The sequence below is a fragment of the Leguminivora glycinivorella genome, chromosome 8 (genome assembly GCF_023078275.1).
Source record: "Leguminivora glycinivorella isolate SPB_JAAS2020 chromosome 8, LegGlyc_1.1, whole genome shotgun sequence".
Classification (NCBI taxonomy): Eukaryota; Metazoa; Arthropoda; class Insecta; order Lepidoptera; family Tortricidae; genus Leguminivora; species Leguminivora glycinivorella.
Window position 1 is genome coordinate 26,391,881 of NC_062978.1, and position 72,089 is coordinate 26,463,969.

General features: G+C 40.4%; 2 protein-coding genes across 3 annotated transcripts; both read right to left on the bottom strand.

Moving 5' to 3' along the window:
• Positions 1–10,464: 10,464 nt before the first annotated feature.
• Positions 10,465–11,342, bottom strand: LOC125229188. Its single transcript, XM_048133981.1, has one exon. The coding sequence runs from the start codon at positions 11,317–11,319 to the stop codon at positions 10,561–10,563; it is 759 nt and encodes a 252-aa protein (XP_047989938.1). The 5' UTR covers positions 11,320–11,342; the 3' UTR covers positions 10,465–10,560.
• An 8,508-nt stretch (positions 11,343–19,850) lies between these two features.
• Positions 19,851–29,705, bottom strand: LOC125228761 (cytochrome P450 CYP12A2-like). 2 transcript variants are annotated; one of them, XM_048133433.1, is made up of 11 exons: positions 29,587–29,705; positions 28,710–28,807; positions 27,742–27,771; positions 26,267–26,394; positions 25,043–25,161; positions 24,196–24,312; positions 23,144–23,422; positions 22,503–22,671; positions 21,410–21,622; positions 20,679–20,853; positions 19,851–20,050 (listed from the first exon to the last, which is right to left on the bottom strand). In XM_048133433.1, the coding sequence occupies exons 1-11, from the start codon at positions 29,637–29,639 to the stop codon at positions 19,887–19,889; spliced, it is 1,545 nt and encodes a 514-aa protein (XP_047989390.1). In that variant the 5' UTR covers positions 29,640–29,705; the 3' UTR covers positions 19,851–19,886. The 2 variants fall into 2 exon arrangements, with proteins under 2 accessions (XP_047989390.1, XP_047989391.1); XM_048133434.1 differs by lacking the exon at positions 24,196–24,312.
• Between the last annotated feature and the right edge of the window lie 42,384 nt (positions 29,706–72,089).

Sequence of the window (72,089 nt, forward strand, 5' to 3'; positions counted from 1 at the left end):
TAATAAAAGCGTGTTAAAAAGCCGACCGTCAGTTCACCGGACGGTAAAGGCTGTAAAAAAAATCTCAATATATCACCGAATAGAAAAAGAGAGATAATTGTATTTTTCGTACACTGTGAAGTACTTCACTCTTTTAGTTCACTAGTTCAATTTAGTTGCTCAACAGTTCCATGTATATCGTCAATTAGTATTCGTTACAATTCTTTCAGTAACGGATTTTATGGTCCAATATGGATCATTTAAATAAAATTAAATTCTCTGAGCAAAAGAGCTAGTACATGAATAGATACTGTAACTGAACTGCTGAACTAAAGAACTTAATTATGTCGACCGACCCGAACTAGTGCATAAAGAAGATACATAATAATAATAATAAGTATTACAAGTACTTACCTGCGCCAGTTCTCGAAAATGGTCGTGCCACGCTCTATTGGGATCGATCTATTATCACTGACAGGACTATTGTAGCCAATAAGCCTGACATTGTGATAATAGATCGACTGCAACGCCGGGCCGTGCTCGTTGACATCACCATCCCCCATGATGAGAATCTCGTGAAAGCCGAGAAGGACAAGTCCAGTAAGTACCTAGACTTGGCTCACGAGATAACCGCCATGTGGGATGTTGATTCAACGATCATTGTTCCGATAGTCGTTTCAGCGAACGGTCTCATAGCGAAGAGTCTCGACCACCATCTTAAGAGACTCTCGCTAGGTGGATGGATCAAGGGCCAGATGCAGAAGGCGGTGATCTTGGACACGGCGCGGATAGTCCGACGGTTCCTCTCTCTGCGGCCCTAACCACCGGCAGCTTGGGCCCTGCCCCGCTGCTGGCGGCACCCTAGGTTAGGTTTTTTTATAATGTGTTTATATCTTTTATATTGTTTTGTAAGTGTTATTTTTATTTTACTTTTATACTCATATTGTACAAAACCTAACTTAAGAAGGAAGATAAATAAAGGAAATAATAAATATTATAGGACATTCTTACACAGATTGACTGAGGCCCACGGTAAGCTCAAGAAGGCTTGTGTTGTGGGTACTCAGACAACGATATATATAATATATAAATACTTATATACATAGAAAACATCCATGACTCAGGAACAAATATCTGTGCTCATCACACAAATAAATGCCCTTACCGGGATTCGAACCCGGGACCGCGGCGCAGCAGGCAGGGTCACTACTGACTGCGCCAGACCGGTCGTCAAATCAAATACATAAAATGAAGTATTTCATTTGAATCTTTCATTCCCGTTCCGACAGATCGTTGTCGACCGACAAACTAATCGGTGTGCCCCTTAAGTTAAACACTGTAAGACCATTGCGCACGTACACAACCACAGAACTAGATTTAGATAGAAGAAACAAGTTCATCTAATATTTGTATGGCGGCCGAGCGTGTCAGATTTTGTACTGAAGTTGTTACTTGCCTGCGATTTTAAATATGTCTCAGGCCCTTGAGTGTTCATAATTTTTGTGTTGTTGCGATTGAATATCACGTAACGAGGCATTTCTAATGTTCATGTTGACTTCAACTTGCAACATTTGACGCCCGAAAGCTGCAAGCCTGATGCGGTTAAAGACGGACAACTCAGTGGATTTTACTGAGTTCAATTGACACGCTAAGTATGACAAGTTTGCTTGATCTATGGTATATATGACATCGGTGCACACAACGCTACATACAGTAATGAGCTAAGAATTGCAACACGTCTGCCGGCGGAATGTCCGCTTTCTAGTATTGTAATACATGTTCTGAGAATAAGAAATGTACCTAAAGAAATAAGATTTTTTTGAATAGCCCACGAATGGCCTACAGCTTGTGACTCGGTCGGTAAAGTAGAAGTTCACATAGTAACACAACAGATGGCGTGGCAAACTCCATAGCTGTTCGTCGCGTAGGGTGTCATCGATCTGTCATGTCATGGCGACTATGACGGGGTTATAAACCCGGGGAGTGACCACCAAGAGATTAAATAATTTAAGGTGTACTGGGAATCGACATGCCAATTAATAGACTTTGAATGTCGTTTCTTTGTTTTCAGGTATGTTTTTAGTGTGATTAATACTAAATAAGTTAAGTTTCAGATGTAAACATGCAATGACGAACTTTGTTTTCAGAGCAACACTTCGTTTATATTGGCTGATTCCTAAAAAACCACGAGAATTGTCTTACATACATATTGTTATTGTTGTTAATGTTGGTAATGGTACAGCCAGTTCCTGGAAACTCCAGCATTAGTTTCAAGCACTGAATTGATCTTGGTCATATACCTAAGCTAGTAGTAGTACTAAATTATGTAAGTTTCTGTATGTTGCTTTGTGCTTCATATTATATTGGTTTAGTTTTGATATTAACATGTTCCATGATGAATGTTGAGTTTATAGTTTGGAATGTAATAACGCGCTTAGGGATCATCCACATATTACGTCACACCAAATTTCAGGTTTTTGGACCCCTCCCCCCCCCTATGTCACGCTTTTTTGTATCCCTTTAACAGGGCTTGTCACATTTAGTATGACCCCCCCCTCCCCCTTACACTGTGACGTAATATATGGATGACGCCTTACGGTGTCAAATGTGAATTGAAATAGCACAGTTTGTACCAACTAACGTAATTTCAACAGCCTTTATTAGATAATTTATCATTTCACTCATAGAAATTGACAAGTTTTTACTATAATTAGGTAATATAACATCAAAAGCTGTACTTTCATGAGAATTGGTGCAGGCACTAGTTTATACGAACTCGACCTTCGAATCCCAAAATTAAATTTCGTTTTTTTATGCGATAAGTGGCAAACGAGCAGACAGTTTGCAAGTCCCAGTATTTGAACCCACAATCATTGTTTTTTTTTTATAAGTCGCTCTTACCACTTGCCTTATCTACCCTGTATCAGATCTAAACCTCAGAACAACAACTTCACACATAAAAACCGGGTGGCTACAAATTAAGGGAACTTCGAAAACGTTATAAATCTCTGTTATTGTGGGATTTGCTCCCTTCGTGCGGTTCATAATTTTTAACGGATGGATTCCGACCCAAATTCTCAGATTTAGTAGGACGTGTTTATGCAATAACTAAAATACCGTGAAATGGTATGAAACTTAAAATAAAATAGTACATTTCGTTATAAGTGCGAGAAGTATCTCATTACTTCACGAGTCCCGAGAAATCTCGGGACGAGTGAAGAGAATTACATTCTCGCACGTGTGACGAACGACGTTTTTTAATACAGTTGCGAAAAAAACACTACTACTTACTTACAACGAAATAAAACAATCCGAACTATTAATTTTCCCATGGACATTGACGGTTTATTTGACAATTCAAAGGCGTATTTTTGAAGCTTTTAAACTTGCGTGCATATTTTCGAGTTTGCTATTCATCTAACATAATTTATTTCATTGGGTGCCATAAAAACATAAACATTTACGATTTGGGACGATTGTTTAATGTACAACTACATTTTAATTTAATCGATCCTTTTATGCCCCGACGTATTGCAAATAACGTAAAATAATTATGACAAATCGCGTAACATATTGAGGTTTTTTGAACGTGCATTAAGTTAAAACATGGTAGACGCCTCTACTTTGACAGTAAAATTCATGAAGAATTTTGGAAATATATTATCTAACATTGTAATTTTGAATGAAAAATAAATAATATTTCTGAAATGAAATGAGAAACCTACTGAGAGCTTCTTCTATACCTAAATCCGCTTATGTAGATTTACCCCCTTATTCATAAACCTTTACTAAAGTTGTCAAGCCGATAAAGTTCGTTTGTCCCTTTCTATCACACCAATACGTCGGAAAGGGACAAACGAACTTTATCGGCTTGATAACTTTAGTGAAGGTTTATGAATTAGGAGGTAAATTAAGATTTAAGTCAGAACAAATATGACTGTATAAACATGTAAATCTACGAGTTTACAGCCATATATCTGTAAAATATGTCCTTTTTTGATACAGAACCCTAAAAGTCACTCATCTATTGTTTTAAGTTAATCTACCGTCGAGGGCTGCGGCTTGCTAACACGAGAATGATTATGATTTACATTTTATCGCTACACAAGGGCTGTACCGACCACAGAGTCCGATGACGGACAGAGTAACAGAGTGACTGTGATTGGGCAACGTACCAAATTGTTAACAATAGGGATCTTGCCAGTACAGAGTAGCCTATAGTATACATATAAGTTTAATGTATTTTATGTATTTGTATATTACATAATATAATATCGTTGTCTAAGTACCCACAACACAAGCCTTATTGAGCTTAACATGGGACTCAGTCAATATGTGTAAGAATGTCGTATAATATTTATTTATGATTTTTATTTCAACACTCGACAATTTCAATATTACTGAATTGGACAAAATGTCAAAGTTGTCAAACACCTTGAATGTGACATCCTGGAGTCATTTTCGATGCTGAATTTTTTTCGAAGCAGATGTCGATTGCAGATGTTTTTGCTCGTCAAAAAGTTCAATATATTAGAGATTCCTCTATCTGTTGTTTTACTCTGTGAACTTGTTATGTTTATCAAAATATTTCTCATAAATCTGACCCCGGGTCCCGCCCTGGCTTCATTTTGTTTGTTTACGTTATAATTATTTGTAATGCACGAGAAAGACGTGTTTATCAAATATTAAACGGGATCGTACTTGTATATCAAAAGCGCTGTGGGAAAATTTATTTCAAAAGACGTACTCGTATTAAATTTTATTCGCTCTTACTTAGTTAATAATTTGTACAACTTTTTGATAAAATAAAGTAAAGCTTTTAGTTTTAGGAGTAATATTACAATATTCCAAGCACGATATAATACGGGACAGACAAAGATCATACAAAAAAAGCGCACCCCTGAAATGTATGGGTCTTTTAGGCTTTAAACTAGATGGCGCTGTTTCGTAACCTGGAAGTGACCAAAATCATATTTTCCCCAAATATTTTTGCGTGTCTTTATTTTTTATAAGAACAAATGACATGTTTCTTTATTTTAATATCATGGAATCACGGCAATACACATTTTGAAAAAATTGTGGGCATTCACGAATTAACGTGATTTTTTAAGTGGCGATAGTTGAAGGGATGGAGAGTGACATAGGCTACTTTTTAGGGTTCCGTAGTCAACTAGGAACCCTTATAGTTTCGCCATGTCTGTCTGTCCGTCCGTCCGTCCGTCCTTCCGTCCGTCCGTCCGCGGTTAATCTCAGTAACTGTTAGCACTAGAAAGCTGAAATTTGGTACCAATATGTATATCAATCACGCCAACAAAGTGCAAAAATAAAAAATGGAAAAAAATGTTTTATTAGGGTACCCCCCCTACATGTAAAGTGGGGGCTGATATTTTTTTTTCATTCCAACCTCAACGTGTGATATATTGTTGGATAGGTATTAAAAAATGAATAAGGGTTTACTAAGATCGTTTTTTGATAGTATTAATATTTTAGAAAATAATCGCTCCTAAAGGAAAAAAAGTGCGCCCCCCCCCCCCTTTAACTTTTGAACCATATGTTTAAAAAATATGAAAAAAATCACAAAAGTAGAACTTTATAATAAGTAGAACTTTCTAGGAAAATTGTTTTGAACTTGATAGGTTCAGTAGTTTTTGAGAAAAATACGGAAAACTACGGAACCCTACACTGAGCGTGGCCCGACACGCTCTTGGCCGGTTTTTGTCTCTTTCTAACGCGAACGAAGCCGCGGGCTCGTCCTATATAAATCATCCTTGATATATTCTATGTAAATATTTATGTTTTACTCGATAGCGCATATAAACGCCACGAAAATGCGTGTAATTTTTGATTCTTGTAACTCTTTGGTGATGACGCTGTTCACTTGCTCCATACAATGATTGTGTAATTTTCCATGATATTTACAATATCGAATAAAGTATTTTTTTTTTAAATTATAAATGGGCTTACTCTTGACCAGAGACTAGCCAAAGGCAAAGACGTGGCCTACGATGGATTGAGCTCGCCCAGAAGATGCCTGTTTCACCCTTGATTTGAAGGTTGCCGGGTTATATCTTCTTCTTCTTCCTAGCTTTATCCCATTTACTTGGGGTCAGCTCTCCTTATACGGCGTCGCCAGGCGCGTCTGTCCTGGGTCGTCTCAGTTGGTATTTGAGCGTCTTTGAGGTCCTTTTGGATAAGTCCTATCCATGTTGTCTTGGGTCTCCCGGGTCCCCTAGGCTTTTCACTCATCTCCAGTACCCTTCTAGTCATGTGGTCTGGTGGTCGCCTCATGACGTGGCCATACCATCGGAGTCTATTTTCGGTAAGTTTTTCTTGTATTGGCCTCACTCTAAAACTACCTCTGACATGAATGTTCTTTACATGGTCCATAAGTGTTAGGCCTCCAGCCCATCTGAGCATTTTCATCTCCGCGGCGTGCAATCTATCTACGTGTTGTTTCTTAAGTGGCCAGCACTCGGAGCCGTATGTCATTGCCGGGCGCACTGCAGTCTTGTAAACTTTGCCTTTGATATGAACCGGCATCCGTTTATCGCAGAGAACGCCCGTCAGCTCTCGCCATTTAACCCATCCAGTGTTAATACGATTAACGACATCTGCCTCAATACACCGGTCAAATCTTACATGAAAATCGGCTAAAAAAACAAAGTGTGATGTAAAGCTGGATTTTTGGTATGTTATTTGGAGTCCTTGGGGGAATGTAGGACTATATTTTGCAAGCAAAAAAAAAGTGTGCTAACTTCGTAATTTAAAAAAAAAAGTAAAAAAATCGGACTTTTTTTGGTTTTTATTTTTTTATTAAAAAACTATGCATTTTTGGTCAAAAGTTGCTTTGTAATGTTGAAAGCGCATTAACTTTCAAACAGTTTGACATCTTTTTTATCAATGTCCGTCAAATAGTTTTCGAGATATGAAGCGTCAAAAAAGGTTAATTTTTGACGCATTTATAAAATGTAGCGTTTTGCCAATATTTTTAGACAAATATCTGCAAAATACTTCATGATATGATATATATTGCAATATAACATTGTATCAAATTTATTTTGCTTTAGTTTTAGTGCAAATAAAGGTCAGTAAGACGAATAGTTACTTTGGTAAACAAAAAAAAATCTATAAATAGAGAAGCCAAGAGTCTGGTAGATTGGTTAAGGTAAAATAGTTTACGCTAACAGTTTTAGGTTGAAAGTGCTATCTATTCGATCTTACTTTTTTGATATCCGTTTATCTGAAAAAATTGTCTAAGCTAACTTTGCATCGATTTGACTATTACTAATGAAGAAATAAAATACAGTAAAATTTTGAAGTTTAGTAGAAAGTCCACTTGAGTTGTATTTGACCACCAATTGCTGTGGAATAAACTACGGGAACGGAAAGCGCCCACGCCAATTATTAAGATACTGGAGAAGTGGTATTCCTAGCAGAAGAACGTAGTAAGATGGAAGTCAACTCTGTCCACAGCCAACGGGCTAAACTGTGGCGTGAGACAAGGAGGCAGTATGTCTCCGGCTCTCTTCAGCGTGTACATAGATGGGCTGTCGCAGGCTTTGACCAGTACCGAGGTTGGCTGCTCCATCAATGGGCAAATGATAAATCACATCGCATATGCAGACGATATGGTCCTACTAGCACCGTCTGTGGGAGCTATGCGTAAGTTACCTGCAGAATGCGAGAGATACGCCAGCCAGCATAACATGAGATACAATCCGGACAAGTCTGAATTTATGCTCATGGAGGCAGCACATATTCCCACACATGTACCACCTCTTTTGCTTGATGGAGTTCAATTGCGGAGAGTACACGAAGTCAAATATCTTGGCCACATCTTGTTCTCCAGTTTAAAAGACCAGGAGGACATAGAAAGGCAGAGGTGAGCCACCGCAGTAAGGGCAAACATGTTGGCTAGAAGATTCGCCAAATGTAGTGACAGCGTAAAAATACAGCTGTTCCTCAGTTTTTGTACAAGCGTGTATAGTGTATACTGTCGAGTTATGGTCCGACTACACCTGCGCGGCGGTGAGAGACCTGCGCGTGCAATACAACACATACTATGTACTGATATTTCGTTAAACGGAGAATACTATGATTCGGGCACGTCCACGACAACACTCGTGAGATTGCATCGATGTTATTGACCCTCAGTGATATGCTTTAAAAACCAGTCCGTACAAGAACAATTTCGGAACAATCTGATTCAATTAATGAGGGTTTTCTACTCGTAAATATTTTTTTCCGCCAAGTGTCTACGCATACGTCTTTCTGACCGTAAACTTAACTTACTAAATAAATGTTGATTTGATATACGCAAATATGTGACTGAGTAATACTTGAACAGCCCCCAAATAATAATAATTCGTTCTCCGCTACGCCTCCTGTAAATATATGTAAGCTATCCCATTTGGCCATTACCATCCACCGATTATTTCTGACCCAGTTATACTAGACTTATGATATAATCCTATTTTTTTTAAATATCTGGCACTCTTTTGGTCTTATTGAAATTTTCTACATTTTTATTTTACAATTTATGTAAGCCTGAGTTGTTTTCCTGATATCTGTCTCAAAATATTAGCAAAACGAATATTTTCATAGAAAGGGGAAAAATGCTCTTTTTTTGACGCTTCATATCTCAAAAAATATTTGACGGACATTGATAAAAAATATGTCAAACTGTTTGGAATTTAATGCGCTTTCAACATTACAAAGCAACTTTTGACCAAAAATGCATAGTTTTTTAATAAAACGGCAAAAACCAAAAAAAGTCTGATTTTTTTTACTTTTTTTTTAAATTACGAAGTTAGCACACCATTTTTTTGCTTGCAAAATATAGTCCTACATTCCCCCAAGGACCCCAAATAACATACAAAAAATGCGGCTTTACATCACACTTTGTTTTTTTATTTCTCTTTTTGACCAGTGATGGTTCCGTCGGTTTGCATGTTCGAACCAAGGTATTTAAAGCTCGTTACTTCGTTCAAAGGGTTGCCATCCAGGTAAACTGTGCCGCGGGGACTACCACCACTAAAGTTACAATGCATCACTTCGGTCTTCTGTCGGCTGATTCGGAGACCACCTCCTTCCAGGGCAGCTCTCCAGGCTTCCAGAGTGTTTTGCAGTTCATTGACATCTTCGCTGATCAAAACAATGTCATCTGCGTAGAGCAGATCCCACGGAGGTGTGCGTTGTATATGGGACGTAAGATGATCCATCACTAAATTAAACAATAGCGGACTGAGCGCAGACCCCTGGTGGACACCAACCCCCACATGGAATTCATCGCTGGTACCGGCAGGGCTTCGAATTTTTGACCTTACGTCGTTGTACATATCCATTACTATGGAAACATAGTACTCTGGGACGTTTTTGGCTCGTAGGGCGATCGAATGCTTTCTCCAGATCGATAAACACCATGTGGAGGTCAACTTTGTTGACTTTGTGTTTTTCTATGAGTATCCTGAGTGTGTGAAGGGCATCAGTAGTAGATTTTCCGGCGACGAAACCACATTGATTTTCACTGATATTGGTCAGATGTTTGAGTCTGTCGCTTATAATGCGTTCCCAAATCTTGAAAGAATGTGATATCAGTTTTATAGCTCTATAGTTCTCACAGAGCCGTAGATCGCCTTTGTTCTTAAAGAACGGCACCAGGTAGCTTTGTCTCCACGCATCCGGAATGCCATTAGTCAGAATACTGTTAAACAGGTCAGTCAGAAAAGAAACTCCCTCATCACCAAGCCTTTTCCATAGTTCTGCTGGAATTTCGTCGGGCCCAGTAGCTTTATGGTTAGCCATCTTTTTTATTGCCGTTTCAACTTCATGTTTTGTAATGCATGGTATTGGTCCTTGTACACGAAAGGTTTCAGGTAATTTGTTACTGGGGTAGGTTTCGTTCAGCAAATTAGAATAATACTCCTTCCACCTCTCTTGTATTTCCTTATTTGAGGTTAGAAGTCGACCGGTTTTATCTTTGATATACTTGATAGTTTTCGTATCTTTTGAGTTGTTATGCCTTTGCTTAGCAATTTGGAAAATTTCCTTATCAGTTGTGGCGATTTCGAGTTTGGTGTAGAAATCGTCCCTGGATGATGCTCTGGCCTGTGCAACTGCACGTCTTGCGTCCTTTTTTGCTATTTTGTATAGATCGAAATCTTTACCATCTCTGCTCTGTTGCCACTTTTTGAACAGGGTTTTCTTTTGGTCTATTTTCATTTTGACTTCTCCTTGCCACCATTTGGTGTCTTTTTTGTCGCGAATAGGGCCTTTAGACTTGCCTAGATGTTGGGTGGCTTTTTCAGTGCAAAACTTTTGAAATTTATCCCATTTAGCATTCGTTGAATCCTGTTTTGAAGTATCTTTTAGATAAAGTGTGATGTCTTTAATGAGACAATTTCCTTCCTGACCATCCAGTTTATGCCATCGTATTTTACTGACTTTCTTTAAATACTTTCACGGGTTTTGGCATTACGAACTCTGCTACGAGGATTCGATGCTGTGTGGTCAGTGGCTCGCCTGGAATCACTTTGCAATCCTTGAAGGTTTTCAGTCGGTCACGGTCTGCAAGGATGTAGTCTATTTGGGTACTTGCCCTCCACTTTTATATGTTATGAGGTGTTTCGGTGGCTTTGCAAAAAAGGTGTTTATAATTGCAAGGTCGTGCGTTACTGCAAATTGCATTATACTCTCTCCTTCTGCATTCATCTGGCCAACCCCGTAGCCACCATGGACCCTTTGGTATAAGGCAGGGTGTTGTCCAACGTGGCCGTTCAGGTCTCCTCCGATGTATTTGGATTCGTTCGGGGGTATTGACTGTATCAGATCGTTTAATTCTTCCCAAAATATTTGTTTATCGCGCGTGGTGCATCCAACCTGCGGCGCATATACGCTTATGATGTTCATACAAGTTTGATCATCTAAAGCAAACTTTATCGCGATTATGCGATCGCTAACCCGTGTGACATCCACTATACGATCTTGGAAGTTTATGTCGACCACAATCCCTACCCCGTTCTGGGGTCCGTTGCCGTGGTAGATGAGTTTGTAGTCGTGGCCTATGTTACGAGCTTTAGACCCCTTCCACTTCGTTTCCTGGATGCAACAAATGTTGATGCGTCTGCGGTGTAAAACTTCGCTCAGTTCAGCGCTGCGTCCCGTCATAGAGCCCACGTTCCAGCTGGCGAACCGCATTTTAGGCTGTCGTCTCATTTCTCTAGTGACGGTTTCGTCGCTTTGGGGGGACGCCCTAGCATTTTCGTTGCCTCCTTGATTCTTGTCGTCGCTTATGGGGTACGCCCTAGCAGTTATCGCTCTATTCTTTTTTGTACTTGCCATATTTGGAGTGATAATTTGGCTTTATGTTTTACGGCCGGTTGCCACCTGACGCCAAGGTTGTAATCTTCCTGGAAGACTTGAGAGCCGCCGTTGACCCTTACTGTAAGGGTTCTTCCGCCGCCATCTCTACTGCACGCCCCAACCTAGACACGCAGTACACCAGTAACCTGGATTCCGACTCTCAGAACAGCCTACAGGTGAGGTTTTATTACGGAGTGTCCATCTCCGGCCTTGTGGTCCGCGGGAGGTATTTTATTTCCCTCCTACCCTTCGGGCGAGTATCTTCGCCCGAGAGAGCATTCCCCTATCCGCCGCCTGGGGACGCGGGCTCTAGGGAATTAGGCTACCCCGAGCCCGGGTTATATGAGCTCGGAAATAACTATAGCCGCATATTAACAAAAAAAAAAATATATATATATACTGAATTTTGGTCGTTAAGAAATGAAGGCACATAATTATTCAATTACACAATTACACCGTATATTTCTGTAAATACAAAATTTTACAAAAAATAATTTAGAAATCGTAGTTTAGGCTCTGTTTTCTTTTATCAAAAACGTGTATGCAAATTGAAAATTTACTTCAGTCTGTTTTAAAATATTACTTTTAGTTTCGTTTTCAGAAGTAAGTAAGAATAAGCAGCTAGAAACGGGCAATGGTAATATAATTTGTAACGCTGTAAATATGTAATTTTTTGATTTACAATACTTTATTTATATTTATAAAAACTAGTGATAACAGATAACACGACACAGTAAACAGATTATAAAAACATGTAATTTTGCTTACTTGTAACGCAATCTACTGGGTGCGTATCGATCGATATAACTTTTTTTGATATATTTTTAGTCGTTATAACGGTCATTTGATATAATTATTGAATAATATAACAACAAATAATATACTAACAAATTGTATAATTCTTATTTAATATAATGATCATTTTTTCGAATAACATTTATTATAACATACTTTGAGTATAATGCTTATTTCCGATAATAAAGAAATTGTATAACACAAATTCTTTCAAAAGCACAGATAGAATAAAAACTTTTCTACCATATTTTTCGTAATATGGGTATGGTGGATAGGGCAGAGTGGCGATCTCTTGTGTCGGAGGCCAAGATCCTTTTTGGGTCGCTGAGCCAGTGAAGTAGTAGTAGTATGGTAGAAAAGATCGTATTTATTTTTTGTGATACTATAATTATAGTCCTTTAAGACTTTTTTGAATGAAATACTATTATCGGCATTTAGCTCTAGTCACAGCTTATGGAAAGTAAAGACAGGGACAAAGATCTATGTATACAAAATTAAAGTTTTGAAAAAACCCCCGACCGCGACATAGTGGACCGATTTTCATAAACCACGGCTAAGAACACTCCCGACTAACTCAGCTTTCAAACAAAAAAAACTAAATCGAAATCGGTTCATCCCTTCGGGAGCTACGATGCCACAGACAGACACACACACAGACAGACAGACAAACAGACAGACAGACAGACACACACAGACATACACGTCAAACTTATAACACCCCGTCGTTTTTGCGTCGGGGATTAAAAAGCGTTTTGAGGAATGAGGAGGAGGTAAACTGGCAATATTTTTAAATACTTTAAATTCCTTAATTTGGTCATATTTTTGTGTATCCCGACATTCCGGGAAGTGAGAATAAATTTCCCTTGGGAGATATTTTTTTTCCTGAAAATGCCAAATCTCTTAATTTAGATGGAACCCACCATCAATTACAGATTTTGACATAATCAATAAAAAGGAATCGTAAAATGGCGGCCAGTAAATAAAAAAGTCTCATATAATTATTTATTTATACGCTTTGTACCATGTTATTGTTCATTTCACTTTGAATACGAAGGCCCGATACCAGTGAAAACAAAAGATACCTAGCAGATCCTTTATCAATGTGGATTTTTTTACACTTTAACCCATATCCCACGACTTCTATGACACCCACGGGAAGAAAGAGGGTGGTAAAATTGTGGTGTAGGCAAGAAGCTGGCAACTTGTCACTGCAATCTCTATACCTAGATATTTTTTTGGCACGAACGAAGTGACACTAGTGAGTTACTTCCATATTTACTTAGTTCATCGATAACTTACATTATAATTTATGTCATTAATTATATATTACATTTATGTCATTAATTATTGCAGTTGAACTGAATCTTGAGTAGTTTCATGTGCTCCGCCTACCAGTGGCGGCTGGTGAATATTTCTGCTAGGCAACACTGAGCAAGAAGAAATCTACTTTAACATTAGGTACTTTACTAGTAATGAATTTTAGGCAAGCCGGGTGGGAATCGGGTTGTATGGACCAGCCGCTGCTGCTGCCTACCCCGTTTAGGGAATATAGGCGTAATTTTTTGTGTATATTATAACATTAATGTTTTATACAAATGCCACATGTTTGAAAATAAATGGACAATAATAATAAAACGAACCATATTTTAATAGTAAGTATACATATTTCTTACATGATTATTCAAGATTTTAGAGAGGGGTAATTAATAAATTAATAATCTTATGTAAGGCTTTTATCGATAAAAGGTTTGTCGATGTTTTTATTTTGTCAAGCACTAACAACTTTACGTTCGTGCCAGAAAAATACCTGGGTATAGAGCAATCTCACAATTTCATTTTCTTTCAACCCCTTAATTGCCAAGAGTGGCACTGAAACTTAAATAGTTTCATGTGCTCTGCCTACTCCTTCATGGGATACAAGTGTGATTGTATGTATATATGATGTATTTTTTACACGCTTTTTCGCATTATTTTCGCTTATGTTGGTACTAATCGAAAACTATGTATAGTTTAGTATAGTACCTAGTTATTGTAACCTAACCACAAAATTAAAATTTTGAAAAAACCTTGACCGCGACATAACAGACCTATTTTCATGAAACATGGCTAAGAACACTCCCGATTAACTCAGCTTTCAGACAAAAAAAAACAAATCTAAATCGGTTCATCCCTTCGGGAGCTACGATGCCGCAGACAGACACACACACAGACAGACAGACAGACATACAAACAGACAGACAGACACGTCAAACTTATAAAACCCCGTCGTTTTTGCGTCGGGGGTTAAAAATGTATTCACCCGTATCTTTCGCTAGAGATCTACCTACTTACTTAGGGTCGGTTGCACCATACCGTCTGTCACCGTTAACCCACTTGGTCCGACCAGGTGTTATATATAACACCGCCTGTTCCTTTTTCAAATTTGAACTATATAAATACATATCTACAGCTCAATACGGAGTCAGCAAAAAAATAGTTTTAGGTGTATCTGGGTTAAAGCGTTCGTTAAATTTTATTGTATGGGAAGTTCCATAGATGTCGGTTGCGTGACAATGATGTGTCTGTCAAATGTGGTTGATGCACTGGCCCTTAGATAGTGTTTGTTTGACATCAAACTAAAACCAAGCCACAGCCGCAAAAATATTCAGCGAAAAACCGCATTTCAATGGATGTCGAACATCGGCAATAACAAATGTAGTCCGGGAGCCGAAAGGAAAAACCCGTGGCCGTTAGGGCAAACAAAGTGTTAATATCGCTAAAAGCTACAGAGGTCTACGGCACAGTATACAGATTATTTAAGAGTAGGAATAGTATTTCCTTTATCTTTTTAGATTTATAAAAACAACTAGTACCTAAAATATTTAAGAAAATTAAAATAAATCGTAATTTCAAATAGTAGGTTAGGTTTTTTATAAAGTGTTTATATGTTTTTTTTTATATTATTTTGCATGTTTTTTGTATTTTACTTTTATATTCATATTATAAACAACCTAAGTTAAGACATAAAATAAATAAAGAGAATAGTACTGCGTTTAATTATTAACAAAAACTTGAAGAACAGTCCCTTAGTTTATTCTTTCTTATATAATTTATTTACGTAAAAAAAACTAGATCTAGAGCCGAGCGAACAATATGTTTAAAAAACAAGAAAAAAAGATGTATTCATTAAAAATTTTAAACAGTGGCGCCAAAATATTTTTTTTTTCTTTATTTTCTCTTTATATTTCGCTGTACAAAGACCTGCTGCTCGGCCGGGCACTGGGTAAGTGATCATTCGAACAGAAACGTGAATATACACCGTAAGGCCGTTTTCACACTATCCGATCCGATATCGGATGTCGGAAGGATTTCAATAGAAAAAATCCAAGATGGCGCCTGTAATGTATGGGATATCGGTCCGACATCCGATATCGGATTGGATAATGTGAAAACGCAGTAAAGCCGATAAAGGAACCAGGCATACAGTGTGTTACCACCACCCGGACCTTTATTAAACCAATAACCAATAATAATACAGTCATTTAGCAATCGTTTGCGCATATCAGCAAATCATAGTTATTTAACATACATACATACAATCACACCAGTATCCCATAAAGGGGTAGGCAGAACACATGAAACTAGGTACTAAAGCTTCAGTGCCACTCTTGGCAAATAAGGGGTTGAAAGAAAACTAAACTGTGACATTGCAGTGACAGGTTGCCAGCCTCAGCCTACGCCACAATTTAACCCATATCCCATAGTCGCCTTCTACGAAACTCACGGGAAGAAAGGGGGTGGTGAAATTCTTAACCCGTCACCACACAGGATAGTTATTTAAATTGACTGAAAAATTTTTTTTCCGAAATCCCAACATTCAATGTAGCGCGTGCGCTTAATTGTCATTAATCACATCGCTCATACTTATGAGCTGTCATTTCCCTCACTTGACAAGTGTGTGTGCTGTACATTGCTGGCAATAAAGTTTTTGTTAGAAAGTTTATAAAGTCAATTTTTTTCATCAAAAAAAAAAAATTGGGGACACCTTACACAGATCAACTTAGCCCCAAACTAAGCAAAGCTTGTACTATGAGTGCTAAGCGACGATATACATACTTAAATAGATAAATACATACTTATATACATAGAAAACATCCATGACTCAGGAACAAATATCTGTGCTCGTCACACAAATAAATGACCTTACCGAGATTCGAACCCCGGACCGCGGCTTGGCAGGCAGGGTCACTACTGATTGAACTAGACCGGTCGTGGTAATTATTAATTGAATTAAGGCCATGGTTAAGTTAAATAACTATGTAAGATTAAGTTAATTTAAAAAAAGCCCACTTGTTGGTAGCACACTGTATAATTCATTAGTATTATCATTGATTGAGAGGTGTTTTTGAGTTACTCTTAATTTTCACCTCACAGTAAATTTTGAAAAAATTCCCAGCAGCAATGTACTGCAAACGTGGTTGCGATGACAGTCAATGACAACTGTCAACGAGCATTTAACGCGAGTGTGTTTGCATTACATCGCGGTTGCGGGCAGATTATTTTTGTATGGATTTTAATTTTAAGTAAAAGTTATCTAATCAGGTATATTTCTTATGTTCACAACCTACTCTTAACTACCAAACGTTTTATGTACATCTATGAACCGCACCACTAATCACCTTGTTTTGTATAAGTGTATTGGCGACTTATTTTTATTGTATTTTAAAAAATACCCTCTATGTTTATAGTTCTTTCGTTAACTTCACACAAAATAAATGTATTTGTATAGTTTTAAGTTCTCAATATCTGGGCGACCGAGCTTCGCTCGGTTCTGTTTCGTATCCTTGACCTGTGTCGCCATCTAGTTCGAAAATAAATAGTACCTACATCGATCAATCGAAAGAACTCTGTCTTAACAACACAACTACTCCACACGAGATGGCGCGCGTTTCGTCACAAAAGCTCAGTGTATTTTTCTATTCGTGTTAGCCTTGACCTGTGTCGCCATCTAGTCTTTGAAGTAAATAATACTTACATCGACCGAAAGACTTCTGTCTCAACAGTACAACTACTCCACACGAGATGGCGCGCGAAGAAAAACGCGTGAAAACTCGAAAATTCGCGTTTTCCGGGACCTAAGGATATGTTAGATCGATTTTTCACCCACTAAAACCCCCACATAACAAATTTCAGCGAAATCGTTAGAGCGGTTTCCGAGATCGTCGGTATAAATAAATAAATAGATAAATAAATAAATAAATAAATAAATAAATATACAAGAATTGCTCGTTTAATAGTATAAGATGTAAGCGAATTGTAAATTAATATTGTCTTCGGTTACCGCGATAGTTACTCATGAAATAAAACAATTAATATTTCTTGTAAGTGGGTAGCTTTTGCACTTTTTAATTTTTCCTCAGTCACCCGTTGACCACGAACGCTGTAAAGAGTTCGAAACGTCGGGATGTATTTTAAATTCATTATACGCGATTTAATCCGTTTCCATAGTTTTATTTCACGAATTGTAAATTCTTAGTGAGAATAAAGCTTCTTAAACCTAATGTTCTGTACTCACCACCGTTAAGAGATTCGCCCGTATTAGGTTTACACCCTGTATAAGAATAGGAATATAAGTCAAACGCAGTTATAGCCTGAACAGAAATAATTATGACGACTAAACTGAACTGTTACCTCATACATCAGAATAGCGCCCTCTAACTAATTAATTGAACAAATTATGTTGTTTCAAATAACTTTAATTTTTTTTTCATTGTCATAACTGATAAATATACACTAGGAATATCGCATGAAAAGCTAGCGTAAAATACCTACCTTGCATTTTGCATTAACCAAGCGAGTGCGTTTAACGATATCTGACTTGAAAAAGAACCTCATAAAAATAAAAGTTTGTGCAAGCTCATCCAATAAAAAGAGTGTGCATTCACATTGATAAAGAGGTAAACGAGCTGGGAAATGAATTTTCATTCGCTTGTGCTCTCCAATTACCGTTTTTTAAAGCATTTTTGAAAAGTCTTTCACTGGTTAGGACAGGTAATCCGTACGGTTTTCATAATATTAAACGACAGACGTAATTAGTTTTGTGGTATAATAATCTCAAATTCTTAATATTAGAGTGTTTCTGCTTGAATAATTTTAATCAATTTGATGTCAAATGGTTTGAGTCATCGCCTGATTATTGATGTGAGCATAATATGTTCAAGTTGGATAATTGCCAATACCTTTGTCTAGGCGTTATGGTTAACTTCCACATAAGTTTTTACAGGGAATCAATAATAAAGCAGGTTGGCGCAAGTTGCCCAATTTACTCATTTCATGCGGACAAATTAATTTAATTAAAACGTGGTTTTAAGTTAAAAGCCTAATTTTGATGCTAGTTAGAATCTTCTTAATTATTAGTTTTTGGGGCTCTTAATGATTTTTATGCGATGTGCTCTGCTTATCCCTTTTGAGAATACAGGCGTGAGTTTATGTATAGTATAAATATATTTATTGAATTTTAGTTTTTCGCTGTTATCAATTAAATCTTTTTGCATTCAAAAGGCGCGAAATTCAATTTTCTATGGGAATTCAACCTTTGCCCTTACATTTTCAATCATTTCGGGGTGTTATAAGTTTGTCGTGTCTGCCTGTCTATCTGTCTCTTTGTTTGTCTGTCTGTGTCTGTCTGTGGCATCGTAGCTCCCGAACGGATGAACCGTTTTAAATTTATTTATTTTTTTGTTTGAAAGCTGAGTTAGTCGGGAGTTTTCTTAGCCATGTTTTATAAAAATCGGTCCACTATGTCGGGAATTTTTCAAAATTTTAATTTTGTGGTTAGATTATTAGTGTCATGGTTAAGTCACGCGATTTATGAAGACCATTGGCCGGTGACCTACATTCAAATTTTCCGCCTTTTTTAGTGCCAATGTGTAAATCGTCTGCAATAGACGCAAAGGCCTGTGATGATGATAGTGCCAAGATTTGGTTGACCGTCTTGAAATTATATCAATAATATTCTGTGTGCTATGGGAGCCGTCAATATTCGTAATGGCGGGGCCGACTGTGTCCACGAGCGTTGCGTCGCTTCAAGCCTTTTATTTAGTGTGGCAATACCTTTAAGGCTCGTGCTGTAACCACAATACCCGAAGTAATATGACGTTATATATGTAATTTGTGAATGAAAATGTGTCCATCAAATAAACTTTTGGTGCTCCCACACTAAGGATTTGGGACTCCCACACATTTGTAAAAGCTCAGTATGGGAGCACCATTTTATATATGGCGCCACATTATCTAGAATCAGGCTTCTAGTTTTATCCACAACGGAGTAACAGGGGGTTGAAAATGGTCCGAATGGCTTCGAGAAAAGGATGGTATGGCCACAGTATAATAAAGAGTACTATCGTACAGTATGGCCACTCCCGCTCCCCGCTGAAAGTGCCGCCCACCCCCTCTCGGTTACCTCACAGTTACCGCCTGTCAAAAAAGCGAACAGTCGATCTGTCATATTTCACTCATACAAGCATAGTACGCGTTCACCTACACGAGCTTAGACTGTGTGCTAGGAACGCGACGCTTTCATATATTTAGTCGGCAGTGTCCGAGGTGTGGTATGGCCGTCCCTCTTTTTGCTCCACCTGGCGGGGACATTGCCGTGCCCCCAGATATAGACTTTTGTATGTTAAAACACTATAGTTAGTCATAACATTTTTTTTTTGATGCAATAAATCCCAGACTTGATTTTTTTGTTCGTATTATAGTTACACCCTGTATTATGTACTATCCTTAATATCGTTAAAAATAAAATTAAAAGGTCCTGTGACATAATTAAGAGAAGTGCCAGATACTTCAATAGGTCCTCCTTTCCAGTTTATTTGAAAGTTTTCCACGAGTTTGGATATCAACGTTTCTAATTCCAACTCGGCAATACGTCGACCTGAAACAAAGATTTATTTTATCCATGATCCACGACGAATGAGGAGGCACACTCAAAGGTTATGTTATGTCAGATAACACCATCTTTTTTTTTTATATTTATCTTCAAGAAAAGAGCGTAGGTACTCCCATCTTAAAGGCCGGCAACGCACCTCCAACACCTCTGGTGTTTCGGGTGTCCATGGGCGGCGGTGATCGCTTACCATCAGGCGACCTGTCTGCTCGTTTGCCTCGTATCCCATAAAAAAAAATATTATGGACTGATCGGCGATTGACCCTAGTCACATCTGATGGGAATTGAAGACAGTCTAAGATGGAGCTCACCGATTCAGTAATAGCCTATCTTATTAGCCCATTGATAAAGAATTTCATTAGTGAGAGTGAAAAGGTGACATCTTTTCCTCTCTCTCTCTCACATATGAATGACAGTGACATGCCTAGGCACTTGCAAAAGTGCCAGTTTTACGAATAACTTTTTATGTCAAAATAAATCCAATGAAACTAAAAAAAACAATACAAAAAAAAAATTTGGCGAAATTTACTTGACGTCATTTATAACATTATTATCTTTATTTTGGCCTCAGAAATGCTTTCGGTTCTCTCAAGTTACACCGTGTGTACATGCTTACCGATGCACATCCTTACTCCAAATCCGAAAGGGCTGGTTACAAACGGATGTGTGTTGCCGTAATAAAGGGGATTGTGCTTGTCGACCAACCATCTTTCGGGGATGAACTCTTCTGCTGGCCTCGGATAGTGCTCTTCCTTTATTGACAAGTATTGCTGAGAGAGCCCAATCATAACCTGAAACGATTCATGAACTCAAAAACATAATTAATTATATTTTGTTTGTAACAATTGTAATGGATATTTCGTGAATGTATTGTCACTCAATCGTCTTTCTGTTTGGTAGTTAACGTAAGTCATCACTGATCGACTAGAAAGTAGAAACGAAGCACAGGTGCCGACGAATGGCATTTCTGCGACGCGAAACGAAAACGAAAAGCTACGACAGGTAGTCTGGATTGCCATTACGCAAGAGCGAATAGAGTTAGATAAATGCTCATAAGAAATAAAACTATGCCACACCAATCAAACGCTGCAAATGGCATTCGAACGCTGTAAAGAGTTCGAAACGTCGGGATGTATTTTAAATTCATTATACGCGATTTAATCCGTTTCCATAGTTTTATAGATATCTACGAGCGTTTTATTTCGTGAGCGTTTGTGCCATTCGGCTGCGTACCTGCTCTCTTACAGGCTTCGGACCTTTAGCTCTACACAGAGCTCGGCCTTCGGCGATTTTGAGACTTACTGTTTCACGTTTGAGCACTGAGCTCCTGGGAGCTTAAATACTTACTCCTTTGGGTATCCTATACCCTAGCAGATTATATTCCTTAGTCGATGTTCTTGCGTTTCCAGTCGCCACGGGGAGCACTCTCATTGATTCCCTTAAACAAGCCTTCAAGTATGGCCTCCGGGTTTGCCTGCTCATCACCTCTTCTCTGAGCTTCTTTTGTTTTTCAGGGTTTGTTGCCAAAAAGTATAAGGTTGCGAGCGCTGTATGAGCTCCCTGTAAATTGTTGTTGGTTAGGTATCGTTGTTGTAAGTAATCATAGTACTAGATTTGCCGAATTTTGAATGACTTGGACTGTCTTTTAATATATTGTTCAGGGTAGGGTAACGCCGCATTTCCTTAGGCCTCATTTAGACGGCGTGCAAACTCGCATTCGATTTTAGTTACATTGAGGGCTATTGAGGTTATATACAATTTCGCAACAACGATTAAATACCCCAATGTAATAAAACTCGTATGCGTTTTCTCGTACTATCTAAATGGACCCTTATTCTATGTCTTTAAACAAATTCGTACGTAATAGGTACTATATTAATCGCCTTTTTATTTAAAAAAAAATTGTAACCTTCATTTTCTTTTTACCCAATTAATCAATTTACTCGTGCCTTGATCTTTGAGAGTATTATTATATTACTAATAAATAATTAATTTCCTCGTTTTGTTGTATCACAAATAATCTTTCCTTTTAAGTAGATTAAAAATATAATCTTATTTCCTCTGAGGGAAATTTTAATTTATATCACTGGAGTTCTGCAAGGAAGTATATTGGAACCTTTGTTATTTTTTCTTTACGTGTACTGTATTTTAGATATACATAAGTACCTCATAAGAAATCAGTTTTCTGATCACACTTTCCTAGTAGGTAGTCAAATGAGTTAAATGAAAAATATTATAATGTGGTTACTGTGGTTAAATAATAAATACTACCCAAGTAGGCATTGGCAACTTACAAATAAATATAACTTTCTAAAGGAGTCCACATATTACTGTTGTCGGCTTTTCAGTAAACTTATTCGGCACTGTTTACTTTTTGCGAGTGACTGACATGCCGATATGGTCCAGTAAATATGATAATCAGTGAACCTCTTAGACTTACCGTGTCTACTCCAGCCATAAGCATGTCTGAAGCCATTACTTGTGCTATTTGAACATCGATCTCCAATAGTTTTTCCAGTATTGGTTTTTCCGATTCAGAATGCTCTACGCCATTATTTTTTGCTTCCTCTATACTTTTCAGAGCTTCGTCGATGAAATGCTTCGTCAAACTAAAGACACATTAGAACATGAGCCATTTGAAATTTCTGACTTGATTACTTTTATAGTTTTGACATTTTATAACAATCATGAACACAAAGATCCATTTGCGGTCGCTCAAGTTTTAGACTGATAAGGAAATTTCAATACGACTTGGATATATTCTACTCGGATTGTCAAGAAATCAGATACAACTGGGTCGACATAAAAAAATATCATCTTCCTTGCGTTATCCCGGCATTTGCCACGGCTTGTGGAAGCCTGGGGTCCGCTGCGACAACTAATCCCATGATTTGGTGTAGGCACTAGCTTTTACGAAAGCGACTGCCATCTGATTTCCCAACCCGAAGGGTAACTAGGCCTTATTGGAATTAGTCCGGTTTCCTTCACGATGTTTTCTTCCACCGAAAAGCGACTGGCCAATATCAAATAACGCCACCATCGACATAAAAAATATATTAAGTAATTGTTGTACTTATGTACCTGTCATGTTCTTCATAAAGCCTCATCGCTCTTTTAAACGGTGGCGTCGAGACCCATCTCCAAAGACTTGTTCCAAAATCTAGCTTCCCTGGTATCTGGAAGACTTCATAGATATTTTTTATCAGCTCCCTTGCCGGTGAATCTTTTGGCAGGTTTGGGTCGAAGCAGTTCAGTCGTGTACCTAGTGCAACTACACCGATGGACTCCAGGGCCCATAAGGTCATTTCGGTGTCTAGGTTCTTCGGTACCGTGTTATTTTCATCACGAATAGATTTAATCCTGTGGATTTTGAGTTTGTTACGTGAGTTTCCACTATTTTATACCAGTAAAAATATTACAATGTTATATTTCTTGGAATTCAGGAATGATCTGTCTTAGAACAGAAGGAGTGTGTAGTTTGTCTTATTAAGTAATTGTATCTGTTTGACATACCTACTACATACATAATGTTGGCAATATTGATATTAAAAATAATGTAATATATTCTTAATCCAAATACTTTTTTGTTTATAGAAACTATAATATTTCTCTTGCAAATATATTCGTCAAATGTAACGGTCGTGTGCTAAAGTAAACCTAGTTTTTTCCATATTCATGAGGATTTTTATTACTACAGTGACGCTAATATCACCGCTACCATCAGTGTCCTCGCCATTATGGTCCTTCGAGCCAGATTGTCCTCGCCACATAATACTTACAAATTTTAGAGTTCCTCCTTACAAGTCTTCAAAGTAACCAATTAAATGTGCTAGTTTTAACTGCCTTAATCTTCTTCTTCTTCCTCGTTCCTCAATGCTGAGGATCGCGACCACAATTAACGTGTCTCCATTGAGCGCGGTCATAAGCCATGTGGACTGCACGGAGGCTGCCGCCAGTCGAGTTCTTCACACAGTCAGACCATCTGTTACGAGCCCCACCCCAAGCGCGTTTACCATTCATTCGCCCCAAAATGATACACTTCTCCATATTATGCATTGGTGATCTCATAATGTGACCGAAAAATCTAAGGGTTCGCTCCTGGAATATTTCGGAGTGGCCTTACTCTTACTTACCTCTCAACCATAACAGTGGCCACTTTTTCTAAAACATCAGTATACAGTTTTATGGTCTTCGGTTGCAGCATTACAGAGTTCACTTTCAATCTGAATTCTTTCCAATTTTCACCATGGCTGAAAAATCGTTGGGCATATGGCCCAATTTTTTCAAAGTTGTCCATCCCACTTTTATGTAACAAGGGTATTTTTTACCCTTATCATACTCAGAATCGCGAGGTCTTTTAATCCCGATAAGAGAAAAAAATGTCGCAAGATTTCCATATATTTTTCAAACTTTCCATTCCGTTACCGCCATACAAAATGTATGACACCTTCTCTAATAAAATTCGATGCTGCTCAAGAATAAGTCCCTTAAATCCACTTTTTTTTAAATTTCTGACTGTCTATTTCTACCCAAGGTTACGGAATGGGAAAAAAACCCTGGGACTTGGGAGTGGAAACCAAATAAAAAATTTAAATACAAAAAAAGTGGGGTAGACAACTTAGAAAAAAAAATGCCTACATTGGGTATCATCACAAAATCGTTTTCAATTTAATTCATAAACTGATTTTTTTTTTATGGGATAGGAGGCAAACTGAGCTGACAGGTCGCCTGATGGTAAGCGATCACTATCGTCCATGGACACCCGGAACACCAGAGGTGTGTTGCCGGCCTTTAAGATATAGAGAAGTTTTATTTATTTCATTGATGAAAACAAAAAGAAAATTCACCTTTATGTAAACCACAATTGAAACCCGTTGCTTCTATCTAAGTTATGTATGCCTACGATGTAAATAATAATAGGTATATATAATTTGACTTTTAATTAGACACAAATAGGCAAAGTTCCAGTTAAAGACGTACTCAGTAATAATAAGTCCTGTCAGTCTTTTGGAGTCATACTCTTTGTTATGCCGATGACGGTAGTACGCCAGTGACTCGAACCCTGGGCGTACGGGCATTGAGTTTTCTGATCGCAGCACCTGCGTACAAGTTTTATTATTGGGTCAAAGACGTTTTAGAAAAAGGTTACCATCACATATGTGGACATGGATAGTAAAATAAAAGTTAACGACTGGTATATTCCGTTTTGTTAGTAGATTCTGAAGTAATGGAAAAACTTATTCAGTCCAGTCCAGTAAGTTATAGTCAACCCATTGGATCCCTAGGCCACTGTACTCGTACATCAAATTGTAAGAAATCTCTTACTGGTTGTCATTTTGACATGGTTTTAGAGCCTAGGGTTCCAATTGGTTGACTATACAACGGGGCAAATATTAATTTTATACTTATCATAACAAACGGCAGAAGTTGTACATAGGCAGATTTGGCGGTCCAGGAATATCCTTCCATGACTTTAGGGTTGAGGACCGGGGACAATTGTAACTAATCCATTTTTTCCATTATTACACTATGCTGTTGAGTTCTACATGTATCCACTGAACACGCCTACCATGTATAACCGGTGGACACTCTATTTAATAATGCAAACATTGTAAAACATGAAAAAAATGGACCGGTTACATTTGCCCCTCAGTCTAACTTATAAAAAAGAGGCTTTGCCTTACATCTGTGATTACTTAATTATAGGCCAGTTTATTAAAAATGAAAATTTTTGACCTCAACCCAAAGGATCACGGCGTAAGCCGCCATCTATAATTAGTAGACCAAAGGTCTTTAATACATAAATCATTAGCAGTTAAGTTTTCAAAAAAATGTATTTGACAAATATGGAGATACTAGCGTTTTCCCGCGGCTTCGCTCGCGTCAAATTCAAAAATTGTGGAATGGATCATGCAAACTTTCACCCCCTATTATAGGGATATGGATCGTTAGAAAGCGACGAAATGTAGCCTATGTCACTCTCCATCCCTTCAACTATTTCCACTTAAAAATCACGTCAATTCGTCGCTCCGTTTTGCCGTGAAAGACGGACAAACAAACAGACATACACACTTTCTCATTTATAATATCAGTATGGATATTGTAAATGTAATTAGTAATTAGTATTAGTATGGATTGTATTTTTTTAAATACTTAACTCTTGTAATTTTATTATATTTTTTCTGTAGTAACTATTATACTTACATATTCTATTGCTTTTACATCAAACATCACGACCATGTCAGGTGAACCAAAATTCCCTTTAACTTTTACTATGGGACCGTACGCTTTGTGCAGCGAGTTGTAGATTTTTACGGCATCTGTCATTTTATCTGTTGAACGCATAATTATATTATGAATGAAAAAAATGTGTTATGAAAAAAAGAACTTAATATAAAAACGTATCTTGCCATAAAATTTTGAATGAAAAAAATCCTAAACGAAGAAATTTCGAAATTTCCGATACTTCGTTTTCTAGCGTTATAAGGATCACCGATCATTCGTAATAGAAATCTAAGAGTCGGACGGACGCCCCGGCCCTGAACTGTTCTAATTTAAGTCATCCTTTAATCTCAAACTTACTTTCACAGAACACCCCACTAGAAGCCTATTGCAAGCGATATTGTTCGAGACGCAAATCACCAATCCTTGCGGGGTGAGGCGGGCGCGCACGGTGCTGCCATTGGTCGTTTCAAATAATGGCGCGCCTTTACGATTAGCAGCAGTAGGGATGGGAATGGGACATGTCTATTATAGACAATGGTACCGGTACCAGTACTGTGGTGAATTTGTTTTGCAACAAATTATAATATTATAATTAAATTATAATAAGGCCTAGTTACCCTTCGGGTTGGAAGGTCAGATGGCAGTCGTTTTCATAAAACTAGTGCCTACGCCAAATCTTGGGATTAGTTTCCAAAGCGGACCCCAGGCTCCCATGAGCCGTGGCGAATGCCGATGCCGGGATAACGCAAGGAGGACGATGATTGTGATAGCACCTCAATAAAAATCATTCTAGTAACTAATAACTATAACTAAACTGTGCATTTTTACTTACGTTTACTAAGTTAAATTACCAACTAAATATTCTAAACTAATCAATCAACTAAATAACACTACAGACTCTACAGATTCTAGATAATTATTCACAATTACAAATCTGCTTTCTTTTATATTTCATAAAATGGTAGCACATGGTACGAACGGCAGTACGAAGTTCCCGCAACAGACATAAACTAACATGGCCCCATCCCTAGTCGTTTACGTGAAAGGGATAGCATATCGCATTGTTAACTAGGCAAAAAGGGATGGACGCGCCTCGGCGCCGCTCAGTACAACCATATTGACCAGTATAAATGAACTCCGCGGATAATAAACAATATTCAACAAAATAATTAATTTGACTTAACTGTGGAATGTTATTCCATCTTTTTTATATGTAGAAGTGTTAGAAGACTTGCCACACCACTTTATGCTGCAAGAGACCATTGTTTGCAACCAAATTTGATTATTTAAGATTTTTTCCCGAGCGGACACGAACACTGTTAGCGGGTCGTATACTTGGGCGCTTACTGATCGGTGTCGCACGCGTTCAAACTTTTATAAACCTGATTTGTCGTATGCTTGGTGACCGCGAGTCGCCCTGTAAGGGCCGTTTTGTTGTATTGGTCTGTGCTTACTTTTCATAACAAACTGCAGAAGTTGTCCTAAGGACTGTATCGTTAAGTATAAGGACAAAACAAACCTCGTCTAAATGTTGACATGTGCATAATTTTGTATTATTATGTTCCGAGAGTATGATCTTAAGGTATTGGTAAGTACTATTTGATATAAGAAGGTCTGATATTTTTTTTATTTTAGGGACTTTATGGTACTTTCATTAAGGTCTAGCAAATAAATTTCGGACAACCCCTATTTGGCTTAATTTGAGAATATTTCAATGACTCTTTGTACGATTTCAACAAACAAAGGTTAATATGCTGCCAAAATATATTCTTTAAGAGTCCTCTTCATGATTTTTCCAATTGGGTACTTGTAGAATAAATGCGGCGAATTTATAAAATTTAAAAAAACGCAATTTTGAGCAACGTTCCGGATTGCCGTAAATTTTTGATGCTAGCAGGATGAGAGAAACAGATAAAAAAATTAGCCATAAGCCAAAGTCTAATTGACATTCATGGTGTTTGAACAGTGCTTAAACCAGATCGATATAAACAATGTATGATAGTCAAATTCGACATCAAAGTCGGAGTTAGAGTAAGCACCATGCCACATTCTCTAAATGGCCGCCATACACAGATCCTGAACTATATTTTTTTTAAATAACAGTGGCTAGACTATGTCCAGATATTCTGCTTTGTGGATCATGTGTCGTTGAGGTTCGCACCATACAATTTTTTTTCGCAATCGTATCGTCTTTTACGCACTTTGTGAATTTTCTAGTAGCATTTGTCCGGAATCGTAATTGGTACTCGGGAGGATTAAGTCAATACTGTCTAAACCATATGCTTTACGTCGAGTTTCTAGGACAAAATGTGTACCTTATTATGTGCCTTATTAAGCCCATGGCTTGTTATAAGAAAAAAATATAATAGCAAATAAATACGGCTACTCAAAGTTGTCTTCATACTTAACGATACAGTCTTTATAATAGGCAGATTTGGCGGTCCAAGAATATCCTTCCATGACTTTAGGGTTTTAGCTGATTCTAAATTGTCTGTGGCTGAGGAAAATACTCGGACATTTCTGAAATATAAATAAAATTGTTAAATGTATACATAGAAAGTTTTGGAGTTTAGTTTGAAGGATGTATAATTTAGGAGACGAACGCGTAGACCGATCACCAGGCGATGCAATAGTCCAATAAAGTAATGCATAATATTATGTTGTGTACATAATTTGTATTAGTGTAAATTGACCTCGATACGAAGTGAAATGCACAAACGCTTACGATAATGTCGTAATTCTGCCAGACTGCGTTTCGATCGGCGTCTAGCGTCAAAGATGGTCATTTCGCCTACCCGGCTGGTCTTGGCGCAATTTCATTAGTCGATAACTCGTTTGGTATACAGCATACGGGGAGTCCCCGTTGGCGAGATAACAACCAACGAAAGTGGTGCAATTGAATGGTCGTTAACACGTTCGGTAATGCAGTATACGGGGAGTCCCCACAGGCGAGATAACAACCAACGAAAGTGGTGCAATTTATTGGTCGTTGACACGTTCGGTATGCAGCATACGGGGACTCCCCGCAGGCGAGATAACAACCAATGAAAGTCACTATTACTATTTACTTTCCCTGAATGCGGGCCCTGTGGCATGCGTTCCAGAAATCTCTAAATAGTACCCCGAATGCGTAGTCTATCGACTAATGAAAACGTTTCCCCGAATGCGGTCCCTGTGGCACGCGTTCCAGAAATCTCTCGTACCCCGCTTGCGGGACCTATCGACTAATGAAATTGCGCCATACTCTGTTTATGTCTGATGATATTCACATAAAAGTTCAAATTCGTACAAACACTTACTGCGCTAAACTTTTACTTAAACCTGCCAAACTTCTACTCTTCAACACCTGCATATCGATTTGTTTTCAAAACACAAATATTTGAATAAGCACACACGGTAAACAAACAACAGTCACTGTATGGCAATAACATTGATATGGCGTTATCAGATAGGTTGCCGCTTTTAAACAGGTTATTATCACTTTATCATTTCGGCTGTATGTCATCATACTGTTTGCAATATGGCGTAAAAAAATAGTACATTACGTGAGACGCCGGGAAAGAAGGGGTTACAGGGTGGGTAGTGATACGAAGTATGTAAGCTCTTTTCACGGCACAAACTTGCAATGAAATAGCCTTAAAGAAAAACTAACTTTGAAAACCTTCTATTTTAAGAAATATTCATACGCCGTCATCTTACTTTGGATTTCGGGGGCAGTAAGTTACTCATGTCTATTCTCTCCGCTCGCAATTCCGGAGGCGTATCTATCTACACTTTAAATCCACATCGACATCACTCTTATTATATGGAATTAGTCCGGTTTTTTCATGATGTTTTCCTTCACCGAAATGTAACTGGAAAATATCAAATGACATTTCGAAATAAGTTCCGGAAAACTCATTGTTACGAGCCGGAGTTCGAACCTGCGACCTCCTGATCGAAAGTCGCACGCTCTTACCGCTAGGCTACCAACGCTTCTAGTTGATGTATTTATTATCCTTTGAGATTCATGCTAATATTATAAATTTGAAAGTGTGCGTGTCTGTTTGTTTATCCGTCTTTCACGGCAAAACGGAAAGACGAGTTGACGTGATTTTTTAAGTAGAGATAGTCTAATTTTTGTCTCTTTCTAACCCGAGGGAAGCGGCGGGCAAAAGCTAGTACTGTATAAAATAAGGACGGGTCTATGTCGCGGTGACATAACATACTAGCGCTATAGTCATCTACCGCCCACACGGATCCTCGTTACTGCAGCAAAGTGCCCCGACCATCTCCGAGAGCTGTCTGAGCCACTAGAACGTTCTAGCGATAGCACACGAGAGACACAGATTGGTTGTTACCCAAACAGATACTCAAGTTTCAGTGCCACTCTTAGCAATTAAGCACCAACCACTTTACTCAGGGTTAATAGGCTGTCATCTGTCAAATTCCATATAAAATGGTGGGTTAAACCTCGGGTTAACCCACCATTTTCGTTGGTGCAAGTGGCTCTTATGGGTTGAAAGAAAACGAAATCGCGATATTGCAGTGACAGGTTTTGCTAGCTACCGATTTTAAAAATACTAGTAGTCGTACCCTGACTTTGGCAGTGGCATATTCGTATTCGTAGTCACTTGCGTAACTTTCTATGCATCCCACTTGCAAGTAAGTCGTATAATTATAAAACATAATTCAGAAACAAAATACATAAACTGACGTATAGTCGTATAAGCAAGAATACTTACAAAAACTTAAGTAATTATTTTAAATTTGGGCGCAGGTACCCGAAGTCGTTCTTTTAAGTTTGTGCTTTGTTTTACCAGCAGAGTTGTATCTAGATTGATCAGTTGATCTTCGATCACGTAGTAAGATTCCCTGACTGCACACGATCTTTACTCATCCGGACTGCGTTCCCGAGCCTCGGAGTCTCGGAGCCTCGAGTCGGAGATGAGATAAGAGTGGTGTATCTTATTCTATCGTGTAATCTGTGCACTTGCAATCGCCGACGTTATTGCAGTAACAATTTCCGACACATTCGCTGACAATGTCGATGAAAACTTCTTTTGTTATTTTACAGCGTCAACGAACCTGAAAATTGTACAACATAGGAGATACAATATTGAATGGAAAGACACGACAGACGTTGTTACATTGAAATTATATTGGATACCTAATAGTTATTTGTTATACAAGGGGGCAAAGTTGTATTTTAACGCCGAGTGTGGAATTGAAAAACGAGCAAGTGAAAGGATTCTATAGTTGAACCACGAGCGAAGCGAGTGGTTCGAGAATAGAATCCTGAACTTGCGAGTTTTTTAACACACGAGAAGTAAAATACATTTGCACCCGAGTGTAACACAAAACTTTTCCCCTCACTACTATAGCGAGGAACTACAACGCAAAAAATGCGTTTATCACTGCTTCCAGTAGTTCCACAGGTGGTAAATCATCTTTATTACTAGATTCACCTACTTTTATCAATTTTAAAGCAGATAATTTGACTTTATTCAAGGTCAAATTACTTTACCCACTAGTGGATAAAATGCGTTTTTACCCGCTGGTATTAAAGGACAAAACACGTGTTTCCTAGCTAGTGAGGGGAAAACAATTTATCCACCGTTGCACTTGCCTGCAACAAGGTATTTGAGTACCTATAGAGTTGTCTGCCCGATGTTTAGAACACGCATTATAAATTACTAGCTTTTGCCCGCGGCTTCGCTCGCGTTAGAAAGAGACAAAAAGTAGCCTATGTCACTCTCCATCTCTTCAACTATCTCCACTTAAAAAATCACAATTCGTCGCTCCGTTTTGCCGTGAAGGACGGACAAACAAACAGACACACACACTTTCCCATTTATAATATTAGTATGGATTTGTTGTTGTAAAGACACTTTTTGTAAAGGTACCTACTTACTTAAATCCTGTGACCGCGGCGCGCGAACTCGCATATCAATATCACATGCGATTTCAGTTACATTGCTGATTGTTGAGATTAAGGTGCATTAGGGTAATTACGAATGACAGAAATGCTCGGGTAATTTCGAAAGGGGAATCTTGATATGATGGAATAATGGTGATTTTTATGCCACTTTCGAAATTAGACGACTTTCGGAATTACCCTAATGCACCTTATATAAATCGTACAGCACACTAATTAAACACCGCATTTACTTAATGAAACGCATGCGAGTTCTCACACGGAAAAAGAAAAGTGGGATTCTCGTAAATACATAAATAAATATTGGGGGACACCTTATACAGATCAACTTAGCCCCAAATTAAGCAAAGCTTGTACTATGGGTGCTAAGCGACGATATACATACTTAAATAGATAAAATACATACTTATACACACAGAAAACATCCATGACTCAGGAACAGATATCTGTGCTCATCACACAAATAAATGCCCTTACCGGGATTCGAACCCAGGACCGCGGCTTAGCAGGCAGGGTCACTACCGGCTGAGCCAGACCGGTCGTCAAATAGCACAAAGTATCAGTACAATAAGAACGTAGTTTGATTTACGAGCCTTGCAGACTCTTTGACAGAAGTTCGTTTATCTCCGTTTTGAAGTGTCATTACTTAGATTGCTTCGTATCACAGAGAACCTCCTATAGAGTGCCAATGTTGTAAATTTTGTGCTACAAATCACCAGTGCTTGGGGCGCGAGGAGCGGGAGGGGAATGTGTTTAGCGCGCTGCGATTGGTTGTTTCGAGGACGGCAGGCAGTCGCGCCAGATGAAAAGGGAGTCGCGTAAGTAGCCAGTGTAAGTTGACCTATGCCGGCTCTGAATAAATTATAAATATGACTTATTTCTGGAATGTAATACCGTCTGTTTTTAAATTTGATCTTCTTGTTACCTTTCCACACCATTTCACACTACAGGTGGACATCTTTAAGGCATCAAAATACCCTTTTTCAATTTTTTTTTTGCGAAAAACACGAGCTGCTTTCGGGTCGGTTACTTGGTCGTTACTGATCGGATCGGGCACGGCGAGCGCCCGCGCTTATATCATGGCAAATACAAGTAAGGCTGGTGACCGCGAGTCGTCTTGTAATGGATGTCTATAGGGGTTGGTCTGTGCCTCGTATGGAAGTTGACGGCAAACGCAGAACACTTTTGTCAAGTTTTTTTCATGAACAAAGCCCTGTTTTTACGAAGATGTAAACGTAACAAGCGATGAATATCCAAAGTCCAAAGTGTTTTATTTGTCAAACTGATTACAGTGTTGGTAAACAATACACCGTGTTTTTTTTTGTTTTCCGTTAAATTCGACACGTAGCTAGGTTTATTATCAGGAACCAGCCTGTATTCGTATTAGTTTAATTCGCAAAAAAAAATGTTTTATTTTTTTCATACATAAACTTAATAAATGAATTTATTAGTGTGAGAAACCCTTAGGAATAACATTCAAGTTAGTGTCAAGTGATTGACGGCACATGTCAAAAGAAATATCATTAGGAATTGGTAAAAATTATCACACACGTGTTCAGTAATTATCTTTATTTTTTTAATATATCGATAGAGTAACCGTAAGAGTTAACACGCTGGTTTCTTAGAGAAATTAATTGTATTTGATCTAAAAAACCTAAAGTTAACGGAATTCAATAAAAACAGGTTGTATAACATAATTATTTATGTATCGTTTTCATATTACTTAAACTTCAGAGATGGGTCGTGGGTAAATACCCAATCTACCCGACGGAATAATGAATAGATAATTTTCCCACGGCGGTCGGGGTGAGGTATTTACCCGGTAAATACCTATCTACCCGGTATTTACCCGTATCTACCCAAATTGACGGGTAGATTCATTTCATGTTGGACATGCTGATTTGTGTTAAAATGGAGATAAATACTAAGTTAGTGGTTGTAATTTTTATACACAATTTAAAACAAAACTGTTCAGTCAAATAGACAATTAATTTTACAGAAGTTTTAATGCATATTTTTAAAAATAATTAAAAAAATATGTTTTATGTGTGCTTTTTAGATTGTATTAATTAGTCGTATTTATACGATAAAGATAAACTTCCTAGTACTGGTTGGAGGGGTTATGGTGGGGTTAGGGGGGTAAAATGTATTTTTTTCATATTTCATGGAAACTATCATTAATATCGAAAAGTATTGTATGTACGAACTAAAGTAGACACAATTTCCTACAAAAAAGTTTATATGCATTTTTGTCATAAAACATACTATGTATGAGTTATGAGCTTGAAAAAGATTTTTTTTTTATATTTTTATTCACATATTTTTATTTACAGTTTTAATTTATCAAACTTATAATTTATATTAAAAGCATTTAAAATTATTTCCGTATGTCAGAGAATGATATTACACGATTTTTATAGTTGGAGTGATACACTAAAATCACATTTTATCTCATAGCAACCTATTCGTTCCCAATTTGAATAAACATTATGTGTACAATTACAAAGACTGACTTAAATTAATCTATTTTAGCCCAAACACCATTTAAAAACGTCAAATTTGGAAGAAAAATGAAAATACCCGCGTATTTACCCGCGGGTAGGTAAATATCGGGTATTTGAGTTTCCGGTAAATACCCACCGTCGGGTATTTACCTGTACAGTAGTTACCCATCTCTAAGTGGCAATGTGGTGCAACTTTCCACTTAATTTAAATTACAAATCTACATTTTCAATAGCTGGATTAATTCCCGACGCCTCTCGCAATTTTGTGATATGTGCGCGCCCACGCAATGTAGAATTTTTTTAAATGTATTTTTCACTTTCTCGATTTTGGCGCCCCCTACCCATGTGGCGCCTAGAGCGGTCGCTCCACTAGGTGAGCGTCAGGACCCCTGGACCACTACAGATATTTGATGTTTAGTACATACTAAAATTTAGTACCTATTTGATACTATTTGGTACCTGAGTACATATATTTGGTACCTCCACTGATATCGAAAAATCGAGCAAATAAAGTGGCCAGACATTCTGACGTCAGGATGTCTGGACCATTTTTGGTTTACATAGTTCTAGACAACACTACTAATTGATATCTTAGTCAATATTTACTACCTATTTGGTACCTGTCAATATATTTTTTTCAAATTTTTTTGGCGTACCAGAAAAAAGTTATGACGGAATTTAAAGTTGTGAGCCCGGCCGTGCCGTTGAAGTATTTAGCGCCTGTCAAAAGAATAGAGGCAAATCCGCCTGCCCTCCTGCGCGTCAACTTAAAAAGGAATTTATTTTTAGGCACTCGCACATCATCTCTACTGACTAGTGGCATTAATATAGTCGAAATATAAAAGTAATTAGTGTAATTACACTAGTTTTCAACTTTAAATTCCATCATAGCTTTTTTCTGGTACGCCAAAAAAATTTGAAAAAAATATATTGACAGGTATTTTAGTATGTACTAAACATCAAATATCTGTAGTGGTCCAGGTGTCCTGACGCTCACTCCACTAGCTCTACCCTTAATCCGGCGCTGGCTCTGTCACAGTGGACTTGATCGCTTTCTCCTTGGTGTACTGTATCTACTTAGGTAAGTAGTATTTATTTTTTGATGTTTTTAAATGTCCAAATAATTTGAATTTGGCAGTTATTTTGGTTACACATTAACCCCCTTATTCATAAACGTACTCTAAAGTTATCATGTCGATAAAGCTCGTTTGTCCTTTTCTATCACACCAATAAGTAGGAAAGGAAGAAACGCACTTTATCGGCTTGATAACTTTAATATTGTCGATAAAGCTCGTTTGTCCTTTTCTATCACACCAATAAGTAGGAAAGGAAGAAACGAACTTTATCGGCTTGATAACTTTAATATTGTCGATAAAGCTCGTTTGTCCTTTTCTATCAAACCAATAAGTAGGAAAGGAAGAAACGAACTTTATCGGCTTGATAACTTTAATATTGTCGATAAAGCTCGTTTGTCCTTTTCTATCACACCAATAAGTAGGAAAGGAAGAAACGAACTTTATCGGCTTGATAACTTTAATATTGTCGATAAAGCTCGTTTGTCCTTTTCTATCACACCAATAAGTAGGAAAGGAAGAAACGAACTTTATCGGCTTGATAACTTTAGAGTCCGTTTATGAATAAGGGGGTAAGTTTTTACAATTTTGAACTAATTACTTAATTTTGATACGTTCTTTACGATGGAGGTTCAATCTGCGCGTTGTTGTATCAAAATGAATAATATTCATTGTGCGAGATTCGGATCGGATATAATAATTTGTTACGGATTTGATATTATCAAATCCGTAACAAATTATTATATCCGAATCTCGCACAATTAAATAAAAAAATGTAAGCGAGTTTTTCAATTTCACGTGGCATTGTTATGATAAGTGGGTCAAAATAATTAAATGCCAGGTTTTTTTTTGTGTAAATAAGTTAAAATGAGTTCCTGAAATTTAAAATGAAAATGATAGCAGAGCGTTTCGACTCTGACATTTTGGGGCGATATATCGAATTACATGTGTACAAGCATGTGATTCGGTAAATCACTCAATTCACTTTGTAGTCATTAAAATATGTAAGTAGATTATAAGAACGTAACATAGCATGTAAGTGTACACTAACAACTATGGACTGTAATTGTCTGAAAATAAACATTTTTTTTTTTTTTTTAAATGTCAAAATGTGCCTATTTTGCATGAAAATGTAATTAAAAGCAGTTGAAACGTGACAGCGTCAAGAACTGACAACTGACAGGCCCTTGCCGTCCGGGGCATAGATTGTCAGTCGGCCTAGCAGTGGCTTATCCATACTAATATTATAAATGGGAAAGTGTGTGTGTCTGTTTGTTTGTCCGTCTTTCACGGCAAAACGGAGCGACGAATTGACGTTATTTTGTAAGTGTAGATAGTTGAAGGGATGGAGAGTGGCATAGGCTACTTTTTGTCTCTTTCTAACGCGAGCGAAGCCGCGGGCAAAAGCTAGTTTTACAATAATGACAATTGTCGCCCGCAAGCAAGTTTCTAATGGGCCGGCAACGCGCATGTGACACCCCTTGAGTTGCATGTGGCGTCCATAGGTTACGGTGACCACTTTCCATCAGGCGGACCGTATACCTGTTTGCCACCGACGTGGTATAAAAAATAATATTGACGCTGAGCAATAAAATGTTACTCTTCAACCACGGAAATGTCAGTGTCAAGTGTCAAAGTCATTGTGGTGAAATATGGCATACCGTTGCCGGCCGGGGCAGTAAGTTTTTATGAATAAACTAACCACAAAATTAAAATTTTGAAAAATCCCCGACCGCGTCATAGTAGACCGATTTTCATGAAACATGGCTAAGAACACTCCCGACTTACTCAGCTTTCGGACAAAATCGAAATCGATTCATCCGTTCGGGAGCTACGATGCCACAGACAGACACACGCACAGACAGACAGACAGACAAACAGGCAGACATACAGACAGACAGACAGACACACACACAGACAGACACGTCAAACTTATAACACCCCGTCGTTTTTGCGTCGGGGGTTAATAAGGGAGTCAATTTCGAGCGTGTGAGCTCGTTTGAACACTTTGAACCCTTTTTCCACATAACCTACTTCTACAAAATCTAAAGAAAATTCAGAATAAACTGTATGTGTCCAGCGTCATCGATTAATTACGGAGGACTTAAGAGAAGCTTTCTCGGGATTATCTGGAAAAGTCAGTAATTTGTCGGGCGAATCCGGAGCATTTGCTAGGTTAAGTGCGCAATATATCCCACCCCAAAGACGAGTTAATGAAGGAAGACTGGAATATAAATTGTTGACGAAACTTTAAGAAATATCGACGACCGCGCTGGCCTTTAGGGTACCCTGCCTTCCTGGGTTCAAGTTCCGGTAAGGGCATTTATTTGTGTGATGAGCACAGATATACCTATTTGTTTCTGAGTCATGGATGTTTTCTATAATACGAGTATACATATATACTCGTAAGTATTTCTATTATACAGAGTGGGGCCTGTAACAAAGGCGAAGAATTGAACTCTAGGCTATTCTCCTTATACTGATCAACCTCCTTATACTGATCCAATGTTGATCAGTATAAGGAGAATAGCCTACAGTTCAATTCTTCGCCTTTGTTACAGGCCCCACTCTGTATTATTTGCTTACACAGATTGACTTAACGCTCAAGAAAGCCTGTGTTGTGGATACTCAGACAATATAATATACAAATACTTACATACAGGGCCGCAGTAGCGCTGGTGGCCCATCGGTAAGAGCGTACGAGTTTCAATCCGGAGGTCGCGGGTTCGAACCCCGGCTCGTGCCAATTAGTTTTTCGGAACTTAATTTGTGTGCGCAACGTTATTTGATATTTGCCAGTCGCTTTTCGGTGAAGGAAAACATCGTGAGGAAACCGGACTAATTCCAATAACGCCTAGTTACCCTTCGGGTTGTAAGGTCAGATGGCAGTCGCTTTCGTAAAACTAGTGCCTATGCCAAATCTTGGGATTAGTTGTCAAGCGGACCCCAGGATCCCATGAGCCGCGGCGAATGCCGGGATAACGCAAGGAGGATGATGATGACTTACATGCAAGACCGCGGCATAGGCCAGAACGGTCGTGAAAATAATTAATACCGAACCGAATTATAATTTCCTATAGTTTTCTTTTTATTTATTTTTTTATAAAAATTAAACAATAAAATAAATATACTTCTTAGGGATCATCCACATATTACGTCACACCAAATTTCAGGATTTTGGACCCCTCCCCCATCCTATGTCACGCTTTTTTGTATCCCTTTAACAGGGATTGTCACATTTAGTAGTTATGACCCCCCCCCCTTACACTGTGACGTAATATATGGATGACGTACAGAACATTTACTAACAAACAATTTTTCGGACATTGCCAGTCTTTAATACATTCTTGTCTGTACTTCTACGGTAGCATTTTACGAGTGACCGGTTTTTCAGCTCACACCAAGTGTCCCTACTTTAGATGCAAATAAGTACCCAGTGAAAGAAAGTCATGTTTCATTTTATACAAAGGAATTTAATTTTTACCACACCAACTGGTAAAGACTTACTTTGCTATTCGAAACAGATTGCAAGATTGCATTTTATCCACAAGAGTGCAAAGTAATTTCATACAAATTTTATCTTTATGTCTTAAGCTGGCTGGTAGAATTTATTTATAAATGATGATTTTGAATCATAAATATTGAATAGATTGCTGGATTTGATTATTTATCTTGATGTTTTATAGTCAGTATTTTGTTCGTTTTGGTGTGGTGAAAAATTTTGTGTTTCACTCGGTGGCACAATTTTTTTTTAACTAGTCACCAAACGGGAAAATCAGTGTCAGTTTTTGTATAGTTTTTTTTTGACACAGTTCATGTTACCTAGTAATAAAGCGTTATTTGGCTATTTATTTATATTTATACATATTTGGCTGAGGAGAAGAATTTATAAAGAAAAAGCTTGCTTACTTAGCTCTTGGATCCGATAAGTTTTTGTCATTGCGTTTTACATTTTACGCCGTGTCTTGCGTGGGCGACGGTCGCGCGACCGTCGTCGTCGCGTCTCATACTTCCATATCGATAAGGTTTGATTTCGTATGCGTCGCATCGCCATCGCGCAACCATCGCGCGACCGTCGCCCACGCAAGCTACGGCGTTACATAGAAATATTTTTGCTACGTAAAATTTTCTAAAAATAATTTTGTACACTCATCCATCAGGCGAAGAAACTCGGTTGTCATCACAGGCGTGTTGTTAATATTGGAAAACAAAATCAATCAAAAGTCGTTTTTTGTAAAGTATGAAATACCTATTACGATAATTATCTTCTTCTTCGTCGTGGAAACCTCATGACTGAGGGTCGTGACCACCATAAGTCGCTGTGCATTTCAGTGACCTCGTAAATAGTATACGGGAAAAATTGTCCCGTGAAAACGTAGCCTTATGAAATCTCCATACATCCTACGCCTATTTTCTTTCCGCGCAGACTCTTTTTCAAATAGGTACCTACCTACTTAGTAACAAATTTCCAGGAGTTATTTCTTTCTTCTCTAGATAGACATTGACAGTTTGAACGAAAAACTTTGCAAACCCTTATTTTAGATGCGGAAGAGGTAACACGAAGAAAGGGTAGAAAAACTAGGCAGGTTCGTTAACTTGAATAGTGGGTAGAAACGTGACTGAGCGGTAAGCATTCACTAGTAAGCAATGACTTATATAATTCCGTAAAGACGGGTCTTATGGACACTATTCTTGCATAAATATAAGCCAAGCGTGGAGTCTAAAGCAACTATGTAGTTTGCAACATTTGCGACCAATAGCGCGTGTGATGTGATCAATCTATCGTATTATAGGATTTTTATTTTTTTACACACACCAAGATAATTATATTATTTAGAATATTCAGTCCATAGATAGTTGAAGCCCCTAGATGACAGTTATGTGACTGTCATCATGGCTCCACAGCTGTCCATTACGACAATATATGACCCATAACCAGTTGTTGACCAAAAACTCATATAATTTTCATGTAGTTAGAGGGAAAAAAGAGGTACCACGGTACTGATTGAAGAACCTTCTTTATGATAATCATGGTTGAGTATACTTCATGTGAGTACTGGATTATGAAATGAAATGAAATGAAAATTATTTATTTGAAACAACAGCATACTTTGTACAATTATTGCAGTTATGACATTTAATAAATTGTTCCCAAAAAGGATTCCACTCAGCATGTGTCGGAGCACTTGGTGCCACGACGCTGATTTTCAGTGGACCCTTAAACTTAAATACTAAGAAATACCTACAACAATATAGGTCTTAAATTATAAGTATTACTAAATACAGTGTTAGTTAAAATAAACATCATAATACTTAAAATAATGACCGGCGTAACACAGAATTACAATTATTAATCAAAAGGTATAATGGGCACATGGGCAGTGGGGAGTTAGGGACACAACTAAGACTTTAAATCATGAGTGACACAGACGACTAGGAGTTGGAAATTTGAAGAGTGAGCAGATGAAGTTTCAACTTGTTTTTAAATGAAATAAGTGATTGAGCGTTTCTTATTGGCGGAGGAATATTATTCCAGCATTTTGTGGCAGCATATCGAAAGCTGGCCGACCTGTGTCGCGGGTATATAAGGCGGGAGGCATGCCTTTCGTGCATTTGCGACAAAGTAAGTTTGTCTATTAGATATGAGGGTTTGTTGCTTCTTATTATTCCAAATAACAACGATGCGAGGTGTAGCGTTCTGCGTGCCTCCATTTTAAGCAGTTTGCTATTATTTAAGAATGGTGTAACATGGGCGCGCTTTGGTATGGGAAAGCAAAATCTAGCACAGGCATTTTGTAGTCTTTGTATTTGCATTTTTGTACACGACAGTAGGCACCCTCCAATTAGTGAGTCAGCGTGATTAAATTTTGATAGGATAAGTGTATCACAAAGTTTAATTCGCATATCTATGTTAAGGTGATCACGGATCTTATATAAAACTTTCAGACGATAAAAACAATTTCGAGTATTGTCTAGGACGTGTTTTTCAAATCTGAGATTTTCGTCTATTAATACCCCAAGATTCCTAGCTTCAGACACGCGAGCTATTTTATCGCATGAGATATGGATGTGTGGATTGTGAGATATGGTATTTACTATTTGACGTTTTGAACCGAACACCATGAACTTTGATTTCAGGGGATTTAAAACTAGACTATTTTTACCTACCCAGAGCGCTATTTGACTAAGGTCTTGATTAATTGTTTCGACAGCTGAGTGAGTGTCTTCAGATTTGAATGAGGTGTAAATTTGTAAGTCATCTGCGTATAGGTGGTATTTACAGTGACTAATTTTATGTGCTATGTGTGAGGTGTATAATAAAAATAAAATAGGGCCCAGAATCGATCCCTGAGGAACGCCTCTCGTGACTACAGATTTGTCAGAGAACATTGGCATGCCCTGTGAGTTTCGTAATTCTACCTTTTGAGTGCGCTCACTAAGATAAGAAGCAAACTGTTTTACTGCTTTAGGGTCAAATCCATAGAACGTTAATTTTGAAAGCATTAAAGTAACATTTATGGTATCGAATGCACGCGAGTAGTCCAGTAAAACTAGGATTGAAGCTTTTCCGCCATCTTGAGCAGTAAGTCCTCGAAAACATCGAGGAGGGCAGTGGTTGTGCTATGTTTTTTACGGAATCCCGATTGATTGGGGGGGAGAATATTTTGTTCTTCTAAGTATTCTACAAGTTGCATACATACTGTTTTCTCTAATATTTTAGACATAAGAGGAAGAATACTTATAGGACGCAGATCTTTGAAATTAATTGGTAAAGTGACTTTAGGAATAGGCTTTATTACCGCACTTTTCCAGGCTTCAGGGAAAACGCCTGTTTCAATCGCTGCTGTAATAGTGGACAACATTACATTACATTACATTAGGTTATTTAAATCCTGCTTTTTTCGTTTATATTTTTCTATATCTATGAATTGGTATGATATGTATAAAAGCGCCTGTCTTTACTTTTAAAATATTTATTAGTATGTATGTTGATAAACAGTTTAATTATATTCGATGAAAAACTTAATTCATTATGTATTCAAACGTCAAAGATTCAAAATTTAATTTTAATTAGATTTGTGTGGTCTGAGAATGAAGCTCACTCAAATAACAAAGTTCATTAAAGAACTGCTCTTATTCACAGATGCCAGCTTAATGAAGTCTAGACTACTTAAACGATCTTTCTTTTAGTTGGCAAGTAAAAGATAAGAGAATTCATTTATCTTATCTTTTTTCTTCGTACGTGTATGTTGTATGCGGTAGGAAGAATTTGCGTTATCGCGGCATTTGCCACGGCTCATGGGAGCCTGGGGTTCGTATTGACAACTAATATCGGCATATTTGGCTTAGGCACTAGTTTTACGAAAGCGACTGCCATCTAACCTTTCAACGACTGGCAAATATCAAATAACATACATACATACATACAACATACATACAATCACGCCTGTATCCCATAAAGGGGTAGGCAGAGCACATGAATCTACTAAAGCTTCAGGGCCACTCTTGGCAAATAAGGGGTTAAAAGAAAACGAAACTGTGGCATTGCAGTGACAGGTTGCCAGCCTCTCGCCTACACCACAATTTAACTCATATCCCATAGTCGCCTTCTACGACACCCACGGGAAGAAAGGGGGTGGTAAAATTCTTAACCCGTCACCACACAGGCAAATAACATGTCGCACATAAATTCCGAAAAACTTATATGCGAAATATTTTTAAATTAAAGGAAAAATTGAAAAATTCACACCTCCGGCAGGACTCGAACCTGCGACCTTTGGCCTTGCCGGGGCCATAGCGCTTACCAACTGCGCCACGGAGGCCTGCTGGATGTGTGCGAATTTATCCATGCCTTCCCTCAATTCCCAACCGCCTTAGGGTGGCGTTATAGCAATCATCTACCCGTAAGAATAGATCTTAACAGGCACTGGACCTTTTCCTTTAATTTAAAAATATGTAATATCGCTCGCAGACGTTTCTGCATGATAAAAAACAAATTTATATGCGAAATGTTATTTGATATTTATAACACATTTTTGCCAGTCGCTCGAGGAATCCATACTAATATTATAAATAGGAAAGTGTGTGTGTGTCAGTTTGTTTGTCCGTCTTTCACGACAAAACGGAGCGACGAATTGACGTGATTTTTAAGTACAGATAGTTGAAGGGATAAACGCGAGCGAAGTCGCGGGCAAAAGCTAGTAAGTCATATAGATAAACCTAGGAATAAAACAAATGAATGAATGAAGGGCGTTCTAATCAGTACATATAAAACAATGAATTTCTTTTGTAATCTTTTAATATCTTTCAATTAGTTTATAGTTATTTGATATACTAGAGGGAAAAGTTTCTGTTTTACCGCACGTGCCAATATTGACCGAGCAACATAGTATTTTATTATCTACCTACAACTGTCACGAAGTAAACTAACCCCTGACACAAACTAACGGGAAGAGTTTGAAAAGTTCTAACACGGTTAAAGTTTCTATAAAACGTTAACGAGGTGCAAAAGTTGAGGATAGTTCTTCCTGATACGACTTCCGAACGAGGTGTTCCTAAGGAACTGAAATATATATTTTTTAATTATACCGTAAACTGACAAGCATAAGGTCCGCTGGTAAGCAGTCACAGTAGTCTTTTGGAGCTCGCAACTGATGCTTTATCATGCTGATGTTGTATCATTTATCGCGCGACCTTACTTGCCTGCCAGGTGTGTAACATGCGTTTTGTCAACGATTGAGAATGTTAACCGCCATATTATAGAGAATTGTCTGAGAATTCATTCAACAACAGCGACCCTGGAAAAAATCCTCTTGAACAACACAACGCCACTTGAATATATAATTGTACAAGTACAGAAGGCTTACTGTCAACAGACCTCACGCTAGCAGCCGATAGCCGATGAACTTAGAACACAAGTTCTAAGTCCGTAGGTCGTCAAACTGTATGCATAGCCACCGGATGTACTAAAGAAGCGCGAAGTAAATCGCCGCTGCTAAAGCTTAAATGGTCATATATTTTCTGCTATATTTTACTTTTTATTCCAAATGTGAGAATTTTTGTACTTTTTCTACTCAGAATCATGAGCTCTTTCGATTCCGCAGGAGAAAAGAATGTCTCAATTTTTTTTCCACTAAGTTACAATTTCTCATTCAACTTGTTTGGTCGTAGCTCAGAGGAAGACGAAAAATGTTTATGGACATTTTGGGACATTTTTTGTTTCCTAGTAGAACCGAAAGAGCTCATGATTCTGAGTAAAAAAAGTGCAAACATTTCCAGAAATGAAAAACTTGAAATCGACATCAAAATAAAAATATGCCCGAATGTAATTTGTAATGTAATTTCAAAAGAACATACGACAATACGGGCATTTCCATGTCAAACCTGTAAGCAAAATCTTAAAATCTCTGCTATTTCCCATTTCACCCAGATACAGCTCCTTTGCTATCCTTTAGAACAAAAACGTCATTCCAGAAAGGAACTCGGCTCATGCAAATATCGGAGCACAAAGGTTGTTTGTCGGATGCAACTACGGACGGTTTACAATTCAAATTGCACCTTGACGAGACGGGGTTGCGGGGCTTAACACGTTGTGGGGTTCCGTGTCAGAACCATTGGCGAAAGTTGCAGTGTGCACTACACAAGCCAAATGTTACAAATCTTCTTTCGAATCATAATAATCGTCTTAGGCCCACTTGCACCAATCACTTAACCCAGAGTTAGTGGGATATCATCTGTCAAATTCCATATAAAATGCAGCCCCCAACCACCCACCGGTTAAACCCTCCATTTTCGTTGGTGCAAATGGCACTTAGTGTGGAATCCAGAATGACTCCTTATTAAAATACCATCGCAAGTTTTACGCTGCTGTTTGACCTTGGTTGAAATCTTTTTAAATCTTAGAATTAATTTTAAAGCTGCCAGTATCTGGGTATCTGTATTTTTTTTTGTACATTTTTGACACTGACAGACCAGTATCATAATTTCAGAAAAAAAAATGTTAATACTGTGTTTTGAACAACTAGAGATTTTTAGAAGTTTTCAGGTTATAGCTTACATCAAGACGACATCTGGGACTCCTGCCTACCCGATCTCTTTTCTTTCCCAGCATATTGTCATGGCTCATGAGTGCCTGATTCAATTTTGGTAACTAATTCTAAGATCTGACGTAGACACCGTTTTTTCGAAAGCCACTGCCATCAGTCTAAGCCCCCCCCCCCCCCCCTCCACCCCACATCTAGCGTCTCGCGAGCGTAGTGTCGTCGGGCCAACTGTATGGCAAAGCCTGACTCCGACGTGGCGTCTTCTTCCATACAGTTGGCACGACGCTACGTTCGCGAGACGCTAGATGTGGGGTAGGCCGTGGACCCTAACCTTCTAACCCAGTCTACTACACCCTCATTTCTCATCATAGAGGAATAAGTTAGGGAAGAGTTGTAACTCCATACATCAGTAAATGCGGGTTATTTGTATAGGCATAGTCAAGTGACATCTAGGGCAAACACGCGTCGATCACGCGTCAACTAGCTAGATTATCAGCACTGCTACTTGTCAATAGAAGTCGCGACGAGCGAAAAGTCTAATGCTCACCAATTTTTAGCTAATATTACAATAGTAGGTAATCAGTATTCTTTTTCGATTCCTTCTGCTTGTAATATAAAGTTGTAAACTGTTCTAATATTTTTTTTTTGGCAGACGAGACTGTTGCCACCTAGTACCTATCGAGTAGGGGAGTACTGATAATTAATGCTATTTGACGCGTGGTTGACGCGTGATTGTCGCTAGATGTCACTTAACTATGCCTATACAAATAACCCGCATTTACTGATGTATGGTTACAACTCTTCCCTATGGTTCTCATGTCCAAATGTTTGTACAAATTCCAAAATTAATTTTGAACTTTTATGGAGTAACAAAAGTTTCCAAATTCAAAAACAAAACAAAATGCTGTCAAAAAGAAAGCTAGAGGGATACAATATTGTAACTGAACCTTCGCATAAATTCGCCTCGAACTTGCCGGAATTTAAAACGTGGCACTGGAGTCAAATTGGACGGCGCGTTGTCACAGGAGCCAATGGAAACGGGGCGATGGTAATTTGCGTAATTTAAAGGTCTCGTGTCCAACGGACTATTCTTTTACAGTTTCACCACGAGTTTCATTCTCATATACCTATTGTATAAGTTGTGTATATTTGTAACTGCAGTAATATACACGGTGCTCGTGAGCATTGCGAGAGATTTTAACCACGGGAAGAAAGAGGGAAATTCTTAACCCGTTACAACACGGGAACATTAAGCAAAAATTAAGTTTGATTAGAATTCATGAGTGAGAGAAGCAAGAAAAAGTTGGTGCCTATATTCTTGGAAATGGCTGCGGCTGACTGCGGGGCTCGTCCCGGTATTTCAATGTTTTTGTAACTAAGCTAAAAATATGATTATTTTACCTTTCCGAAGTTTCAGCCAAGCCAAGTTGCCAAGTTGCTAGCTTTGGTCACGGACTGAAATTAAATATGTCACCAGCGACGATATGTTACTCTTTGAAGTCCGCAAAAATATGTGACACGCTGTTATAACTCAACAATAGTAGATATTACTTAGATCAAACAGGAAATGTCGAGGAGAAGCCGATCTGAGACTCATATTTACTGTTCGACGGAGCAGGGAAGCGGTGACTTCAATTAGCGCAGCGGCCTTTACATGCCTATTACAGTCACCTGCAATAACAAAAGGCCGCAAAAAAATGTGACATGGTCTTATAAATAAATAAATAAATATTATAGGACATTCTTCATTTCTTACACAAATTGACTGAGCCCCACGGTAAGCTCAAGAAGGCTTGTGTTGTGGGTACCCAGACAACGAACGATATATATGTATAACAAACGAATACATATGTTGCTCATCACAAATAAATGCCCTTACCGGGATTCAAACCCGTGGCGTAGCAGGCAGGGTCACTACGCGCTAGACCAGACCAAACCGGTCAGTCTTATGGCTCTACTTATACAAATACGACTGTGTCACATATTATTGTGATCTTCGAACAGAAACATCACCTCGGACACTGGCGATCAAATATATATGAAAGAGATGCGTTCCTAGCACACAGTCTAAGCTCGCGCAGGTACTATACTTGTTCGAGAGAAATATGACAGGCCGACTGTTCACGTTTTTGACAGGCGGTAACTGTGAGGCAACCGGGAGGGGGTGGGTGGCATTTTCAGCGGGGAGCGGGAGTGGCCATTCTGTACAATAGTACTCTTTATTATACTGTGGTATAACATTGTTATTTCAGGCGACGGTACATAATGTACTTAATAACGTTCTTAATGCAGAATAAGATCCAGTAGTATGTATGTTAGTAGGTAGGTAGGTATATGTATAATACGAATTACACGAAAGCGAGGGACTGCTCGACTGTTCGAGTTACTTATTCATGGAAACCGCACAAAAGTTCGTGGCAGGTGTCCGTAACGCACTAACTTTCTGGACACTAAGGACGCCGAACAATGATTATAGACTACGCATTATATGTATTATGTAGCTTTCCATTTATAACCGCCGCCCCAAGTCTCAAGCAAGGTGGTTCTCAATTCGTCTGTATGTTTTTATTTTTTATGTTTGTTCCACGATATCTCCGCCGTTACTGGACCGATTTTGAAAAAAAAATTTTGAATGAATGTATATATTATGTCACCGTAAAATTGTAAAAACCGTTAGTTTATAATTTCACTACCGAGATTATGAACTAACGAAATATTGTGAACCGTAACGTACAGTTCACAATTTGACGGATTATTTTTACGTTAGATTATAATCTAACGAAGCGAAACCGTCAAATTGTAAGCTGTCATGGCGTCGGAACGAAGCTAGCGCTCTGATCGGTCGGGTTTATAGTAGATCGTTCTGTGGCCATAGAGTGACTGACACAAATAGACACTGCAATCACAGATGTCAATAAAAAACCTCATTAAACTTTTATCACCAAAATTCGATATATTGTTTAAGGAAATGGTCGAACTCGCCAAATAAATAAAATTGTTAGTTACTTTGCTTGTTATGTGGCGGCTTAATTGGTATATTTCTTGTGATTTAATATTCAGTTTTCGAAAAAAAAAACCGTTAGTGTATAATCTTACTAGTGAGATTATAAACTGACGAGAAATGGTGAACCGTAACGTTCATAATTTAACGGATTATTTTTCGTTAGATTATAATCTAACGAAGAGAAACCGTCAAATTGTAAACTGTCACATGCGTCAGTAGCTAGCGCTCTGAATGGTCAGTTTTTTGTTAGATCGGTCTGTGCCCATAGAGCACCTAATATAAATAGACACTACAATCACAGATGTCAATTAATATATTAAAATAGTACATTACGATACAAGTGCGTAAAAAAGGAAGTTAGAAACGAGTGGCGATAAATTAATGTTTTAAATCGACACGTTACGATAAGAGTTACGAATTTCTTTTTTGCACGTGTATCGAGAAACGAGTGTCGATAAATCAAAACACGACTGAAAGAAGAGTAATGTACTAATAATTGACATCTGTGATTGTAGTGTCCATTTATGTTAGGTACTCTATGGGCCCAGAACGATCTAACAAAAAACAGACCATTCAGGGCACTAGCTCCTGACGCATATGACAGTTTACAATTTGACGGTTTCTCTCCGTTAGATTATAATCTAACGAAAAATAATCCGTTAAATTGTGAACGTTACGGTTCACCATAACTCGTCAGTTTATAATCTCACTAGTAAGATTATAAACTAACGGTTTTTTTTTTCGAAAACTGAATATTAAATCACAAGAAATATACCAATTAAGCCGCCACATAATAAGCAAAGTAACTGACAATTTTGTTTATTTGGCGAGTTCGACCATTTCCTTAAACAATGATTATATCGAATTTTGATGATAAAAGTTTAATGAGGTTTTTGATTGACATCTGTATTTGCAGTGTCTATTTGTGTCAGTCACTCTATGGCCACAGAACGATCTACTATAAAACCGACCAATCAGAGCGCTAGCTTCGTTCCGACGCCATGACAGTTTACAATTTGACGGTTTCGCTTCGTTATATTATAATCTAACGTAAAAATAATCCGTCAAATTGTGAACTGTATGTTACGGTTCACAATATTTCGTTAGTTCATAATCTCGCTAGTGAAATTATAAACTAACGGTTTTTACAATTTCACGGTGACATATACATACAGATTGGTACCATTTATATCAGAACCTAGTTCCGATGAGGGGATCCTGGAGAAACCGAGGGAACTCCTCAAATTTGAAAGGCATACAGATAGTGATTATTATGTTTTTAATAGAACAGCGTGAATTACGTCTGGAATAGTGATATTTGGTGCAGTGAAACTGCTGATGATGGTCAGAACGGAACTCCTCAAATCTGAACGGCACACTTATAGTGACTTTGGTATTTTTATAAGAACAGCATCATGCACTTACGTCTAGAACAGTGGCATTTGGTCCAGTGGAACTGCTGATGAAGATCAGAACGGAACTTCTTAAATCTGAACGGCACGCTTATAATGACTTTGGTATTTTTATAAGAACAGCTTGCGTTTACGTTCAGAACAGTGACATTTGGTGCAGCGGAACTTCTGATGATGATCAGAATGGAACTCCTCAAATCTGAACGGCACACTTATAGTGACTTTCGTATTTTTATAAGAACAGCATGCATTTAAGTTCAGAACAGTCACATTCATTTGTTAGGATTTGTTCTCTTTGTTATGCTTACATATTGAGTTTTAAAATGTTGTTGTCAACTGTCAATTGTCAAGCTCGATTTCTTCTTATCGGATATCGGATTCATGAGGAGTTGAGGAAACTATTCAAACCTTAACGGTATACGTATATTCATTTGTGTTTCCATCAAATAATCAAAGATTTACATTAAAAGCAGTTTTAAAAAATACCTACATATTTCTACATAATTCAACATTCGCATTTTTTTTCTTAAAAATTCTTTAGATCAAATACAATTAATTTCTCTAAGAAACTGACGTCTTAACTCTTACGGTTATCGAGTTATTAAAAAAATAAAGATAATTACTAAATACGTGTGTTACAGCCTTTACCAATTCCTAATGTTATTTGTTTTGACACTTTTGACATGTGCCGTCAATCACTTGACACTAACTTCAATTTTTAACTTCTGATTAGCAGAAACGTCTGCAATCGATGCCACTAGGCTTAGAATAAATTTAAAAGTGGAAAATAGGCCGTGAGTTCAAGTCTCACCCAAGGCAGACATTTTCCACTTTTAAATTTATACTAACTTCAATGTTATTCTTAAGGGTCTCTCACACTAATAAATTAATTATTATGTATGAAAATGATGAAAAATTATTATTTGTGAATTTAACTAAAAGTGATATACAGGGTGGTTCCTGATAATGAACCTAGCTACGTGTCGAATTTAACGGAAAACAAAAAAAAACACGGTGTAGATAAGAACATTATTATGTAGGTTAGGCAGATAGAAGTAGTTTTTTCTCAAACATGCAATGAAATATTGTCTTTACGTTCCTTAAAATGGGCTGGGAAGTATCGCTTTTTGGGCGCAACAACTCGAGAGGACTGTAAAGGGATTTCATATTATTTTTTAGGCCTAGGCCTGCAAAGTAACTTTTTTTTATAAAATATTGTCCTTTAGAGCATTTTTTTTTATTTCATTGTATGTTTGAGAAAAGCACTATACATGCCTCGGCGTGAAAATTGATTCCCGGCCTCGTATCCCTATCCGGCCTCGCTCGCACGTTCGCTCGGCCGTATATACCTACTTGGCCGGAAATCCTCATTTTCCCGGCCTCTGATATAATGTACTTGTTAGCGACGCGTCGAAATATATGTAAAATAGCATAAGAATTCGATTAAGACTGTATTCGCAATAAAGATTATTTCGTAGGTAGGAAACGGGTAGAACTGCGTTAGTTAAGTTAATTTTGTCAATTCCGATTATTAAGTATGATAATAAGACTCATATGTGATGTATTCGATAGCAGGCAATTCCCATATTCCTTCCTTCCCAAATCGCGGAAACCGAGTCCAAAGTTCAATCTAAACTCAGACTGTCCATTGGACTACGATTAATAGCCAATAAGCACTAACGTGAGAGGCTTAGAGCGAGAAAACCGAACTCTCCTCTGATTGGCTAAAAATATTTCCTTAAAGTTCCGAAATCATTTTCCTTTCACCCGAAAATTGCCTTAGGATTACTCGAATCCAAGCCAATAACTCGATAACTATAAGACATACGAAAATGTAAATAGTTTTAAAACGTAGCTGGGAACTTACGTAACACGATAACCTACATTTCCATAGTAATATTCCGTTATCGATAACAATGGAGCTCAAGGCGAGCCGAGAAACCAGTCTATTGTATGGCCCGGACGGCTAATCACCTCTTCTATTGTGTAAAAACGTAAACAAACGCAGGTGCATTCCACTCGAGGTGAATGACCCTAGTGTCAGGTGCATTGTTACGTAATTTCGAAGCGATAGCCTAATTAGTTTATAAGTAATTAGGATTTGAACGAAAAATGATAGCGTTAAATTCACGTAATCGAGCGCCGTAACGCGTTCGACCAATCACGACGCGCCATCCGTCGCCTATCGGGCGCAATTATTTACCTCTCTATCGCACGGAGCCTCGCGCTCAGCCGAGTCGTGATTGGGCGAATAAATTGAAATGTTTCTTTCCGTGAAGCGTAGGCGCATTCTGAAAAGGGGTATAAAAGGAACGATCGCTCGGTATGGGATATTCGAATTCGACCGGAACAAGAAGAACCAGCAGCCTCCAAGGAAAACCAGCAGCCAGCAGCCTACTACAAACAGCCTACAGCCAGCAGCCAGCAGCCTACAGCCAGCAGCTAGCAGCCTACAGCCAGCAGCCAGCCACCCTCCACGACGGGTAGCGGCAGCAGCAGAAAACGACAGCATCGCGACGTATCGTCCGTACCGAGCGTTTCGTTAGGATATTAGCTTAGGAGTATTTTTATAACCGCGTTAAAATTAGAGTCGTTGATTACTGTAAATATAAACCATTTGATTTGATTCGTTTTTTAGTTAGTTTATTCCAAAATCATAATCGGTACGGTTGATTGCTGAGGACGACATCGAAGCTCAAGGTACAGGCCCGGGACGAAAGAGTGAGTCGCACGAGCTCCAGCACATTCTCTCCACTCGAGCCGTCGATAGGAAGCTTTGCGGACGCGGTCTGCAACAGTTTCTGGTCCTTCGAGCCGGATCTTCGTGCGGACTACGGGTCTACAGCGACGTACCTGTCATGAGCGACGACAGGATGGTAAGGACGAGGTCCAGGTCCAACCGAGCTGCGTCAGTGACGAGCGAAGAGGAGAGGCAGCAACTACTCGACGAAGGCGCGTCGGCGGCCCGCGAACGAGAGGCCGCACGCGCAAGCGCTGAGAGGGCGATGGGCGCCGACGCGGCGCGCCCTCCCTCACCTCCCTCCGGACCCGCTGGCGTAACGGAAGGGCTTAGCGTCGCCGGCGCGCAACCGATGGGCGCGGCGACAGCTAACAGCACGCTCAGGTATGGATTAACCGTAGAGACACCGAGGTCACCGTCCTACGACACGACATTGCTATGGCGAAGGGATTTAGCCAAGCGGTTACGGCGTCGTTCCAGACCCACGCCGATCCCAGCTAGACATCCCAAGGCTGCCGTCATAGACAGAACTACCGAGAAACGAAAGTCGCTGCAGGAAACTACCAAGGAGGTAAATAAACCAATTATTAAAGCTCAGTCCGTCAGATCACATGCGAGCAGTCGCACTGTGATAGAAGCGCAGCTGTCTCAGGCGGAGCTCGAGGCCAGCGAACGGCTAGCGGAGATATCCCGGAGGGAGTTGCAGCTAGAAGCGGACATGGTACGTAAACGGCTAGACGCCAGAAAACTGCAGATCCGCGCTAATGCGGATAGCGCAGACGATCACGAATCTGCTGGTAGCGTGCGGAATTCGAATCAAGATCGATTAGACGAATGGCTAGAGAACTCGCGAGACGCGACGTCAAAACCCATTTGTAAGAGGTTAACCGACGAACCTCTACCCAAGTACGAGACTCCGAGACGACCTGCGCAGGCGGAGCGGCATATTCGAGGCCTCTCACCGGACCGCCAGGTATATCGGCGATCGATATCGCCACCGTCGGAGTCGCGTAGGCGATCGATATCGCCACCGGAGCGACGCAGGCGATCGACGACGCCGCCGGCGCGTCGCGAGCGATCGACGTCGCCACAGCTGGACGCGCGTACTCCGCACACGGCGCACACGCGCGCCACCGAAGGTACTGTAGCAGAGTCCATGCTGCATCTGTTCGAGAGGATGCAGATGGCGGCCCGTCCAGCCCCGAAGGATATATTCGAGCTGCCGCATTTCTACGGAGACGTCAGCGAGTGGAGAAGTTTCTACAATACCTACGCAGAGACATCGAAGCGGTATAAGTTTACTGACTACGAGAACGTGGCGCGGCTCAGGATGGCTTTACGCGGGGACGCAAAGACGTGTGTGTCTCACGTGTTATCGACAGCCACCAGACCCGATATGATCGTGAGAATACTGAAAAAGCAGTTTGGACGCAGCGAGGTATTGTTAGACAAGGCGATTGACGACCTGCGAAAGTTGCCGCAGTTGGGGCCTACCGCGAACGACCTCAACACTTTCGCGATAAAAATAATGAACGTGGTATCTACAGTTATGGATATCGATCGAAGGCACTATGCCGATAACCCCATGCTCATCAGAGAGGTTACGGACAGGTTGTCGCCGCATCTTCGAAGCAGATGGTGCGACTACGCGAAGAAACATCGAGACAGCAAGGACCCGGAGATTCTGCAGTTGGCGGATTTCCTCATGGAGGAGAGCGAACAGGAGATGTCCTTCTGTCACGCCCGCGCCGCCCCGAGGCGAGCGCAGGCGCCGTTATCAGTGCCGCACGCGCGCGCAGCCGGCGCTCGCGTGAAAATATCCGCAACGCACAACCCGCCGAGAGCTCCCACAGGACGTCAACACGAGGTGCAGAAAGTGACGTACGCGACACGTCAAGCCACAACATCCCGTTCGACGACGTGCCTGTTCTGCGGTGGCGGTCACCCGACGCCGGACTGCCGCAAGTTAGCCGCCCAATCCGTGGGCGCTAGATGGGAGTGGGCGAAATTAAACCGTATATGCTATCGCTGTATCGACGCGAAGCATATGAAAACACAATGCAAGGCCAAAGCGTGCGGCGTTGCAGGCTGTCCTCACGTACACCATCGACTGCTTCATGCGGACTCGCCGCAGGAAGTGCGTGAGGATACGGCTATGGTGCTAACACAAGAAATCAGGTCAGTACCTACATCGTCAGCAGTGACGTCATCGGCCGAGCCAGCGGACACGACGGAGCCGCGAGCTGCGGACGACGAGAACGACGCCCGCGTGTACGTGTCGTCAACACCGGACTACAGCGTGCTGCTAAAGGTACTACCCGTAACCGTATCAGGTCCGAAGGGAACGGCGCATATCTTCGCTTTCCTTGACGATGGATCCACCTTGTCAATGATCGACCAGGACGTCGCGGACGAGATCGGCGCGGTCGGTCAAGACGAGCCGCTATGCATAAGAGGTATTCAGCGGTTGAAACTTAGCTCAGTGACACAGACGGTCAAGGCTAAAGTAAGCCCCGCTCGTGGCGGCTTGACATACGATATATCCCTAAAAACGGTAGACGGACTAGGGATACGCTCGCAGTCATTAAATAAGAAGCGTCTATTGGAATACGAACATCTGGCGGACTTGGGCGACGAGTGCTACACGGGCATGGGCGTGCCGCAGATGTTAATAGGCGGAGACTTCAGTCATCTTATAAACCCAACGGAGGTGAGGCAGGGCGGCGAGGACGAGCCGTGCGCAGTTAAAACCTCGTTAGGATGGGTTTTCTTCGGGCGAATGCCGAGGTATGTACCAAATAACGAGCAGGTCGTGATGCACTGCCACAGTGACGACAGTGATCTCGTGGAGCAGGTCAAGAAACACTGGGCAGTCGAGGCGCTTGGCATAACTGCAAAGGACAACATTCGACCCGACGACCAGCGAGCGATCGATACATTCGAACGAACAGTAAAAAAGGTAGGACAGAGATACGAAGTCGGCCAACTATGGGCTGCCGACGACATAAAGCTGCCACCGAGTTTCAACATGGCGAAGGCGAGATTACGCAATCTAGAAGCCCGCATGTCGAGAGATCCTGACTTCGCCAACGAGTATCAAGCACAGATACACAAGCTTCTGGAAAAGGGGTATGCAGAGCGCATCATGGAACCACCGCAGTCAGATCGGATGTGGTTTCTGCCCCATTTCAGCGTCTACAATTTAAATAAAGGAAAGTATCGCGCTGTATTCGATTGCGCCGCGAAAAGTCAGGGATGTGCATTGAACGATTTCATCCTCGCGGGACCGGATTTACTACAGAGCCTGCTGGGGATACTACTTCGATTCCGTGAGTGGGAATTCGCCGTCACCGCGGACATACAGGAAATGTTCCTTCAAATACAGCTGCGAAGAGAGGATCGACATAGTCAGCTCTTCATCTGGAGGGGATCGCGGCGTGACGTGACACCGTGGACGTACCAGCTAAACCGGGTATGTTTCGGTAACATCTCTTCTCCTTTTCTCGCACACTCGGTGCGGAATAGGAATGCGACGGACAACAAGGATCGCTATCCGGACGCGGTCTACGATATCCATAATAATCACTACATGGACGATTATGTGGCATCATATGAGACAGAACGGGAACTCATATCAACAGCGACACAGGTGAGACTAGCACACGCGGAGGCTAGCTTTCGGCTGCGCAGCTACGCTAGCAACAGCGAGTTGTTAATGCGAAACATCGATCCGGAGGAGCGAGCGACGGGACCTTCTCACCTCGGAGAAAAGCAACAGACCGTCCTCGGAATGACGTGGGACCCAGAGACGGATACGCTGGGGTACAACACGAAAATGCTACGAGTGCCAGACGACGTGAAAAGGTACGAGCGATCGCCCACTAAAAGGGAACTTTTGAGTGCCGTAATGTCAGTTTACGACCCATTAGGCCTCATAGCGCAGTATATGATAAGCGCTAAGATCATATTCCAACGTGTGTGGACAAAGGGCACGGACTGGGACGAGCGGCTGCCGGCGGAGGAAGCGGAGGACTTTTTCCGGTGGCTGAGGGGGAGGGCACTGAGCGACGTGTCCGCGCTGCGAATACCCCGACGATACGCCACGCCCACCGGTGCAGTTAGAAGAGAACTGCATATTTTCAGTGATGCATCGACCGAGGCCTACAGCGCGGCGGCCTATTGGCGAGTATCGAACGACGAGGAGGAAACGCAAGTGAGCTTAGTGTTCTTGTTTAGGCGTTGCGTATAGGTGAGAAGGTCAACTTTCTTGGATGGTGAAATAAAATTCCAAAATTACGTGCTTTTTCTTATAATGTTGAATGCTAATCTTAATCTACGTGTACATATATCGAGGATAGATGGGTAGCAGGGGACAATATATCGTGACGTAGGATGACGTCGGCGCATATCGCGCTCCGTATTGGCTGCGATAGGTATCACGCGACATGTGTGGTTACATCGCTTGGACAAGAGATGGCGTTATGAGTCTCGTACGGAACATGCCCCCGGCCTTGAAAGATCTGGCTTTCAAGAGGATTCTTGAGCTTCCCCTCCTTTCTCTTCGTCTGGCTGAGACACTAAAGGGCAGATTTTAGTGTATGCGCGTCTTATGATGCCAGATGCAGTGCGAATATCTGCCACTCTGGATACTCCGTCTTTACCAGGGATAGTTTTGACGATGCGTCCTAGCTGCCACTTGAGGGGAGGCAAATTCTCGTCCTTTATAAGGACCAATGTGTTAGGCTTGAGGTCCTCGCAGTGAGTTCGCCATTTGGACCGCGTCTGTAGCTCGGAGACGTACTCTTTGGACCAGCGGGCCCAGAAATGCTGCCTAATCTTCTCCACCATCTGGTACCGGTTGAGTCGATGAGCAGGTGCGTGTTGGAGGTCTTCTGAGGCTGGCGACGTCAAGGTGCGGCCGACGAGAAAGTGCGCAGGGCTCAGAGGAAGGAAATCGTGCGGATCCGAAGACATAGCGTATAAAGGACGGGAATTAAGGACAGCTTCAATTTGGCTTAATGCCGTGCTAAATTCCTCATACGTGAGGTGAGCGTTACCTATAACACGGCGTACATGATATTTACATGATTTTACTCCAGCTTCCCATAAGGAACCAAAATGGGCAGCGTAAGGTGGAATAAAATTAAATTTAATATTGCAACTAGTGGCGTAATCTATTATGTCGGGACTACATTGCGATAAAAACTTGGCAAAATCGTTCATTAAACCCACAAAGTTCCTGCCATTATCTGAAAAGATTTCATTCGGCTTGCCGCGCCTAGCTATAAAGCGTTTGAGAGCTAGAAGATAAGCATCGGTGGTCAGATCGCTGACAAGTTCCAAGTGGATGGCGCGCGTGACGAAACAAACGAACAAGCAAATATATGCCTTAACGGTTTGAGCACCTCTGCCTTTGCGGTTCAATATAAAAACTGGCCCTGCATAGTCCACGCCGCAAGTTAAAAAGGGATACGTAGGCGTAATTCTCTCCTTGGGTAAGTTTCCCATGAAAGGAGTTAGGGTTTTCCCTCTTAATCGCTTGCAAACAACACAATCATAAAAAACCTTTCGCGCGAGGTTCCTACCACCTAGTGGCCACCAAGCATCATGCAGTTCATAAAGAAGGGCTTGCGGTGCGGCATGCAAAAGTTTTTTATGCTCGTGGCGGAATAACAGTAACGTAAAGTGGTATTTGCTTGTTATTAAAATCGGGTGCTTTTTTTCATAAGCAAAGTGTTGCGAGTAGCCGATACGACCACCGACTCGCATGACGCGATCAGTATCGATAAACAAATTTAATTTACTTAAACTATTTTTAGTTTTAATTGATTGTTTGTTAGCCAACAGCGTGTACTCATCTGGGAACGATTCCAGTTGAGACAGCCTGACTAACAAATTTGTAGATTCCCGCAGTTCATCAACGCTGATACAGCCCCTACGCTTATTATTCTTCTTGCGCGCGTTGTGAATAAAGCGTAAAACATACGAAGTGACGTGTATCATGCGCGAGAACTGAGAGAACCGCTCGAAAGGGAATAGTGACTTTTGTGCGGTTGCCGTAAGAGCTAAGTTTACGTTAGACTTAATCTCTGGCAACATGTCATGCGAATCATCCGAACTAGGCATGTTTGACAAGTCCTTAGGGTTATAGTTGACGTCTTGTAAGAACTCAGGTCCTTGCCACCACAAACTAGATCCAGATAGGTCTTCTAATCGAACGCCTCTTGAGACTAAGTCAGCAGGGTTCATTTTACCGCTGACGTGTCGCCAGGGAAGCCCTTTGGTCAGTTCATGGATCTCAGTGACCCTATTCTGTACGAAAGTTTTTAATAAGTTTGGTGACATGCGCAACCACCCTAACACACAAGTCGAATCAGAATAAAATATGACGTCATCAAATTGACAGCGGAGACTATTAATGACCTTGTCATATAATTTTGCGCCTAAAAGTGCACTACAAAGTTCGAGACGGGGCGTACTCAGGGCTTTAATTGGGGACAATTTCCCTTTTGAACATAATAATCGTGAACATACTTCTTGATCATTATTTATTGTGCGAACATAAATACAAGTTCCGTAGGCAACCTGTGACGCATCTGTAAAGATATGCATTTCTATGCGCGTATAATTGCTGCAACCCATTACATAACGCGGCACACGGATTGTACCTAAAACAGCTGATAACGACCTAGTGAAATCATTCCAGGTGCGCGTGACGTCAGCGGGGACATCGTCGTCCCAATCCAGTTTAAGAAGCCATAAACGCTTGAGTAAGACCTTGGCTAGCATAATTGTTGGACTTAATAAACCCAATGGGTCATAAATTTGCGAAATGTGTGATAAAATAATACGCTTAGTTATTTTATCATTGTTTTTTGTTAAATCAAGTTTTGAATTGAAATAAAATTGATCGTAATAATTATTCCAACCTATGCCCAATGTCTTTGAATTGCAGTCTTTATCGAACGTTAGTTGACTTTGCGCGTCAGTCAACAGTGCGAAGTTAGACTCTAACGACGGATCGCTAAAGTTGAATACCCACTTCCGTAACGGAAAACAACCTAATTGCAATGTGCGCGCGGTTTCATTGCATAGTCGTAACAATTCAAGTTTATCCTGTGACCCAGTTATCATATCGTCTACATAAAAATCATCGTTAATTATTCTTTTAACGTCGGGATCTGTGCATTCAGTGGCTAACTGTTTTAAACAACGGACACTTAGAAAAGCCGCCGACGCCGTACCGTAAGTGACGCGATTTAAACGATAAATTTGAATCGGCTGATCGGGGCTATCGCGCCAAAGTATTAATTGAAGGTCGCGTTGATCTTCTGCCACGAGTACCTGGCGATACATTTTAGCGACGTCTGCGCATGCTACATAACGATGTTGCCTAAAGCGAAGAAGAATTGACGAAGGTCACCTTGGATCGCGGGACCAATCATTAGTAGGTCGTTCAAGGATGTACCACTACTAGATGCCGCACTAGCGTCAAAAACAGCTCTCAATCGCGTAGTGGTGCTTTCACGAAATACTGAGTGGTGGGGCAAGAAGAAATGCGGTGAGTTATACGACGAAACTTTACTCATATGCCCTAAATCGAGGTATTCATGCATAAAGTCCGTGTACAATTTTTTGTGCGTATCTGAACGTTGTAATCGTTTTTCTAGCGCGAGCAAACGACGTTCAGCTTGAGGATACGATTCTCCTAGCACTTCGGGTGACTGCTTGAGTGGCATGCTGACGCAGAACCTTCCTTCGCCGTCGCGCGTAGTGGTGCGAACGAAGTGCTCCTCGCATGCCTTCTCCTCGTCAGACAATGCGTCCCGAGTGGTAGGTACCTCCTCAATCTCCCAGAATCGCCGTAGTAACGAATCTGATACTTGCGTAAAGTTACATTGGATGCGGTTGCGGCCTTCAATGCGTGCGTTTAAATTGATAGGGCCTGCTACTACCCATCCAAATTCAGTGTTTAATAAGTAAGGGCCGTTACGTAATTTAATTTTCTCCATAGTAAACAAATCCCAAAACTTATCACCACCTATTAAGATATCGAAATCTTTGTAATCTAGAAATTGCGGATCTGCCAGTTGTATGTTATCTGGAATATCAAACTTTTCGCAATGTTCATATACAACTGGCATTGACGTGTTTATTTCCGATAAAACAAAACAATGTAAGTTTGTTGTGTAGGTATTTATGCGCGATTTTACTTGTACATTGCAGGTTTGCGTGCACTGCGTTATAGTACGACCTACACCGCTAATTTCGTGAGTGGACTGTAAAAATGGTATATCTAATAAGTTGCGTAACGATTCTTTAATGAAACATCGTTGCGCGCCATCGTCAAGAAGCGCAACGACAGTATGCGGTTTATTATTTTTATCAATCACGTCGATAACCGCAGTTGACAACAAGACCGGCATGAGAGTCGGGGGCTGAGAAGGAATGCGCTGACAGTGCGCATTGACCGACACAGCTGCGGCCGAAGAGGAGGCGGCCGCGGGGGCCGTGAGGTCAGCGGGAGCGGGGACGCGAGCGCACTCATCACTGGGAGGATGGATAATCGAATTATGTTTATTATTGCACTTGCGACACGGGCCGAATACGCATGACTCCACGGAATGACCTGCGCGTAGGCAATTAGTGCATAACTTGTTGTCAGTTACGAATTTGAGTTTAGTTTCATAGTTACTATCTAGAAATTTGAAACAGGAATAAAGTGGATGATTCATTTGACACATAGGACATGCGAATTTAGATTTGTGTTGTGATACTTGTGATTTTTGCGGTTTGCTGTTGGTAGAAACATTACAGTGCACTTTGTTGTTATTATAATTGTGAGTGGAGTTCGGAGTGACATATTTTTTGTTCACTTCCGGCTTATCGCGTGTGCTCGTACTTTGTGAATGTGATGCCTGCAATGTTTCTAGCATATCTGCACGATTACGTAAAAATTGCAATAAATCATCCAGTTTAATCTTCATCTGAGTGTCGCCGCTCGTGAGGCTACTTTTATGTTGTTCCCACTCGCGTTCTGTGGTTTTATCGAGCTTCGACACTAAGATATAGATAATTAAGGTATCCCAGGACGAGATAGGCTCACCTAGGACTTTTAAAGCGCGTAAATTTTTTAATGTTGTGTCAACTAACTTTCTAATAAGAATGTGCGATTCTTTAGGTAGTGACTGAACCGAAAATAGTGCTTTGACGTGATTGTGGATTAATAACCTATTGTTATTGTAGCGATTAAGAAGGAGCTCCCATGCCACCGCGTAGTTACTAGCCGTTAGTTCTAGTGCTTCTATAACTAACAGAGCACTACCTGTTAGCGAAGATTTTAGGTAGTGGAACCTTTGGATGTCACAGAGATCCTTAGAGTTGTGAACTAGTGATAGGTAAATATCCCTAAAAGCGAGCCAGTTTTCATACGTGCCGTCAAATGAAGGAAGTGATAAAACGGGCAATTTAATTGCTTTCATTGTTGAAGCTTGCGGTACAGCGAGACTTTTATTATCGGTATTATTAAATTGACTGAGTATAGACTCGGCGAGCGCCTGTGCAGTGAAATAACTATCCTCAAACTGTTCTCGTTGCGTTAACTGCTCATCAAGGTTCGATTCGAACACACTTGCTTCGATTTCAGTCTGAAGACAATTAAATTCGGTGTACAGGCTCTCTGCTCCTTGCATGCGTAACTTTAAATTTATTCTACAAGGCTCAGTTAAAGAGTTTAAATCATCGCTACAGCTTTGAATGTGGGTTGCGAACTTTGTGAGTCTAGCCTTATTGATGCCACGTTTTTTCACTAAATCGCGAACATGGGGTTCAATCGCGGCGTCACAGATCGCCCTAGCTGGCGATTTATCGCGTGATTTGCTTGGCCCTACATCATCAAGTGCCATTTTGGTTAAATTTAGTATGGAAAGCTGGAGTACTCACGATTGAACTTTGGACTCCGATGCAATTTCGCTCTGCGTGGCGGCGAAAACGGGTCCTTGTTACGGGTCGCGGAATGAATACTCGTCACAGGTTCACTGAAATTGATTAAGCACGGTATTTAGCAACTGAAGACAAAGGGAGTAGGTATAGGGTGGCTGGATGTCCGTACCGAAATATGCGCGTTTAAAATCGTCGGATGTCCAGTTCTCGTCCTATAGGTCTCCGCAGTTTCCCAAATTGTGTGTCCTTGGGGGTCTTCCTGCTGCATACGCGCCTTCCGTCCAAGAAGAAAGTTGATGTGCGCTTTCTCTTCCAAGGGTGCTGGTTCTCAACGACCTCTCATCTCGTACTCGACGATTGGCGAAGAAATCGATGATATATTTGGCGAAGAAGGACCAAATGTTCTTGTTTAGGCGTTGCGTATAGGTGAGAAGGTCAACTTTCTTGGATGGTGAAATAAAATTCCAAAATTACGTGCTTTTTCTTATAATGTTGAATGCTAATCTTAATCTACGTGTACATATATCGAGGATAGATGGGTAGCAGGGGACAATATATCGTGACGTAGGATGACGTCGGCGCATATCGCGCTCCGTATTGGCTGCGATAGGTATCACGCGACATGTGTGGTTACATCGCTTGGACAAGAGATGGCGTTATGAGTCTCGTACGGAACACTTAGCTATAGCGAAAAGCCGAGTTTGCCCGCTAAAGGTAATGACAGTTCCCAGGCTCGAATTAACCGCAGCAGTCGTCGGCGTGCGGCTGGCGGAGACAATTTTACGCGAGCAGCGTTATCCTGTGACAAAGGTGACGTATTGGACAGATTCCATGGTTGTTCTCGGATGGGTTCGCGATAACGCGCGAAACTATCGTCCGTACGTGTCACACCGACTTGCGGAGATCGCCGAGAAAACAGATAGAGACGCGTGGAGGTATGTACCAACCGCTCAGAACCCCGCAGATCGAGCGACGAGATGTCAACCAGCGCAGAGCGTGCGCATCGAGGACGAGTGGTACGAGGGACCGCGCTTTCTCTATGGACCCGAGACATCATGGCCTAGTCACACATCGAATCGAACAGACGACCTGCCTGAGAGGAAGGCGAGGCCGTCAACCGAGACATCACTGGCGATCATCTCAGCGAAGCCAGACCCTTCGAGCGTACTGCCAGACGTGAGACGATTTAGCAGTTACGACAGACTGTTGAACGCGACAGCGAACGTCTTGCTATTCATCGAGAAAATGAGAACGAAGAATAAAGCCTTGCAGCTACAAGTCAGACATTTGAGAAAGGCAGAACACATGTGGTTGCAATACAGTCAACGACGAAGCTTTCCCGAAGAGCTTCGAGCCTTAAGCCAGAATAGGCTCATCGATCGCAAATCGCGATTATACGACCTGGCACCCGAGCTAGGCGATGACGGCGTGTTACGCATGAAGACGAGGCTGGGCAGCGCTCCAGTATTGTACACCGCGCTACAACCGATAATACTGGATGGCCGCGAGCCGTTCACCCGTCTACTCATCCTGCGAGCTCACCGACGATCAGCGCACATTCACAACGAAGCAGTAATCAACGAACTGCGACAAGAATATTGGATACTACATCTGCGGCCGACCGTGAAGTCTGTAGCTCGAAACTGCGCGCTATGCACACTACGACGAGCAACACCGAGAGCGCAGCCCTTAGGCGATCTCCCGCCCGAGCGACTACAGGCGTATCAACGTCCCTTCACTCACACCGCTTACACATGTCAACGTCGATCCAGACTCCGAAGAAAGTTTGACTCCAGCACACTTTCTACTTCTTCATAACGCTAACCTACCGATGATTGGCGTTTACGACGAGAACGAGAAGAAGCAATGGAAGATGGCCCAAGCGCTTGCCGACCACTTTTGGCGGCGCTGGACCAAAGAGTACTTTCCTCTACTGGCACCGAGGAAGTCGTCCCACGACGGAGGGCGGCAACTTCAACCAGGCGATGTGGTCATCGTCGCTGAACCCAATGGTCCACGCAGCGTGTGGCCCCGAGGCGTCGTCGAGACTACCTACCCGGGACCCGATGGACGGGTCCGCTCCGCTGACATCAGAACGAGACACGGGACGCTACGCAGGCCCAGCTGCAGGCTGGCGGTCATCGCGTCGCAACCCATGCACCAGGAGTCTTCGACTGCGGGGACAAAATGTTAGCGACGCGTCGAAATATATGTAAAATAGCATAAGAATTCGATTAAGACTGTATTCGCAATAAAGATTATTTCGTAGGTAGGAAACTGCGTTAGTTAAGTTAATTTTGTCAATTCCGATTATTAAGTATGATAATAAGACTCATATGTGATGTATTCGATAGCAGGCAATTCCCATATTCCTTCCTTCCCAAATCGCGGAAACCAAGTCCAAAGTTCAATCTAAACTCAGACTGTCCATTGGACTACGATTAATAGCCAATAAGCACTAACGTGAGAGGCTTAGAGCGAGAAAACCGAACTCTCCTCTGATTGGCTAAAAATATTTCCTTAAAGTTCCGAAATCATTTTCCTTTCACCCGAAAATTGCCTTAGGATTACTCGAATCCAAGCCAATAACTCGATAACTATAAGACATACGAAAATGTAAATAGTTTTAAAACGTAGCTGGGAACTTACGTAACACGATAACCTACATTTCCATAGTAATATTCCGTTATCGATAACAATGGAGCTCAAGGCGAGCCGAGAAACCAGTCTATTGTATGGCCCGGACGGCTAATCACCTCTTCTATTGTGTAAAAACGTAAACAAACGCAGGTGCATTCCACTCGAGGTGAATGACCCTAGTGTCAGGTGCATTGTTACGTAATTTCGAAGCGATAGCCTAATTAGTTTATAAGTAATTAGGATTTGAACGAAAAATGATAGCGTTAAATTCACGTAATCGAGCGCCGTAACGCGTTCGACCAATCACGACGCGCCATCCGTCGCCTATCGGGCGCAATTATTTACCTCTCTATCGCACGGAGCCTCGAGCTCAGCCGAGTCGTGATTGGGCGAATAAATTGAAATGTTTCTTTCCGTGAAGCGTAGGCGCATTCTGAAAAGGGGTATAAAAGGAACGATCGCTCGGTATGGGATATTCGAATTCGACCGGAACAAGAAGAACCAGCAGCCTCCAAGGAAAACCAGCAGCCAGCAGCCTACTACAAGCAGCCTACAGCCAGCAGCCAGCAGCCTACAGCCAGCAGCTAGCAGCCTACAGCCAGCAGCCAGCCACCCTCCACGACGGGTAGCGGCAGCAGCAGAAAACGACAGCATCGCGACGTATCGTCCGTACCGAGCGTTTCGTTAGGATATTAGCTTAGGAGTATTTTTATAACCGCGTTAAAATTAGAGTCGTTGATTACTGTAAATATAAACCATTTGATTTGATTCGTTTTTTAGTTAGTTTATTCCAAAATCATAATCGGTACGGTTGATTGCTGAGGACGACATTGAAGCTCAAGGTACAGGCCCGGGACGAAAGAGTGAGTCGCACGAGCTCCAGCAAATTCTCTCCACTCGAGCCGTCGATAGGAAGCTTTGCGGACGCGGTCTGCAACAGTACTATTTCTGTCGTCCGGGCGGAAAGCGTAATATTTTTAGGCCGCTGCACTAAACGAAGTTACAGCTTCCCGGCTCCGTCGAACAGAAATATAGAGGTATACACACCTTGGGCAGAAGATAAGAAAGTCTCAGATCATTTTAACTCGGCTCTAAAAAATTTATAATTATTAGTAGGGAATTTTGTGTCGAGAGATTGCCTACGCACTATGATTTTGCTTTGTTAGCAATTCTCTATTTAGGTAAGGTACAGCGGGCATATCTCGACTGGAGGAACTTTTATTTGACTATAGGTTCACACAAAATAGATGAAGCGATTCGCAAATCTCTGTACCGCAGAGATGATGGTACACAAAGGCATAATTAATCGCGTGTTAACCTGATTAGATTACGTTTGTGTTTGATCTTATTACTGATTATGGATTAAGGAAACCTCTATATTCGTGTCTACATAAACAACTACATATACCACAGGGTAAGTAGCCAAATGCACAAAAGACTAGCTAGCTACTATCTATCTTCCGTATTGAAGCGACAGAGCGAGACATCATCACAATCACTAACGCTTATAGGGTAAACTAGCTTTTGCCCACGGCTTCGCTCGCGTTAAATTCGCGAAAATTGCGGAGTAGTCCATACAAACGTCCACCCCCATTTTAGGTAAGTGGGGTGTCAGAAAGAGACAAAAAGTAACCTATGTCACTTTCCATCCCTTCAACTATCTCCATATAAAAAATCACGTCAAATCGTCGCTCCGTTTTGCCGTGAAGACAGACAAACAAACAGACACAAACACTTTCCCATTTATAATTTAGTATGGAGATGGCGGAGGCTCCGAAGACGAAATCTGTCTCTGATGAAATCTGGTCTGGACAGACCACGACGTCACAAGGGCAACGAAAACTCGTCTCGTAAGATCTCTCGTTTTCCCAGTGTTTCTCTACGGGGCTGATACATGGACAGTAAGAAAGAGTGAACGAAAAAGCATTGACGCTTTGGAAATGTGGTGCTGGAGAAGAATGCTCCGGATATCGTGGACTCAGCGTCGCACTAATGTGTCTATTCTTCAGGAGCACCCTTAGCTATTTCGGTCACGTTACACGTAGGGAAGAATCCGCCATAGAGAGACTTGTTGTTCAGGGAAGAGTGGGCGGTACAAGACCCAGACTGCGCTCAATGCGATGGACAGACCAAGTGAGGGCTCTCACCGGGTCACCCTTAAATCTCTGCGCGCGGAACGCTGCAAATAGAGTAATATGGCGGGAAACCATTAAAAAGGCAGCCCAACGACCCCAATGACCACGACTACTCTGACAAGAGTATACGACTAAGAAGAAGATAGATATAACAGGCTTTGTGACGCCTACGCTACCGACACGATACGATTTCGATGAAAATATGAGCGTAAGCTATTGTGATATTGGCTGTGTTCCCTGTATTCCCAAAAGGGGTAGACCGAGCATATGAAACTGCTCAAGTTTCAGTGGCATTCTTAACAATTGTTGATAGGGTTGAAGAAGATTGGGAATCGTTTACGATATTGAATATTCTTATTTGGTCCCGTTTGGTATAACTTTTCTCACTTGAGTACAAGAATAAATATTTAAGCGTTGAGGTACGGAGAAACACTATTAAAGAGTCTTGTTCTGGCCACAGGAGGACGAGTGTTCAGAAAAGTAGTGTAAGGTCGTTTGAGTGTTTTTCTCTTTTCTGTGTTTGTGGACACAAGTTGTTCAGCGGCGCAATCAACTTGAAGGATGTTGTACTGTTTGGCAATGTTGTTTGTCTGTAACTGACATATTGGATAGATAGGTATAATATACGTAATTTATTATAGATAGTTTTAATTACTTCTACATTCGTAGGCATTACGCATTTTCTCAATCGGGTTCAATGTAAAACTTGAATGTTTAATTTATGGTCAGATTAATCCATCGTCATTCTTTTCTGGTAGATTTAGACCACGGCGAATGTTTAGCATTGATTAAAGAGGACGTCCATGAGCTCTCAAGTGGTTGACATAACTAATCTGACTGCTTGATAAAGCTAATGCCCGCCGAGGGTCTTGCCAGTCCCATAGTGGATACCCCCCTCCAACTGAGGAGGGACTGAATCTCGAGGCTGAGGCGTAGGGTTAGAATCGGTGTAGCTTTATTTGACGTTCATAATTATGCGCATTGTAATATGCCTACTTGGAAAATGAATATTTCTTGACCACAGTATAATAAAGAGTACTATCGTATTGCCTTGACTGAAGACCTCAAACGTCGCAAGTTTGTACATTTGTAGCGTTTGGCGTTGAAACTCTTAGGAATTCAATGACCAAGAAATAGGCAGAGAAATGGTCAATGAATAAGATGGTTCTAGAACCATGGGGGCTTAGTGTGTGTCGTTCTATGAAGGGTTGCCTAAGACTCCTATGGCTGCGTCTGGTGACCAAAGAGCTGGTCAATATTTCGCTCAGCGGATCATCATTGCTATGCAGTAGGGCAGTGCGGCCAGCATTCGGGGCACCCTACTTAATGACCAGGACCTGGGTCAATTTTCTTTATGTAAGTTTTTCAAATACATATGTTCTCTTGGCAATAAATGTGCGGCTACATTTTAATACCGTACTCCACATAAATAAAAGCTCTGATGGAAACGAAACCCTAAAAACTTGTTTAATTTCCTATGTTCACAGTAGGTAGGGCATTTATCTTCATTCGCGGCGTAGCCTGGTTTAATTAACACCCGTATTTCGTGCCGCAGCCACGATATTGTATGCCACAATGGACTGTGGTTTCTTTTCTTAAATTACTTTTGTCTGTCTTTGAGATAAGGTACCAGTGCTCGTCAGAGACCTAGTAGATGCCTCTTTAAATTTTAACTCATTGTCAATAAATTTGGGAGAAGGATGCCATCTATTGGGTATTAGCTTGTCAAGCATTGGTACTTAGAGAAGAGATCCCTTACAAGAGACCCCTTAAAGGGATAAGCTCGCCTTTGTACATTCACTGTAATTCATATAATTTGTTCTATGCAATAAAGTGTTTACTACTACTGCTAGGGTAAACTCGCCTCATTCGGTGACACGCCTAATTCGGTGAAACAACCAAAAATCGTCTTTCGGAATAGTGCTTCAAAGCTTGTATCACCGAATAAGGCTTGTCACCGATTGAGGCGAGTTTACTCTACTACTACTACTTTTACCTTAGCCACTATAATAGTCATATAGCACACTGCTAATACATATTTCAAAACGACGTCCAATGCTTCGATTTTGCGTTCGTACCTACAGTATAATCTCCTAAGCAAAACTTTTAAATTCCTACCTATTATAAGTATTAACACATCGGCTCTCTTCGTGCAATAATGCGCACTCAGATTTGTAAGTGAAAAGAAAAAAAAAACTTTAATCCTTTTTTTAAATGACTCAATTTTCTTTTCCTTTTGAAACAGTTTTAAAATCAGAAAACCCTCATCTAAGCAGTAATAGGTAAATAACTAACGTATGAAACTTGAACCATCGTACCTACGGTATTAATCCTAAGATATTGTTTACCACAATTAAGAAGTTCTTGTAGTTTGGAGTCCGGCCAAGGCCGGCCGTCCCAATTAAAACTGGGATAAGGTGGCGTCTTTTACCTATTAATTGGAAACATTGTTCTAAAATCAAGTTAAACAAATAAGTAAGGTGCAGCGGGCAAATCTCGACTGGGGGGAAATTGTAACTAATCCATTTTTTTAAATATTACACTATGATGTTGAGTTCTACATGTATCCACTGAGCACGCCTACCATATTTAACCGGCGGACACTCTATTTAGTAATGCAAACATTGTAAAACATGGAAAAAATGGATATTTGTGCCCCAGTCGAGATTTGCCAAAAATGTAATATTAAAAAAAAAACCTGCCTTTATATACTTGCGTAATTTCGCTAAAGTCGACTCTGATGCGTTGCTCCGCGACGCCGCGGCAATCGATTGGTCCCCAGTGTTCAATACTACTAGTACTGAAACGAAAGTATCTCTTTTTAATGCTGCAATACTAGATATTTTTAACAAGCATGCGCCTTTGCACAGGGTTCGAGTCAAGCGGCCTCCGGCGCCGTGGATAACTGAAGGTGTGCGCATGGCCATGCGAAAAAGAGACCGTGCTTTTAAAAATTTTAAGCGTAACCGGACTGACGGAAACTGGACACTTTATAAAACTGCCCGAAATAGGTGTAACCAACTGGTGCGTTCAGCAAAGCGGCAGTTTATCCATAAAAATTTAACTTCATCTTCCATGGCTGACACCTGGAAGTTTCTAAAGTCTCTCGGTCTGGGAAAACCTGTTAGTCACCTTGATAGTACTTCTTTCCCACTTTCGGACCTTAACAGGCATTTCTCGTCTGCCCTCTCCGTTGATGACAATGTCAAAATTAACACTCTCTTCGAAGTTTTGGCTCTACCTTCAGTTGGCACTGTCCCTTTCTCCTTTTCACTTACTAGCCAATCGGAGGTCAGGGCTATCATCAAGTCGATTCAGTCTAAGGCAGTTGGTTGTGATGATATCAGTCGGCATATGATAGTATCTGTTCTTGACTGTGTGCTTCCTATGCTGACTGATATCATCAACTCATCGCTTTCTAGTGGAGAATTTCCATCCATCTGGCGCAGAGCGTTCGTCATACCTCTTCCAAAAATAAATAGCCCATCTTTAGTTAGCCATTTCCGGCCAATTTCCATACTCCCATTTCTGTCGAAGATTGCTGAAGCCGTTGCTCACAAGCAGTTGTCAAATTTCATTTTTACACACGATCTGCTCAGCCCCTTTCAGTCAGGTTTTCGGCGGGGCCATAGCACCTGTACTGCGTTGCTCAAGGTGACCGAGGACATCAGGCGTGGCATGGAGAACCAAATGGTCACTGTACTATTTTTCTAACGCTTTTAACACCGTCGATCACCAGATTCTCCTTGCCCTTCTTGAACATCTCAACGTGACGTCTAGTGCCCTTAAGTGGTTTTCGACCTATCTCTGCGGGCGTCAGCAAGCGGTACGGGTGGATCGCACTCTGTCGGAATGGTGTGACCTGGCCACGGGAGTGCCTCAAGGAGGTATCCTCTCACCACTGCTCTTCTCCATCTTCATCAATTTCATTACTCCGGACTTTCGCTGCTCGCACCATCTCTACGCTGACGACCTGCAACTCTATGACCACTGTAGCATTACTGATCTACCTGCTACTATTGACAAATTAAACCTCGATCTTTTGCACATCCAGCGATGGTCTGAGAAGTTCGGTTTGTTTGTCAATCCATCCAAGTGTCAGGCCATAATAATAGGTAGCGAGCGCCAGCTCTCGAAAATAGAAGTTACACGCCCCGTTTATTTTAACGGTACTCCCATACCATACAGCCAGAGCGTAAAAGACTTGGGCGTATATCTGGACAGTACCTTGAGTTGGAAAACACAGGTAGCTGAAATATGCCGTAAAGTTACTGGATCACTACATGCCCTTAATAGACTTAAGCACTTCTTACCCATCAAAACAAAAATACTGTTAGTGCAGACATTGATTCTACCCATAATTGACTACGGCGATGTATGTTATCCCGACTT

Coding starts and splice junctions, on each gene's coding strand:
- LOC125229188 (XM_048133981.1), bottom strand. CDS start 11,319: ATGGCAAGTACAAAAAAGAATAGAGCGATAACTGCTAGGGCGTACCCC.
- LOC125228761 (XM_048133433.1), bottom strand. CDS start 29,639: ATGCAGGTGTTGAAGAGTAGAAGTTTGGCAGGTTTAAGTAAAAGTTTA. Junction 28,808..29,586: donor TTAAGTAAAAGTTTAGCGCA/GTAAGTGTTTGT, acceptor TTTATATTTCAG/AAATGTCCGAGTATTTTCCT. Junction 20,051..20,678: donor TGGAGTAAGGATGTGCATCG/GTAAGCATGTAC, acceptor TCTTTGTTTCAG/GTCGACGTATTGCCGAGTTG.